The sequence below is a fragment of the Anomaloglossus baeobatrachus genome, chromosome 7 (genome assembly GCF_048569485.1).
Source record: "Anomaloglossus baeobatrachus isolate aAnoBae1 chromosome 7, aAnoBae1.hap1, whole genome shotgun sequence".
NCBI lineage: Eukaryota > Metazoa > Chordata > Amphibia > Anura > Aromobatidae > Anomaloglossus > Anomaloglossus baeobatrachus.
The window spans coordinates 181,219,807-181,287,900 of NC_134359.1; the positions used below are offsets into that span (position 1 = coordinate 181,219,807).

General features: G+C 47.0%; 1 long non-coding RNA gene across 1 annotated transcript; it reads left to right on the plus strand.

Moving 5' to 3' along the window:
- Positions 1 to 29,439: 29,439 nt before the first annotated feature.
- LOC142246037 (uncharacterized) lies at positions 29,440 to 60,250 on the plus strand. Its single transcript, XR_012724854.1, has 3 exons — positions 29,440 to 29,523; positions 59,835 to 59,901; positions 60,023 to 60,250. It is a non-coding gene; the product is annotated as an uncharacterized LOC142246037 (long non-coding RNA).
- The last annotated feature ends 7,844 nt before the right edge of the window (positions 60,251 to 68,094 follow it).

Below are 68,094 nucleotides of genomic sequence, written 5' to 3' on the forward strand. Positions count from 1 at the left end.
TCTGGCTTCTTTGATTGAGTGATCAAGGGGTTCTTGTTGCACCCCACCCCTTCACAGCTAAATGCACTTGTATGTGTATATTATGGGACAGGCCAAAGTCTGCCCAAAGACTTTGTCTGCCCCATGACAAGTATGCACCATATAAGTATGATGCATTGAATTAGGCCAGAGATATTATTATGATGCACATGGTATTCTACCATCACTTCTCTGCCATCATCTAATCACCATGTCTATCTCCCCACAGGTATGTCAATTCCTTCATCCTGCTTTTCCATGAACTGACCTGCTATCCCCTTCTGTCTGCTGTGTGTTTTAATACATGGTATGTCAATTCCTTCATCCTGCTTTTCCAATATATCTGACCTGTTCCCTCTTTGCTTCAATATCTCCCTGGCATGCTCCAGCATCTGTGACCTCCCCCCCACGTTCCCCCACCTTCCTTTTATGACTTTTGTTTATTTTGCCTATGTGATGCTGTATCTGGCTTCTTTGATTGAGTGATCAAGGGGTTCTTGTTGCACCCCACCCCTTCACAGCTGAATGCACTTGTATGTGTATATAATGGGACAGGCCAAAGTCTGCCCAAAGACTTTGTCTGCCCCATGACAAGTATGCACCATATAAGTATGATGCATTGAATTAGGCCAGAGATATTATTATGATGCACATGGTATTCTACCATCACTTCTCTGCCATCATCTAATCACCATGTCTATCTCCCCACAGGTATGTCAATTCCTTCATCCTGCTTTTCCATGAACTGACCTGCTATCCCCTTCTGTCTGCTGTGTGTTTTAATACATGGTATGTCAATTCCTTCATCCTGCTTTTCCAATATATCTGACCTGTTCCCTCTTTGCTTCAATATCTCCCTGGCATGCTCCAGCATCTGTGACCTCCCCCCCACGTTCCCCCACCTTCCTTTTATGACCTTTGTTTATTTTGCCTATGTGATGCTGTATCTGGCTTCTTTGATTGAGTGATCAAGGGGTTCTTGTTGCACCCCACCCCTTCACAGCTGAATGCACTTGTATGTGTATATAATGGGACAGGCCAAAGTCTGCCCAAAGACTTTGTCTGCCCCATGACAAGTCTGCACCATATAAGTATGATGCATTGAATTAGGCCAGAGATATTATTATGATGCACATGGTATTCTACCATCACTTCTCTGCCATCATCTAATCACCATGTCTATCTCCCCACAGGTATGTCAATTCCTTCATCCTGCTTTTCCATGAACTGACCTGCTATCCCCTTCTGTCTGCTGTGTGTTTTAATACATGGTATGTCAATTCCTTCATCCTGCTTTTCCAATATATCTGACCTGTTCCCTCTTTGCTTCAATATCTCCCTGGCATGCTCCAGCATCTGTGACCTCCCCCCCCCCACGTTCCCCCACCTTCCTTTTATGACCTTTGTTTATTTTGCCTATGTGATGCTGTATCTGGCTTCTTTGATTGAGTGATCAAGGGGTTCTTGTTGCACCCCACCCCTTCACAGCTGAATGCACTTGTATGTGTATATAATGGGACAGGCCAAAGTCTGCCCAAAGACTTTGTCTGCCCCATGACAAGTCTGCACCATATAAGTATGATGCATTGAATTAGGCCAGAGATATTATTATGATGCACATGGTATTCTACCATCACTTCTCTGCCATCATCTAATCACCATGTCTATCTCCCCACAGGTATGTCAATTCCTTCATCCTGCTTTTCCATGAACTGACCTGCTATCCCCTTCTGTCTGCTGTGTGTTTTAATACATGGTATGTCAATTCCTTCATCCTGCTTTTCCAATATATCTGACCTTTTCCCTCTTTGCTTCAATATCTCCCTGGCATGCTCCAGCATCTGTGACCTCCCCCCCCACGTTCCCCCACCTTCCTTTTATGACCTTTGTTTATTTTGCCTATGTGATGCTTTATCTGGCTTCTTTGATTGAGTGATCAAGGGGTTCTTGTTGCACCCCACCCCTTCACAGCTGAATGCACTTGTATGTGTATATAATGGGACAGGCCAAAGTCTGCCCAAAGACTTTGTCTGCCCCATGACAAGTCTGCACCATATAAGTATGATGCATTGAATTAGGCCAGAGATATTATTATGATGCACATGGTATTCTACCATCACTTCTCTGCCATCATCTAATCACCATGTCTATCTCCCCACAGGTATGTCAATTCCTTCATCCTGCTTTTCCATGAACTGACCTGCTATCCCCTTCTGTCTGCTGTGTGTTTTAATACATGGTATGTCAATTCCTTCATCCTGCTTTTCCAATATATCTGACCTGTTCCCTCTTTGCTTCAATATCTCCCTGGCATGCTCCAGCATCTGTGACCTCCCCCCCCACGTTCCCCCACCTTCCTTTTATGACCTTTGTTTATTTTGCCTATGTGATGCTGTATCTGGCTTCTTTGATTGAGTGATCAAGGGGTTCTTGTTGCACCCCACCCCTTCACAGCTGAATGCACTTGTATGTGTATATAATGGGACAGGCCAAAGTCTGCCCAAAGACTTTGTCTGCCCCATGACAAGTCTGCACCATATAAGTATGATGCATTGAATTAGGCCAGAGATATTATTATGATGCACATGGTATTCTACCATCACTTCTCTGCCATCATCTAATCACCATGTCTATCTCCCCACAGGTATGTCAATTCCTTCATCCTGCTTTTCCATGAACTGACCTGCTATCCCCTTCTGTCTGCTGTGTGTTTTAATACATGGTATGTCAATTCCTTCATCCTGCTTTTCCAATATATCTGACCTGTTCCCTCTTTGCTTCAATATCTCCCTGGCATGCTCCAGCATCTGTGACCTCCCCCCCACGTTCCCCCACCTTCCTTTTATTTTATTTTTTTTTTTTTACCTATGTGATGCTGTATCTGGCTTCTTTGATTGAGTGATCAAGGGGTTCTTGTTGCACCCCACCCCTTCACAGCTGAATGCACTTGTATGTGTATATAATGGGACAGGCCAAAGTCTGCCCAAAGACTTTGTCTGCCCCATGACAAGTCTGCACCATATAAGTATGATGCATTGAATTAGGCCAGAGATATTATTATGATGCACATGGTATTCTACCATCACTTCTCTGCCATCATCTAATCACCATGTCTATCTCCCCACAGGTATGTCAATTCCTTCATCCTGCTTTTCCATGAACTGACCTGCTATCCCCTTCTGTCTGCTGTGTGTTTTAATACATGGTATGTCAATTCCTTCATCCTGCTTTTCCAATATATCTGACCTGTTCCCTCTTTGCTTCAATATCTCCCTGGCATGCTCCAGCATCTGTGACCTCCCCCCCACGTTCCCCCACCTTCCTTTTATGACCTTTGTTTATTTTGCCTATGTGATGCTGTATCTGGCTTCTTTGATTGAGTGATCAAGGGGTTCTTGTTGCACCCCACCCCTTCACAGCTGAATGCACTTGTATGTGTATATAATGGGACAGGCCAAAGTCTGCCCAAAGACTTTGTCTGCCCCATGACAAGTCTGCACCATATAAGTATGATGCATTGAATTAGGCCAGAGATATTATTATGATGCACATGGTATTCTACCATCACTTCTCTGCCATCATCTAATCACCATGTCTATCTCCCCACAGGTATGTCAATTCCTTCATCCTGCTTTTCCATGAACTGACCTGCTATCCCCTTCTGTCTGCTGTGTGTTTTAATACATGGTATGTCAATTCCTTCATCCTGCTTTTCCAATATATCTGACCTGTTCCCTCTTTCCTTCAATATCTCCCTGGCATGCTCCAGCATCTGTGACCTCCCCCCCACGTTCCCCCACCTTCCTTTTATGACCTTTGTTTATTTTGCCTATGTGATGCTGTATCTGGCTTCTTTGATTGAGTGATCAAGGGGTTCTTGTTGCACCCCACCCCTTCACAGCTGAATGCACTTGTATGTGTATATAATGGGACAGGCCAAAGTCTGCCCAAAGACTTTGTCTGCCCCATGACAAGTCTGCACCATATAAGTATGATGCATTGAATTAGGCCAGAGATATTATTATGATGCACATGGTATTCTACCATCACTTCTCTGCCATCATCTAATCACCATGTCTATCTCCCCACAGGTATGTCAATTCCTTCATCCTGCTTTTCCATGAACTGACCTGCTATCCCCTTCTGTCTGCTGTGTGTTTTAATACATGGTATGTCAATTCCTTCATCCTGCTTTTCCAATATATCTGACCTGTTCCCTCTTTGCTTCAATATCTCCCTGGCATGCTCCAGCATCTGTGACCTCCCCCCCACGTTCCCCCACCTTCCTTTTATGACCTTTGTTTATTTTGCCTATGTGATGCTGTATCTGGCTTCTTTGATTGAGTGATCAAGGGGTTCTTGTTGCACCCCACCCCTTCACAGCTGAATGCACTTGTATGTGTATATAATGGGACAGGCCAAAGTCTGCCCAAAGACTTTGTCTGCCCCATGACAAGTCTGCACCATATAAGTATGATGCATTGAATTAGGCCAGAGATATTATTATGATGCACATGGTATTCTACCATCACTTCTCTGCCATCATCTAATCACCATGTCTATCTCCCCACAGGTATGTCAATTCCTTCATCCTGCTTTTCCATGAACTGACCTGCTATCCCCTTCTGTCTGCTGTGTGTTTTAATACATGGTATGTCAATTCCTTCATCCTGCTTTTCCAATATATCTGACCTGTTCCCTCTTTGCTTCAATATCTCCCTGGCATGCTCCAGCATCTGTGACCTCCCCCCCCACGTTCCCCCACCTTCCTTTTATGACCTTTGTTTATTTTGCCTATGTGATGCTGTATCTGGCTTCTTTGATTGAGTGATCAAGGGGTTCTTGTTGCACCCCACCCCTTCACAGCTGAATGCACTTGTATGTGTATATAATGGGACAGGCCAAAGTCTGCCCAAAGACTTTGACTGCCCCATGACAAGTCTGCACCATATAAGTATGATGCATTGAATTAGGCCAGAGATATTATTATGATGCACATGGTATTCTACCATCACTTCTCTGCCATCATCTAATCACCATGTCTATCTCCCCACAGGTATGTCAATTCCTTCATCCTGCTTTTCCATGAACTGACCTGCTATCCCCTTCTGTCTGCTGTGTGTTTTAATACATGGTATGTCAATTCCTTCATCCTGCTTTTCCAATATATCTGACCTGTTCCCTCTTTGCTTCAATATCTCCCTGGCATGCTCCAGCATCTGTGACCTCCCCCCCACGTTCCCCCACCTTCCTTTTATGACCTTTGTTTATTTTGCCTATGTGATGCTGTATCTGGCTTCTTTGATTGAGTGATCAAGGGGTTCTTGTTGCACCCCACCCCTTCACAGCTGAATGCACTTGTATGTGTATATAATGGGACAGGCCAAAGTCTGCCCAAAGACTTTGTCTGCCCCATGACAAGTCTGCACCATATAAGTATGATGCATTGAATTAGGCCAGAGATATTATTATGATGCACATGGTATTCTACCATCACTTCTCTGCCATCATCTAATCACCATGTCTATCTCCCCACAGGTATGTCAATTCCTTCATCCTGCTTTTCCATGAACTGACCTGCTATCCCCTTCTGTCTGCTGTGTGTTTTAATACATGGTATGTCAATTCCTTCATCCTGCTTTTCCAATATATCTGACCTGTTCCCTCTTTGCTTCAATATCTCCCTGGCATGCTCCAGCATCTGTGACCTCCCCCCCACGTTCCCCCACCTTCCTTTTATGACCTTTGTTTATTTTGCCTATGTGATGCTGTATCTGGCTTCTTTGATTGAGTGATCAAGGGGTTCTTGTTGCACCCCACCCCTTCACAGCTGAATGCACTTGTATGTGTATATAATGGGACAGGCCAAAGTCTGCCCAAAGACTTTGTCTGCCCCATGACAAGTCTGCACCATATAAGTATGATGCATTGAATTAGGCCAGAGATATTATTATGATGCACATGGTATTCTACCATCACTTCTCTGCCATCATCTAATCACCATGTCTATCTCCCCACAGGTATGTCAATTCCTTCATCCTGCTTTTCCATGAACTGACCTGCTATCCCCTTCTGTCTGCTGTGTGTTTTAATACATGGTATGTCAATTCCTTCATCCTGCTTTTCCAATATATCTGACCTGTTCCCTCTTTGCTTCAATATCTCCCTGGCATGCTCCAGCATCTGTGACCTCCCCCCCCACGTTCCCCCACCTTCCTTTTATGACCTTTGTTTATTTTGCCTATGTGATGCTGTATCTGGCTTCTTTGATTGAGTGATCAAGGGGTTCTTGTTGCACCCCACCCCTTCACAGCTGAATGCACTTGTATGTGTATATAATGGGACAGGCCAAAGTCTGCCCAAAGACTTTGTCTGCCCCATGACAAGTCTGCACCATATAAGTATGATGCATTGAATTAGGCCAGAGATATTATTATGATGCACATGGTATTCTACCATCACTTCTCTGCCATCATCTAATCACCATGTCTATCTCCCCACAGGTATGTCAATTCCTTCATCCTGCTTTTCCATGAACTGACCTGCTATCCCCTTCTGTCTGCTGTGTGTTTTAATACATGGTATGTCAATTCCTTCATCCTGCTTTTCCAATATATCTGACCTGTTCCCTCTTTGCTTCAATATCTCCCTGGCATGCTCCAGCATCTGTGACCTCCCCCCCACGTTCCCCCACCTTCCTTTTATGACCTTTGTTTATTTTGCCTATGTGATGCTGTATCTGGCTTCTTTGATTGAGTGATCAAGGGGTTCTTGTTGCACCCCACCCCTTCACAGCTGAATGCACTTGTATGTGTATATAATGGGACAGGCCAAAGTCTGCCCAAAGACTTTGTCTGCCCCATGACAAGTCTGCACCATATAAGTATGATGCATTGAATTAGGCCAGAGATATTATTATGATGCACATGGTATTCTACCATCACTTCTCTGCCATCATCTAATCACCATGTCTATCTCCCCACAGGTATGTCAATTCCTTCATCCTGCTTTTCCATGAACTGACCTGCTATCCCCTTCTGTCTGCTGTGTGTTTTAATACATGGTATGTCAATTCCTTCATCCTGCTTTTCCAATATATCTGACCTGTTCCCTCTTTGCTTCAATATCTCCCTGGCATGCTCCAGCATCTGTGACCTCCCCCCCACGTTCCCCCACCTTCCTTTTATGACCTTTGTTTATTTTGCCTATGTGATGCTGTATCTGGCTTCTTTGATTGAGTGATCAAGGGGTTCTTGTTGCACCCCACCCCTTCACAGCTGAATGCACTTGTATGTGTATATAATGGGACAGGCCAAAGTCTGCCCAAAGACTTTGTCTGCCCCATGACAAGTCTGCACCATATAAGTATGATGCATTGAATTAGGCCAGAATTGGGCCGGAAGGGACCGGAAGGTATTTGACCACATAGTCAATGTAAACAATGTTCGTGTGTCTATTAACTTTCACCTCTATAATACTTCACTTTCTACTGCCCCCTTTGATCCCTAAACCCAGTAATGAACTTTTCATCTCTCCCTCCATCTTCCCCACCCATCTCACCTTCCCCTCAGACATTTTCCTCAATATTACACCCAGAGTCTCCAGACACTCACGGCCACCTCACGGCCTCTCCTGCTCTCGCCTACTAACACTCTCACTGCTTCTCCTCACTGCTGGGGATATTGCACAAAATCCTGGTCCTCCTCACCACATCCCTATTGTCACTTCAAACCCACATCCACAACTTAACACAAATTTCCGCACCCTCTCAAACCTCATACACATTCACCCGACCCCCGCTCCCCCAGTCCCACTAACAGGAGCTCTATGGAACGCTCGCTCTGTCTGCAACAAACTATCCTACATTCATGATCTTTTCATCACTAATAAACTCTCTTTCCTCGCCATCACAGAAACCTGGCTCACCCCCTCTGACACTGCCTCTCCTGCTGCACTTTCTTATGGCGGTTTCCAACTCTCTCACACCACCCGCCCCAGTAACAAGAATGGTGGAGGAGTTCGTTTGCTCCTGTCCGACCAATGCTCCTTTACACCAATTCCACTACCACCCTCGGTTACTCTCCCATCTTTTGAGGTGCACTCCGTTCGCATCTACACCCCCTCCAACCTTCAACTGGCTGTCATTTACCGCCCTCCAGGGCCAGCCACTGCCTTTTTTGATCATTTCACCACCTGGCTACTACACTTCCTTTCCAACGACATCCCCACCATCATTATGGGTGATTTCAATATCCCCATTGACACTTCCCACTCATCCATCTCCAAACTTCTAACACTCGCTGCCTCCTTCGGCCTCACCCAATGGTCTTCTGCAGCCACTCACAAAGATGGCCACACGCTGGACCTCATCTTCACTCACCTCTGTTCCCTATCTAACCTCTCTAACTCACCTCTCCCCCTGTCTGACCACAACCTACTCACATTCTCTTCCCACTCTTCTCCAACTACGCAACCCCCCCTCCACAAACTCTCACACCCTCGCAGAAATATCAAACACATTGATTTACACGCCCTTTCTCAGTCCCTTCTCCCTCTCACAGACATTGCATTTCTACACGATGCAGATGCTGCTGCAACTTTATACAACACTACAATCTCTGCAGCTCTCGAATCAGCCGCCCCCCTCACACACACCAAAACCCGCACAATCAACAGGCAACCCTGGCACACCAGTCAGACTAAAGAACTGAGACTGGCTTCCAGAATTGCTGAGCGCAGATGGAAGAGGTCTCATTCCACTGAGCACTTCATTGCATATAAAGAGTCCCTCACCACTTTCAAGTCCACACTCACTGCTGCAAAACAAACCTACTTCTCATCCCTCATATCCTCTCTCTCTCACAACCCTAAACAGCTATTCAACACTTTTAACTCTCTCCTCCGTCCTCCAGCACCACCTCCCTCTCCTCTCCTCTCAGCTGAAGACTTTGCCTCTTTCTTCAAGCAGAAGGTTGACAACATCAGAGCAAGCTTTGGCCCACAATCACCACAGCCCCTCATCATAGCTACTCAGCCTTCTTCCTCCAAATGCAGCTTCTCCACCATGACAGAAAACAATCTCTCCACTCTACTCTCAAGATCACATCTAACCACCTGTGCACTGGACCCCCTCCCATCGCACCTCATCCCCAACATCACCGCAGTCCTCATCCCAGCCCTAACCCATCTCTTCAACCTATCACTAACAACTGGTGTATTCCCTTCATGCTTTAAACATGCCTCCATTACACCCATCCTCAAAAAGCCCTCCCTTGACCCATCCTCTGTGTCAAACTATCGCCCCATATCCCTTCTCCCCTATGCCTCAAAACTACTAGAACAGCATGTCCATCTTGAACTGTCCTCATACCTCTCCTCCTGCTCTCTCTTTGACCAGCTACAATCTGGCTTCCGACCGCATCATTCCACTGAAACTGCCCTAACTAAAGTCACTAACGACCTACTAACTGCCAAAGCCAAGCGACACTACTCTGTCCTCCTCCTCCTGGACCTGTCCTCTGCATTCGACACAGTAGACCATTCCCTCCTACTACAGATTCTCTCATCTCTGGGCATCACAGACTTGGCCCTATCTTGGGTATCCTCATACCTAACCGACCGAACTTTCAGCGTCTCCCATTCTCACACCACTTCCTCATCTCGCCCCCTATCTGTCGGTGTTCCCCAAGGCTCAGTTCTTGGACCCCTGCTGTTCTCCATCTACACCTTCGGCTTGGGACAGCTCATTGAGTCCTACGGCTTCCAGTATCATCTCTATGCCGATGACACACAGATCTACCTCTCTGGACCTGACATTACCTCTCTACTAACCAGAATCCCACAATGTCTGTCTGCTATTTCATCCTTCTTCTCTGTGCGATTCCTAAAACTTAACATGGAAAAAACAGAATTCATTGTCTTTCCTCCTCCTCACTCATCTCCTCCAACAAGCCTTTCCATCAAACTCGATGGTTGCTCACTCTCCCCAGTCTCACAAGCTCGTTGCCTTGGAGTGACCCTCGACTCTGCTCTATCCTTCAAGCCACACATCCAAGCCCTCTTCACCTCATGCCGATTACAACTCAAAAACAACTCCCGTATCGGTGCTTTCGTTAACCAAGAATCGGCAAAAACATTAGTGCATGCCCTCATCATCTCCCGCCTCGACTACTGCAACCTCCTGCTCTCTGGCCTCCCTTCCAACACTCTTGCACCCCTGCAATCTATCCTAAACTCTGCGGCCCGCTTAATCCACCTCTCCCCTCGCTACTCCCCAGCCTCGCCACTCTGCCAATCCCTTCACTGGCTTCCCATCACCCAACGACTCCAGTTCAAAACACTAACCATGACATACAAAGCCATGCACAACCTGTCTCCTCCCTACATCTGTGACCTAGTCTCCCGGTACCTACCTGCACGCAACCTCAGATCCTCACAAGATCTCCTTCTCTGCTCCTCCCTTATCTCCTCTTCCCACAATCGCGTACAAGATTTCTCCCGTGCATCCCCCATACTCTGGAACGCTCTACCTCAGCACATCAGACTCTCCCCTACCGTGGAATGCTTCAAGAGGAACCTCAAGACCCACCTCTTCCAACAAGCCTACAACCTACAATAGCCCTCAGTCCAGTAGACCACTGTGCAACCAGCTCTGTCCTCACCTATTGTACCATCACCCATTCCCTGTAGACTGTGAGCCCTCGCGGGCAGGGTCCTCTCTCCTCCTGTACCAGTCTGTTATGTACTGTTAATGATTGTTGTACGTATACACTTTCACTTGTAAAGCGCAATGGAATAAATGGCGCTATAATAATAAATAATAATAATAATAATAATAATAATAATAATGTGGGTACATAAACAAGCCAGGATGGGCGAATATGCCAGGATGGGCGAACATGCCAGGATGGTGGATGGTATATGAACATGCCAGGATGGTGGTACATGAACATGCCAGGATGGGGAAACATGCCAGGATGGGGTACATTTACCAGGAAGGGAAACATTTACCAGAATGGGGGAACATGTCGGGATGGGGTACATTCACCAGGAATGGGGACATTTACCAGGATGGGGTAGATTTACCAGGATGTGGCCATGATGGGGACAAATATACCAGAATGTAGGAAATATATATCAGGATGGGGGACATGTTTACCAGGAAGTGGTCCAGGAATGAGGACATAACTACACAATGAAAGGGGTAGAGAGCAACTCATAAGTCTTTATGGGATTTTGAGATGTTCAGACTTTGAAATGTAAATGTAGATTACTGGCTGAAACCTGATTGCATTCCATGCTCAAATCTGTCTAATATGCTGCATTTTTTGAGCGTGATGCCCGCTGCTAAGGAGAAGAGAAGACTGCAAAGGTTAGGTTGATGATAATATTACAAGCGCATATAAAAATATATAAACAAAATAAGAAATCACATCAAAGACTGTATATCATCCAAAAAATAAATATTATTATTATGTTAAGTTAATACAAGTGTATACTGAATGTATATAGACCAAAAGTGATAAGTGATTGTGAAAAAATTGGTCAATGTAAACTCCGATACCAGTACTGACTATAATAATAATTTTAAGCTGTATTCTATATTATGTCCACAAGATGACGCCAAAGTATAACAAACCAGATGTCAATATCGCACATCCTTATTATTGAGCACCGAAGTCAAATACAACAAAGGAGAAATTATAACAACATAGGTATAGGCCAAATAGCTACCTTAGACCTGCGACACACATCCGGTACGTGTTTGCCATTTTTTAGACGTACCGGCAGCACGGAGGCACGTACAGCAATGCTACCCTATTGTAGCAGGCACAGAGACGTAAAACAACACGGAACGCGTGTCCGTGTACGTTTGTACGTGTGTGCGTTTTCCAACACACTGACATGTCCACGTATTCTCCGGCAGCACGGGTGTCATACGGCCCGCACCTGTACCACACGGATGTAGTGTGGATGCGGTCCCGTGTGACACGCGCCGGAGAAAACACACGTCAGAGAAAAAAAAAAATCTTAACTCACCTTCTCCTGCCCTCCTGTCTCTGCCACTGCTGTCACTTGCTGCCGACCGCTGCTCATTATGCTCATTTAATGTTCACTTCACTGCGGCCGGCAGCAGCAGCAGCGGGGAGACGGCAGGGCTGGAGACCGAAGATCAGCACCACGGACAGCAGGAAGGACCACGTGAGTATGCAATTTACTGGTTCGCCGTATGTTATCGCGGATAGCACACGGAGAACACATGTGGCCCGCACGTACCAGAGACATGTACTTACCTACACGCAATACGCAGGGTAAATACGTGTCTCGCGGCACGTGCGTGATGTTCACGTGAGTGTGTCGGAGTGTCGCGGGCGGGGAGGATGCCACTGCCCTGCGCTCGCTAATGCTTAGGTCCGGCGCTGCTGCGGCTGCTGCTGCTCGGTGGCTCGAGCGGTGGGCCGGATCCGGGGGCTCGAGCAGCGCTCCTCGCCCGTGAGTGAAAGGGGTGGTTGGTTTGGGGAATTTAGTCCGTGACGCCACCCACGGGTCGTGGTGAAGATAGGCACCACTGCTGCTGGTGACGGGGATCCCGGGAGCGATGGTAGTGAGCAGCTGGGATGTTGTTTTCCCCCTCCGTGGGTAGGGATCGGTGGTCCTGGGGCCCAGAGATGTGACGGGGAGGCAGGGTTGGTGAGGTGCAGGGTTGCAGAGACAGTGCGGCGCGGTGCCGGATGGCACGGGTGTACTCACTCAGCAAGAAAGGTACAAAGTCCTCGGTAAACCAAACGGTTGGATGGACGGGTCCCGCAGCCGGCTGCAGTGTCTCTCCCCGGACAGGTGATGGCGGCTGTCTTTCCCTGCACCTTGATGTTCTTCTTCTGACTACTATGGATTTCCAACGGTAGTCCGCTCCCCGGTGTATGGGTACCGGAGGAGCCCGTTTCCCCACAGGCGCTGGCCCTTGGGTCTCTAGCCTTAGGCGGTAACTGTATACCCTCATGGTGTGGGCAGTTGCCTTCAATCGGGACTTTTGCTTTACGGTTCACGTCAATCAGCCTCTCCTGCAGACAGTCACCACTGTCTGCCAACCTTGCTGTCAAGTGCCCGGGCCACGCACCCGGACACGGTCAGTCTCCTACACTGCCACTTCACTCCTCCAACTCCAAAACTCCAAACTCAACTGCCTTCCTTTTCCCGCCTCCAGGACTGTGAACTCCTCGGTGGGTGGGGCCAACCGCCTGGCTCCACCCCCTGGTGTGGACATCAGGCCCTGGAGGGAGGCAACAAGGATTTTTGTTTGACCTCGATGTGCCTAGCCGGGGTGTGGGGTGTGTTGTTGTAGTACCTGTGACGTCCTGGCTTGTCCAGGGCGCCACATGTGCTGCCGCAGAAACGAGGAACAATATCGTACCTGTCGCTGCAGCGAAATTATGGAAATGACCGACACTACACAGATCACTGATTTTCTTTTGCGATCGTTTATAGGTGCATCTAGGCTTTACACGTTGCGATGTCGTTACCGGCGGCGGATGTGCGTCACTTTCAATGTTACCCCAACGATATCGCAGTAGCGATGTCGCAACGTGCAAAGTACGCTTTACTCCTAGACAGGCAAGGTGGTCTCTGATTTTCACCAGATTCAACTTTTTTGTAACTTATCGGGGTTAAAAACATTAAGGCTGATACATTGTCTTATTCTTTTCCGGGGGAAGTTATTGGTGATGAGCCTGATCCCATTATGCAGAAGGAGTTGTCATTTCTGCAATATGCTCGGACCTTGAGAAGGGGGTCACAGAGGCATAGGGGGACGTCCCTGCTAATTGTCTTCCAGGTAAACTGTTTGCTTCTTTGAACTTACAACTTAGGATTTTAAGTGAACATCATAGTTCAGTTCTTAAACCACAAAAATTCACAAAACCCATTGTGCTGACACCGTATGACTCCAAGAATAATTTACATAGAGAAGAATCTCGAGTCAGTATCACGATAGTAAAGATTTTATTTAAATTCAAAGCATAGAAAATATTAAAATATTGTAATTATTTCCACAGTAAAGATCCCAGAGAGAAAAAGGCTGATCCAATTAGCCCACCAAATAGGGCACCAACTTAATTAAAGGTATCTTACTACATCAGAAATATATACAAAATTCAGGTCAAATAGCAATATGCTCAATTATCCCTGTCAGGTTTATGCAGAATTCTTTTCGGCAATTAATTATTCTTTTATAATATCAATTAGTGAGGATATGCATTGGGGTTCCCAAAAGGTCGTCCCAGTATTTTCTCTATATATTCATATTTATAATTCTATCAAGTAGAAATGTCACATATATCTATCAATTGACACTGTTAAGAATATTGCTTAATACACCATTTCCTATTGGCCAATAAGTGGCACTCTAGTCACAGACAGGTTTTTGGTCACAATATAATTGTGACTTCCCATTCACATACTGGAGATGCACCAGAGGGTCCAAAAAGGGGACGCCCCAGGAGATCTCCACATGCATAAGGATATAAGAAAGTACTATAACATTCCTGGTATATCAATACACTTTTACATTAAAGGGAAGTCACTTGTAAAGTTCAACCTTAAACTACATGTCTATACATAGTAATGTAGAGGAAAACCTTAATATTTACCCATAATGGAGGTGGACCGCTAGGACAGCTCCCCGACACGTGTTTCGCAACTCGCTTTCTCAGGGCACGTGGCCTTTTTCTGTTTGGGATCTTTACTGTGGTAATAATTACAATAATTTAATATTTTGTATGCTTTGAATGTAAATAAAATGTTTACTATTTTGATACTGACTCCAGTGTCTTCTTTATTTAAATAGTTCGGTTGTTGCAGGACATCAGGGTAGTAAAACTACCACAGAGCTACTCGCTTGTTGTTTTTGGTGGTCAAAGTTGCATCAAGATGTTCAGGATTATATCTTGTCTTGCAATGTTTGTGTGAATTCAAAAACTCCTCACATTAGTTTGTTCAAGGTTCTGCAACCAAAGCATTTCTCGTAGACTGTGAACTTATCTATCGGTGGATTTTACGCTTGTCCACTGGTAAAACTGTAATACTTGTAGTTGTTAATAGATTTAGCAAAATGGCTCATTTTACTGCATTTCCTGCACTTCTGCGTCCTCGTTTTTTTGCGGGCATATGGTTTTCACCCTCAATTTTGCACCTTTTAATGGAAACCATTCCTCTTGAGTTGAGGGGACAGATCAGTTTTTTTCCATCCATTTCCTCTGTGCGGCGGAGAGTTCTACGAGGGTTCTCGTAAATAATTTGAGGGTGATGGGTTCCAAATATAAAACTATGACTGAACATAAGTGTCGCAGGCGGAGGAGGGGACGCTGCGCTCACCCACTGCTCGGGTCCGGCTACTGCTGCTGCTCGGTGGTGGCTCGAGCGGTGGGCCAGATCCCGGGGACTCGAGCGGCGTTCCTCGCCCGTGAGTGAAAGGGGGGTTGGTGTGTGGTTTGGGGAGATATTGTCCGTGACGCCACCAACGGTTGTGGTGAAGTTGTGACACCACCGCTGCTCTGGACGGGGATCCCGGGAGCGATGACAGGGAGCAGCTTGGATGTTGGTTCTCCCCTCCATGGGTAGGGTGTTGGTTGTCCCGGGGCCCCGGTGAGGGTTTTAGGGATGGCAGGCGGGTTACGGGTCCTGGTGAGGTGCAGGGTCGCGGGTGCAGTGCTGTGCCGCACGGCACGTTGGTACTCACTCAGCCAGTAATTCACACAGAGTCTCTGGTCAAACAAACGGCTGGATGGATGGGTCCCACAGGCGGCTGCGGTTGTTCTCCTCCCGGCAGGTTGATTGTGACTGCCTTTCCCTGCACCTGTGTTGTGTTTACGGTTCCAATGGCTTCCCACCGGTAACCCGTTCCCCAGCTTGGATGGATGCTGAGGGAGCCTCTTTTGCCCGCAGGCTCTGGCCCTGGGAACTGTAGCCTTGGCGGTGACTGTGTTTCCCTCTACGGTGTGAGCTGTTGCCTTCAATCGGGTCTTAGCTGCTGGGAAACCCCGGAGGTTCCCTTCGCTAATGGATTTGACCGGTTTTATGGCGACTCCTAGCCTGGTCGGGGTCCGTAGGCCCTGCCGAATGGTGCTGGCTTCTCTTCACTCCCGGATCCGGTACCGGCGGGCCACCGCCCATCCCCGGTCCGTACGGTTCACTCCAATCAGCCTCTCCTGCAGACGGTCACCACCGTCTGCCAACCTTGCTGGGTGCCCGGGCCACACACCCGGACACGGTCAGTCTCCTCTCCCACCACTTCACTCTCTCTAACTGAACTCCAAACTGAACTGACTCCTTTTTCCCGCCTCCAGGACTGTGAACTCCTTGGTGGGCGGGACCAACTGCCTGGCCCACCCCCTGGTGTGGACATCAGCCCCTGGAGGAAGGCAACAAGGGTTTGTGTTTGACCTAGATGTGCCTAGCCGGGGTGTAGAGTGTGTTGGTGTAGTACCTGTGACAACCTGGCTTGTCCAGGGCGCCACATTCCCCCTTAGTAAAATGCAGACCGTCCGCGGGCTGCCCGTCCATCACTGGTTTTATTTTCACAACTGAAAAAGAGTAAAAACGGTAAAACATGTAAAAACATTATAAACAGTTTCAACGGTACGGCTTCCGCTCTTCTCCCACCCAAACAACCTGGCCCTGATGCTGCCCCTAAGAAGCGGGCAACACCCCTTGACCCCAGTCCAGCACCAAGTTGCCCGAGCGGGTTCTGTCTCTTTCAGGGGACCCGCATCCAAGGGGACCCCTGAACCCCCGGAGGATTGCCACCGGTTACGGTAGTGGCGGGCCTGGGCCATCCCTTTCCTCCAGGTCCATCCTCCCAAATCAGTCTCTCCGGAGGCGGTAACGCCAAAACACATTTTTATTTACATTCCACTAAGTTTGTGGTTGCCCTGCAAGTTCTCGGGCTTGTCCGTAAGCAGTTCCTTATGCAACGGTTTGCAGACAGTCCCTACGGGGTCAACAGTTGCCGGCAACGGCCAGTTTAATCATGGTTCAATCAGGTAAACTTCTTCGGTTGATCATCTTTACTTATCATTCAAATCTTTCAACTTGTTAACAACAACGGTGCTGATGGTCCCAACGGGGACAACTTTTTGGCGGGGCTCCGCTGCCATCACTCTGACTCTTCCCCTGAGGTGGCCTCATCCTCTGCCGCCAACATTTCGAACATGCAGTGGCAGGCCTGCTGGTAGAGGGGCGCCCAGTATCCGTTTCCATCGGTGCGCGGACTATAGAAAACCACCGGCTTCCCTTCATAGCGGAGGCGCTCACTCGCCTCCTCGAACTCAGAGATGGGCCCAGCGCCGGGGCCGGGGTCAGCATCAACTATCCCGGTACCTGGTGGGTGACCGCCATCTGCCGCAGTCTTCAGGTTTCCGGCATGCAGCACGTCAGGCTCTACTGTGGTAGCACGGGGCAGCAGGTCAGGTTGGTCAATGCTGAGGTGTCCCATAGGTAATGGCAGGGACGACACGAGGGCCGAGACTGGGCCGGGCCCCCCAGCCGCAGTGGCCGGTCCTGGTAGGACATGGGGGTGTGGGTCACCCGTCGGCTCCATCACATCTGCTCCCATCCCATACATCGGGGCAGTCGCGACCAGCATTTCTACCTCATTGGTCCACTGCTCCATCATGAGGTATATCTGGTTCTGCTGGCGGTGGTTGAATTCAACTACTCGGGCCTTCATCCACGCTAAGGTCCCGGGCTCAAGCTCAGCGCCTGGTGCAATTCTTGCCGGGGCCTCTGATATGTCTTCGTTAAGGGGCCGCGGTCTCGGCGGCTCCCACAGGAGCGGTTCAGGGCGGCCCCGAGCGTCTGCGGCCGATCCGTCCGCTCGGGCGGACGGGCAGGGTACCGCTACCGGTTGGGCGGGTAGCGGGCCTAGTGGCGGGGCGGCAGCGACTAACGCGGGTAGCGGGGGAGGCGACAGGGTGAGCGGGCACAGGCCGGGCCCCTCAGCCGCAGTGGCCGATCCCTACAATACAGGGGCGTGGGTCTCTTACCCGCTCCTCCAGATCTTTCTCCACCTCGCGTCTTCGCATAGCAGCCACCACATCCGCCATGTCGGCCTTCCACTCCTCCAGGAGGAGTTGCATGCGGGCCTGCAGACGGTTACTCAGCGGGGCGGTCCGGTCTTTCACCCACGCCGCGGTGCCTGGCGCGGGGACCATGGTCGGTCGGACCGTGCATCTCGGCCATGGTGCCTTCCAGGAACCACAAGATCGCAGAGTCCCGGCGTCCCTGCTTCCACGGCCGCGGGCTACATGAGTCTAGACGCCATCCGTCCCCCTTAGTCTTTTTCCGGCTCCTCCTCTACAGGGGCAGGGTTTTGGTTTTCGCGCCTCCACTACTCGGGAAGATGCTCGAACGGGGACTTTTCGCGCCCAAAATGGCGGCTTCTCCAAATTTTCAGCCGGACACCTCCGGCGGTTACAAGGCGCACCTCTACCAGACAGCAGAGCGGTAAGATCCTGTTTGTGACACCAAGTTGTCGCGGGCGGAGGAGGGGATGCTGCACTCACCCACTGCTCGGGTCCGGCTACTGCTGCTGCTGCTCGGTGGTGGCTCGAGCGGTGGGCCGGATCCCGGGGACTCGAGCGGCGTTCCTCGCCCATGAGTGAAAGGGGGGTTGGTGTGTGGTTTGGGGAGATATTGTCCGTGACGCCACCCACGGTTGTGGTGAAGTTGTGACACCACCGCTGCTCTGGACGGGGATCCCGGGACAGGGAGCAGCTTGGATGTTGGTTCTCCCCTCCGTGGGTAGGGGTTGGTTGTCCCGGGGCCCCGGTGATGGTTTTAGGGATGGCAGGCGGGTTACGGGGCCTGGTGAGGTGCAGGGTCGCGGGGGCAGCGCTGTGCCGCACGGCACAGTGGTACTCACTCAGCCAGTAATTCACACAGAGTCTCTGGTCAAACAAACGGCTGGATGGACGGTTCACACAGGCAGCTGCGGTTGTTCTCCTCCCGGCAGGTTGATGGTGACTGCCTTTCCCTGCACCTGTGTTTTGTTTACAGTTCCAATGGCTTCCCACCGGTAACCCGCTCCCCAGCTTGGATGGATGCTGAGGGAGCCCCTTTTGCCCTCAGGCTCTGGCCCTGGGAACTGTAGCCTTGGCGGTGACTGTGTTTCCCTCTACGGTGTGAGCTGTTGCCTTCAATCGGGTCTTAGCTGCTGGGAAACCCCGGAGGTTCCCTTCGCTAATGGATTTGACCGGTTTTACGGCGACTCCTAGCCTGGTCGGGGTCCGTAGGCTCTGCCGAATGGTGCTGGCTTCTCTTCACTCCCCGATCCGGTACCGGCGGGCCACCGCCCATCCCCGGTCCGTACGGTTCACTCCAATCAGCCTCTCCTGCAGATGGTCACCACCGTCTGCCAACCTTGCTGGGTGCCCGGGCCACATACCCGGACACGGTCAGTCTCCTCTCCTACCACTTCACTCTCTCTAACTGAACTCCAAACTGAACTGACTCATTTTTCCCGCCTCCAGGACTGTGAACTCCTCGGTGGGCGGGACCAACTGCCTGGCCCACCCCCTGGTGTGGACATCAGCCCCTGGAGGAAGGCAACAAGGGTTTGTGTTTGACCTAGATGTGCCTAGCCGGGGTGTAGGTGTGTTGGTGTAGTACCTGTGACGACCTGGCTTGTCCAGGGCGCCACATAAGCATTTGGCTGGTACGGTCCATTGTGTTGATTACATGGTGTGGTATGTACTAAAAACATTAAACTGAAGGTCCCTTCTTGGAAGCTGGGACCAAGGTTAATCAATCTTATAAGATAGTGTAATTGCCATTATCAATCTGGTATTTCACCTCTTATTGCCACCTACTTTTAAAATTCATAATGTGTCTCACCGATCAGTCCTTAAAAAATGTGTTGCTTTTTCAGAACAAGCTCCGTTACCTCCTTCCGTAGTTGTTGTTGATGGGATTCTAAAGTTTCAGATAGCCAAAATGATAGTTCTTGCTTTATTCGCCGGTTTATTCAATACTTGGTACATTAGAACAGTTATGGTCCACAGGAGAGAATGTTGGTATCAGCATCTGATGTTACTGCAATCATGCTAGTGCGGTCTTTTCATGACTCACATCCACTTAAGCCTGGTCCTGGGGTCCGGAGTCCACTCTTATGAGGTGAGGTACTGTCACGACGGTACCACGACACAGAGTGGTCTCCTCTATGTCAGGTGCCAGAAGATCGCAGCTCATGGCTATATGAACACTTGCATGGGTTAAATCTGCTAGCTGTTCAGATTCTGCTTTGTCCAGTTTTACAAGGGTTAAGCAGCTTGTTTGGTCTCCTAACTCAGGATAACAAGTCTGATCTCAGTTGTTCTGATTTTCCCACTCACCTCTGCTATAAATACTCTCCTCTCAGCTCAGGGAGTTACCAGTGATAGCTTGGCTTTACCTAGCTTTCAGAGTGGACTTATGAGCTGTGGACTAAGAAGTCAGTTTTGGAGCTTTAACCACAGATTTCTGCATGGAAGTTTGTATGGTGTTTACCATTCTTTTAATATCTTTTCAGTTTTAGTCAATTATACATTCCCTTTACTCCTTCCAGTAGTTTGGTGTGTTTTGTACGATTGCTATTTCTTTTACCTGTCTGTCTTTTCCCCTGTGTGTCTTTAATCCAGACTAGGACTAGTGTACTCGCTGTCCTGCGCACTAGACAGGGCCATGTTCAGGGAATGACAGGGATAGGAAGGTGATCGGTGCACGGGATGAAAGAACCCATCTAAGGAAGTCAGGCAGCTCAGGGTTGCTTAAGGTAAGTGTCGGGGGTTGTAACTCCCTGTCTTTCCCAGGAGCAGTCCCTTATCTCGTATTGCCTTGCTCCAACCAGCCCCATTGTAGGAGTGAGACAACCAGGAGCTGCCCTGGAGTGGTACCTGGTGCCTATCACAGACCAGTTTGGTGAAGACTGGGTAGGCACTTAGTCAAACCCAGTGGCGTAGCAACTGCTTTTGCCACCCTGGGCGGTCGTCAAATTTGCCGCCCCCCTCCGTTGGCCATTGATAATCTAGAATATATATAACTTGGGTATCTTGGGTATTGGGTGACGGATGGAGGGAACAGCGGCTGATGGGGAGAGCGGTGGCATATGAAGGGGGGCAGCAGCTGATGGGGAGAGCGGTGGTTGATGCGGGGGGGCAGCGGCTAATGGGGAGAGCAGTGGCGGATTAAGGGGAGCAGAAAATGGAGGAGGGCGGTGGCAGATCGGAGGCAGTAGTGGCGATAGATCGGGGGCAGTGACTACTGCTACTGCGGCGGCAGCTGAAAGGGGGCAATGGCGGGGGCAGCGGTGGATCGGGGGCTGATCGGGGCCACTTACCAAATGGCACTTGCAGCCTGCTTGCAGGGATCAGTCTCCTCAGCTTTCACGGATGAAGGGAAGCTGAGGGGAATGGTCACCTACAGGTCACCAGCCCCAGATCCAAGGTGATTGAAGAGATCGGTCACAAGGCCGATCTCTTTAAATCAGAGCTGGGGGCGGGTGAAACAAAGTTCACCCAGCTCCAGCCAGTGAAAAGTGCTATAGCTGCATTGATCATGGCTGGATTTCAATGTTTCAGCCATTTTCAATGCCTGAAATATCACAGTGGCTGTGATTGGCTGAGTGGCGTTCGTCTGCCAATCACAGCCTCCGTAGGTCTGGGGGGGAGACACCACCCCTCCTGAGGTCAGGAAGAGGTCCCCTCCTCCCCGAATCTAAGGTTTTTGCACACCGATCGCAGCCACCGAGGCTACGGGGCCGCGATTTTGCCATGATGTACTAGGTAATTCATGGGTCGTTAAGTACCAGGTCACCATGACGTACGCAGTATGTCATGGGTCGTTAAAAGGTTAATCAACAATTATTATTTCTTCTATGTTTTTCTATTTTTTATTTTTTACCCGCAAAATGCCGCCCCCCTGGCACGTGCCGCCTGGGGCGGACCGCCTCCTCTGCCCTCACTTTGCTACGCCACTGGTCACACCCCTCTCAGGGTAAGTCTGGTTCTGGGAACAGTAGCCACACTAGTACCACTGGCCTCGCTATTTTTAGGTCTACGATGGACCCCGTCATTGCTCTAGCTGAGCAGCTGCAGAATCTGTCACTGAAGGTGGCAGATCTGCATTCGGTGATATTGCAATCCCCCTCATAGTTCCCTGGCATTAGCGGCTGCTGCTCCCATACAGTTCCTGCCTGAGCCTAATTTAGCTTTGCTGGCTAGGTTCTTCGGAGGTCAGGACAAGTTTGTTGTGTTTAAGGAGGTCTGTAAACTTTACTTTAGGCTTCAACCACTCTCCTCAGGTACTAAGGAGCAGTGAGTAGGGGATAGGTATCTTACTGCTAAACTGAGACCCCCATGCTTGGGCTTTCTCTGTCCCGCTCGGTTCTCAGTCACTCTGGATAGTCAAGTGTTTTGTGCTTTGGGGCTCATTTATGTCTATCCTGACCGTGTTGCCCTAGTTCAGTCATGGCGAACCTTTCACAGGCCGAGTGCCCAAACTGTAGCCCTAAACCCAACCAACCAATCCTATTATGTAAATAACTCAATTTAACCTTACCGTTATAGTCTTCTCTTCCCCTCATCAGGGGGCATGACGCTCATGTGTGCTTACCACACATTGAAGCTGAGCCTCTCCCACTGCCCTTCCAGACACAGCAGTTGGATTGATCTTTCTCTAAAAAATTGCAACATATTAGACAGACAAAGATTTTAGCATTAAATGCAATCAGATTTCACCCTGTAATCCACATCTACATTTCAAAGTCTGAACATCTTGAATTCCCATAAAGATGTACGAGTTGCTCACCTCCCCTTTCATTGTGTAGTTATATCCCCCTTTCTGGACCACTTCCTGGTAAACATGTCTCCTATCCTGATATATATTTAATACATTCTGGTATATTAGTCCCCATCATGGCCCCATCCTGGTAAATCTACCCCATCCTGGTAAATGTTCCCCATCCTGGTAAATGATCCCCCATCCTGGTAAATGTACCCCATCCTGACATGTTCCTTCTTCCTAATAAATGTCCCCCATCCTGGTAAATGTACCCCTATCCTGGTAAATGTACCCCATCCTGGTAAATGTACCCCATTCTGGTAAATGTCCCCCTTCCCGACATGTTCCTCCATTCTTTTAAATGTCCCCATCCCTGGTAAATCTACCCCATCCTGGCATATTTTCTCATCCTGGCATGTTTCCCCATCCTAGCATGTTCATGTTTCCCCATCCTGGCATGTTCTTGTTTCCCCATCCTGGCATGTTCATGTTTCCCCATCCTGGCATGTTCATGTTTCCCCATCCTGGCATGTTCGCCCATCCTGGCATGTTCGCCCATCCTGGCATCTTTCCCCATCCTGGCATGTCTCCCCATCCTGCTATGTTTATGTACCTCCATCCTGGCATGTATCCCCCATTCTGGCTTGTCTCCCCCATGCTGCCATGTGTCCCCATGTTGCCATGTCTCCCCATGCTGCCACGTTTCCCCCATGCTGCCATCTTTTTCCATACTGCCATCTTTCCCCATGCTGCCATCTTTCCCATTGCTGCCATGTTTCCCCCATTCTGCCATGTTTCCTCCGTGCTGCCATGCCATGTTTTCTCCGTGCTGCCATGTTTCCCTCATGCTGCCTTGTTTCCCCCATGCTGCCATGTCTCCCCCATGCTGCCATGTTCCCCCATGCTACCATGTCCCCCCATGCTGCCATGGTCCCCCCACCCACATTGGCACAGCCGCACACAGTTTAAAAAAAAAACAACAAAAAACCCTCACCTTCCAACAGACGCTCCACCGCTGCGCGCTGCTAGGGCCTCAGTTTCCGCGAGGCCACAAAACGTCATTACGCCGGCGCCGCTTACTGACTCTCCCGCCGTCTCCTATGCAACATGCCTGTGGCCTAGAAGAGGAGTGTCAGAGAAAGGAGAAATGTCTCCTTTGCTCCAACACAACTTTGAACTGCTAGCGCAATCAAAGTAGCTGAATGAGGCGACAGCGCGCATGCTCATGGAAAAGGCTGTGTTTTCCCAGTCTGGCACGCATGCCATAGGTTCACCATCACTGCCCTAGCTGAATCTAAACTACCCATATAGGAGCAAAAAAGAAGATAACATTAAAATCAATTTTTCACTGAAAAATATTAAAACCGTAAAAAGACAGATTGTACAGAGAAATGCCTAATGGCGACCGTACAGCATACAGGACAAACACAGCATAAATATGGTAATACAAAAAAGTCAGTAAGTTATTAAAATATAATGTTACAAGTGTATTTAAAAAGATATAAACAAAATAAGAAATCACATCATAGACCGTATATCATCCAAAAAATAAATAATATTATTATGTTAAGTGAATACAAGTGTATACTGGATGCATATAGACCAAAAAAGACAAGTGCTTGTGAAAACATTGGTCAACGTAAACTCAAATACCAATACTGACTATAAAACTAATTTCAAGCTGTATTCTATATTAACACCACCAGATGGCGCCGAAGTATAACAAACCATTGACATCTGGTTTGTTATACTTTGTCCCCATCTTCTGGACATAATATAGAATACAGCTTCAAATTATTATAGTCTGTATTGATATTGGAGTTTACATTGACCAATTTTTTCACAAGGACTTGTCACTTTTGGTCTATAAATATAAAGTATACACTTGTACTTACTTAACATAATAATAATATTTATTTTTTGGATGATATACAGTCTTTGATGTGATTTCTTATTTTGTTTATATATTTTTATATGGACTTGTAACATTATATTTTAATACCTTACTGACTTTTTTGTATTATCTTATTTATGCTGTTTTTGTCCTGTATGCTGTACGGTCGCCCTTAAGAGTTTTTCTGTACAGTCTCTCTTTTTATGGGTTTAATACTTTTCAATAAAAAAATTGATTTTAATGTCATCCTGTTGTTTGCTCCTATATGTGTAGTTTAGATTAAGCTAGGGCAGTGAAGGAGAACCTGTGGCACGCATGCCAGACTGCGAAAACACAGCCCTTTCCGTCAGCACGCGCGCTGTCACCTCATTCAGCTACTTTGATCGCGCTAGCAGTTCAAAGTTGTGTTGGAGCAAAGGAGACATTTCTCTTCTCTCTGACACTCCTCTCCTAGGCCGCAGGCATGTTGCCTAGGAGATGGTGGGAGCGTCAGTAAGCAGCGCCGGCATAATGACGTCTTGTAGCCTCGCGGGAACTGAGGTCCCAGCGATGCGCAGCGATGGAGAATGTGTTGAAAAGTGAGGGGTTTTTTCTTTGTTTTTTTTTTAAACTGTGTGCGGCTGTGCCAAGGTGGGTGGGGGGACCATGGCAGCATGGGGAGACATGGCAACATGGGGGAACATGGCAGTATGGGGAGACATGGCAGCATGGAGGAATCATGGCAGCATGGTGAGACATGGCAGCATGGAGGAACATGGCAGCATGGAGGAAACATGGCAGCATAAAGGAAACATGGCAGCATGGGGAGACATGGCAGCATGGGGGAAACATGGCAGCATGAAGGAACATGGCAGCATGATGGAAACATGGCAGCATGGAGAGACATGGCAGCATGGGGAGACATGGCAGCATGGGGGAGAAATGCTAGGATGGGGGTTCATAAACATGCCGGGATGGGAGAGAAATGCCAGGATGGGTGTACATAAATATGCCAGGATGGGTGAGACCTACCAGGATGGGGGTACATGAACATGCCAGGATGGGGGAAACATGCCAGGATGAGGAAACATGCCAGTATGGGGGTCACTTAGCCTCCATCCCCAGCCTGTTACTGACCTCCTTACAGTCTTCTGCCCTTGTTAAGGGTAACAGCCATCTCTGCATGCCCTGATCTGGGAGTTCTCACCTTGGGTATAGTATTTACTCACCCTGGGCTGACACTGACCTCTCTACCACCCCACACTATAGGTTCTTCATACTACTTTGTAGTGAATTGGGTTCCCCTATTCAGGGTGATTTATCTCATAACTATTGTGATGTTCCATTATGATATGGCAGTTATTTGAGGCCATTATCATCTCCCTTGTGAGACATATATGTATATATGTGTTTTCTGCAGCTACATTCTGTCATTTATCGCTGTAGGGGTCTACGCTGTATAATTGTATTGTCCATTGTAACTATTACTTATGGCAATTATGTCCTATATTGGGGCTTTAGGGGACCTTTTTGTGTCTTTTTAAATGTTTTTAACCTTGTTTGTTGTATTTAGCACTTAATAAAGTTTCATATTTTGAGATATATCTAATTCCTGGTGTGCACATGTTTACATGCAGAGCTTTTTTCCTTCTGCTTATATGCATTTACTTGTCTGCATGATGTGGCACCAGTGATTATCATTGATAGCACTTTAGTGCACCCCATTTCAAATTCATGCCAGGATGGGGGAGAAATGCCAGCAGGGGGGAGACATGCCAGGATGGGGGAAACATGTCAGGATGGGGTACACATGGCAGGATGGGGAGAAATGCCAGGATGGGGGTACATAAACATGCCAGGATGGGCGAATATGCCAGGATGGGCAAACATGACAGGATGGTGGTATATGAACATGCCAGGATGGTGGTACATGAACATGCCAGGATGGGGAAACATGCCAGGATGGGGTACATTTACCAGGAAGGAAACATTTACCAGAATGGGGGAACATGTTGGGATGGGATACATTTACCAGGAAGGGGGGCATTTATCAGGATGGGGTACATTTACCAGGATGGGGGAACATTTACCAGGATGGAATAGATTTACCAGGATGGGGCCATGATGGGGACAAATATACCAGAATGTAGGAAATATATATCAGGATGGGGGACATAATTACCAGGAAGTGGTCCAGGAAGGGGGACATAACTACACAATGAAAGGGGTAGAGAGCAACTCGTACATCTTTATGGGATTTTGAGATGTTGAGACTTTGAAATGTAAATGTGGATTACAGGGTGAAATCTGAGTGCATTCCATGCTCAAATCTGTCTAATATGCTGCATTTTTTTCCAAAAACATCAAGCCAACTGCTGTGTCTGGAAAGGGCAGTGGGAGAGGCTCAGCTTCAATGTGTGGTAAGCACACATGAGCGTGATGCCCCCTGCTGAGGAGAAGAGAAGACTGCAAAGGTAAGGTTAATGATAATGTTACAAGTGCATATAAAAATATATAAACAAAATAAGAAATCACATCAAAGACCGTATATCATCCAAAAAATAAATATTAGTATGTTAAGTTAATACAAGTGTATACTGGATGTATATAGACCAAAAGTGATAAGTGATTGTGAAAAAATTGGTCAATGTAAACTCCAATACCAATACTGACTATAATAATAATTTCAAGCTGTATTCTATATTATGTCCACAAGATGGTGCCAAAGTATAACAAACCAGATGTCAATATCGCATATCCTTATTATTGAGCACCTAAGCCAAATACAACAAAGGAGAAATTATAACAACATAGGTATAGGCCAAATAGCTACCTTAGTGATAAAGACAGAGGCTGAATGGTCTTGTACTGGGGTGCGTCATGTGTCATGAAGAGGTTAACATAATATTATTTATTTTTTGGATAATATATAGTCTTTGATGCAATTTCTTATTTTGTTTGAATATATTTATATGCACTTGTAACATTATAATTTAATACCTTACTGACTTTTTTGTATTACCTTATTCATGCTGTGTTTGTCCTGTATGCTGTACGGTCCCCCTTAAGCGTTTTTCTGTACATTCTCTCTTTCTATGTTTTTACTATTTTTCAATAAAAGACTGATTTTAATGTCATCCTGTTTTTTGCACCTATATGTGTGGATATATTTTATATCATGGGTGTTGTTGAGTTTGGGGAGCTTTGAGGTGTAGGGAGGAATTTTCTTTCCCCTTTATTGAGTTCATGATCAATTTTTGTTTGTATAAAATCTAAAATGTGTCAGATGCACCAGGGAGACCAGCCAGTGGAGGAATTCTGCAGTGACTTCCACAGACGGTCCACGGACACCAGATGGAATGATCCCACGCTTCGGAGTAATGTCTGCCAGAATCTCTCTGAAAGAATAAAAGATCGTCCTGTTGGAGACCCCTGGTTTCCTGGAGGCTACCATGTCGCTGGCTATCCATGATGACCATCATCTCTGTGAAAGACCAAAGGAAAAACCATTATCTACTAGGAATCTTGTGTTTCATGAACCTAGGTCTGTGCCCACTGAGGAACCTATGCAGTTGGGGGGTGCAACTCTTAGCACTGGTCCACCTATAATTTACCGTAAAATGGTGGTGTTTTGTTTTTGTGGTCGTAAGGGTCATTGTGTAGAAACCTTTCCCTCAATATGAAATCACACATAGCTGCCGGAAAACTAACGAGCCCATGTTGCATAGAGGATAACAACCTGGGTATACATATTTCCTCCATTGGTAGGTCTCAATTTTTTTTTTGCCCGCTGAGGTCCTATTAGGTGAAAAAAATTAGTGATGAGAGAACCTGCGGACATTCGGGTTCGCCGAACCAGCATGAACTAAAAATAGAAATCGGGTTCAGCAGCCGAGCTAGACCCAGAACTTGACCTAAGATGCCAAACTCCACATAAGTCTAAGGGACCTGAACTTATGTGTTATAAAATAGTGTTAGTAAGGACTAGGGGGGCTGCAAAAGAAAGAAAAGAAGGAATAAAGCAGGATATACTTGCCGACCTTGCCTGCATCTGTAACACTACTATCTGGTCTGATCATTAGCTCTCATGAATATTCAATGCTTCCCCCGCCCACCGTCAGTCCCAGAGTCTGTGATTGGTTGCAGCGGTTTCTTGGATTTGCCAACTATTGTCATTAAGAACTTTTTGGTAGTGGCTAATCATTCATGGATATGGCCAGAAAAGGCACAGAGTTTTCGAGATGGTCCAATCCAGCCCGTGTTGCATTTGCCGCTTTAAAGAGAAGTTTTGCTTCTGCTCCCGTCCTCATACAGTCTAATGTTAACCAAACATTCATCGCAGAGGTTGATGCATCAGAGGTGAGGGTATAGGCCGTACTGTTGCAGTGAACGTCTCCAAGTAAAAGGCATCCGTGTGCCTTTTTCTCTAAAAAGTTGTCCGCCACCAAAAGAAATTACGATATCGGCAATAGAGAACGCCTGTCAATGAAGTTGACTTTTGGGGAACGCCATGTTTTTTTGGAGGGGGCAGTACATACTGTGATAGGCATTACTCATAAAAATGTATAATATTTGGAATCCGCTAAACGACGTACTCCTAGACAGGTACGGTGGTCTCTGATTTTCACCAGATTTAACTTTTTTGTAACTTATCGGGGTTAAAAACATTAAGGCTGATACATTGTCTTATTGATTTCAGGGGAAGGTATTGGTGATGAGCCTGATCCCATTTTGCAGAAGGAGTTGTCATTTCTGCAATATGCTCGGACCTTGAAAAGGAGGCCACAGAGGCATAGGGGACGTCCCTGCTAATTGTCTTCCAGGTAAACTATTTCCTCCTTTGAACTTACAACTTAGGAATTTAAGTGAACATCATAGTTCGGTTCTTAAACCACAAAAGTTCACAAAACCCATTGTGCTGACACCTTATGACTCCAAGAATAATTTACATAGAGGAGAATCTCGAGTCAGTAGCAAAATAGTAAAGATTTTATTTAAATTCAAAGCATACAAAATATTAAAATATTGTAATTATTACCACAGTAAAGATCCCAGACAGAAAAAGGCTGATCCAATTAGCCCACCAAATAGGGCACCAACTACCAATTAATTAAAGGTATCTTAATACATTAGAAATATATACAAAATTTAGGTCAAATAGCAATATGCTCAGTTATCCCTGTCAGGTATATGCAAAATTCTTTTCGGCAATCAATTATTGTTTTATAATATCAATTAGTGAGGATTTGCATTGGGGTTCCCAAAAGGTCGTCCTAGTATTTTCTCTATATATTTATATTTATAATTCTATCAAGTATAAATGTCACATTTATCTATCAATTGACACCATTAAGAATTTTGCTTAATACACCATTTCCTATTGGCCAATAAGTGGCACTTTAGTCACAGACAGGTTTTTGGTCACAATATAATTGTGACTTCCCATTCACATACTGGAGATGCACCAGAGGGTCCAAAAAGGGGACGCCCCAGTACATCTCCACATGCATAAGGATATAAGAAAGTACTATAACATTCCTGTTATAACAATACACTTTTACATTAAAGGGAAGTCACTTGTAAAGTTCAACCTTAAACTACATGTCTATACATAGTAAAGTAGAGGAAAACCATAAAATTTACCCATGATGGAGGTGGACCGCTAAGGCACCTTCCCGACATGTATTTCGCAACTCGCTTTCTCAGGGGGCGTGGCCTTTATCTGTTTGGGATCTTTACTGTGGTAGTAATTACAATATTTTAATATTTTGTATGCTTCGAATTTAAATAAAATGTTTACTATTTTGATACTGACTCAAGTGTCTTCTCTATTTAAATAGTTCAGTTCTTGCAGGACATCTCGGTAGTAAAACTACCACAGAGCTACTCGCTTGTTGTTTTTGGTGGTCAAAGTTGCTTCAAGATGTTCTGGATGTTCAGGATTATATCTTGTCTTGCAATGTTTGTGTGCATTCAAAAACCCCTCATATTAGTTCTTTCAAGGTTCTGCAAGCAAAGCATTCCTCGTAGACTGTGAACTTAGCTATCAGTGGATTTTACGCTTGTCCACTGGTAAAACTGTAATACTGGTAGTTGTTAATAGATTTAGCAAAATGGCTCATTTTACTGCATTTCCTGCACTTCTGCGTCCTACTTTTAAAATTCATAATGTGTCTAACCGATCAGTCCTTAAAAATGTGTTGTTTTTTCAGAACAAACTCCGTTACCTCCTTCCCTGGTTGTTGTTGTTGGTACATTAGAACAGTTATGGGCCACAGGAGAGAATGTCAATATCAGCATCTGATGTTCCTGTAATCATGCTAGTCCGGTCTTTTCATGACTTTTCATGACTTAGGCCTGGACCTGAGGGTCCGGAGTCCACTCTTACGAGGTGAGGTACTGTCATGACGGTACCACGACACAGAGTGGTCTCCTCTATGTCAGGTGCCAGAAGATCGCATCACATGGCTATATGAACACTTGCATGGGTTAAATCTGCTAGCTGTTCACATTCTGCTTTGTCCAGTGTTACAAGGGTTAAGCATCTTGTTTGGTCTCCAAACTTAGGATAAAAAGTCTGATCTCAGCTGTTTTGATTTTCCCACTCCCCTCTGCAATAAATACTCTCCTCTCAGCTCAGGAAGTTACCAGTGATCGCTTGGCTTTACCTAGCTTTCAGAGTGGACTTATGAGCTGTGGACTAAGAAGTCATTTTTGGAGTTGTAACCACAGATTTCTGCAGGAAAGTTTGTATGGTGTTTTCCATTCCTTTAATATATTTCAGTTTTAGTGAATTATCCATTCCCTTTACTCCTTCCAATAGTTTGGTGTGTTTTGTACGATTGCTATTTCTTTTACCCCTGTCTGTCTTTTCCCGTCTGTGTATTTAATCCAGACTAGGACTAGTGTACTTGCTGTCCTGCGCACTAGACAGGGCCATGTTCAGGGAATGACAGGGATAGGAAGGTGATTGCTGCACGGGATGAAAGAACCCATCTAAGGAAGTCAGGCAGCTCAGGGTTGCTTAAGGTAAGTGTCAGGGGTTGTAACTCCCTGTCTTTCCCAGGAGCAGTCCCTTATCTCGTCTTGCCTTGCTCCAACCAGCCCCATTGTAGGAGTGAGACAACCAGGAGCTGCCCTGGAGTGGTACCTGATGCCTATCACCAGTTTGGTGAAGACTGGGTAGGCACTTAGTCAAACCCAGTGGCGTAGCAACTTTTGCCACGTCAAATTTGCCGTCCCCCTCCGTTGGCCATCGATAATCCAGAATATATATAACTTGGGTATCTTGGGTATTGGGTGACGGATGGAGGGGGCAGCAGATGATGGGGAGAGCAGTGGCGTATGAAGGGGGGCAGCGGCTGATGGGGAGAGCGGTGGTGCATACTGGGGGGGCAGCGGGTAATGGGGAGAGTGGTGGCGGATGGAGAGGGGCAGAAAATGGAGGAGGGCGGTGGCAGATCGGAGGCAGTAGTAGCGATAGATCGGGGGCGGTGACTACCGCTACTGCGGTGGCGGCGACGGATGAAAGGGGGCAGTGGCAGGGTCAGCGGTGGATCGGGGGCTGATCGGGGGCACTTACCAAATGGCACTTGCAGCCTGATTGCAGGGATCAGTCTCCTCAGCTTTCACAGATGAAGGGAAGCTGAGGGGAGTGGTCACCTAGAGGTCACCGGCCCCAGATCCAAGGTGATTGGAGAGATCAGTCACAAGGCCGATCTCTTTAATCAGAGCTGGGGGCGGGTGAAACAAAGTTCACCCAGCTACAGCCAGTGAAAAGTGCTATAGCTGCATTGATTATGGCTGGAATTCAATGTTTCAGCCATTTTCAATGGCTGAAATATTACAGTGGCTGTGATTGGCTGAGCGACGTTCGTCTGCCAATCACAGCCTCCGTAGGTCCGGGATGGGGGGACACCACCTCTCCTGACGTCAGGCAGAGGTCCCTCCTCCCCGAATCTAAGGTTTTTGCACACCGATTGCAGCCACCGAGGCTACAGGGCCGCGATTTTGCCATGACGTACTGGGTAATTCATGGGTCGTTAAGTAGCAGGTCACCATGACATACCCAGTATGTCATGGGTCATTAAGAGTAGAGATGAGTGAACCTCTTGAGGCTCGAGTTCGGTTCATCAAACGGAGGCTGCGTTTGAGTTCGGTTCGGTGAACCGCTCGACGAACCTCTCAAACCCCATAGAAAACAATGGGAGGCAATCACAAATACATAAAAACACCTAGAAAATACCCTCAAAGATGTCCAAAAGGTGACAAACAACTCCCAAGACAACACAAACACATGGGAAAGTGACAAGGACAAATACCCATGCGAAAACTAAACAGCTGGACGAGGAAAAAGAGGACGAGACACAGATATGGCATGGCATGCCCTTCTAAAATCATGTAAAACACAGCAAGGAGACTCCAAGCAGACTCTCCCTTTTTTCCAAAAATTGGGCCCCACAGACACCACTTCAGTGGCATCACTTGTGCCCTAGTTGCAAACTGGATGTTTTGATTTGCATCAAGCACTAGAGATGAGCGAACCGGCCGTGGTTCGGCTCGAGTTCGGTTCGTCGAACGGAGGTCTCGTTCGAGTTCAGTTCGGCGAACGTTCGACGAACCGAACTCGAACCGCATAGGAAACAATGGCAGGCAATCACAAACACATAAAAACACCTAGAAAACACCCTCAAAGGTGTCCAAAAGGTGACAAACAACTCACAACACAACACAAACACATGGGAAACTGACAAGGACATATACTCATGCAAAAACAAAAGAACTGGACAAGGAAAAAGAGGAGGAGACACAGATATAGGCATGGCACGCCCTTCTAAAATCATGTAAAACACCGCAAGGTGACTCCAAGCGGAGTCTCCCTTTTTGCCAAAAATTGGGCTACACACACCCACCCCTTCAGTGGCAGCACTTGTGCCCCAGTTGTACACTTCACAGCTAGATTTGCATCAAGCACATTCAAAAATACGCCATACTTAACCGTCCCCAGGATGACACCGGGGTAGGTAGCAAAGTCTTTCCTGATCCCAGCTCTGTTCATCATTGATCATTTTTAAAAACAATGTAAGCAAGGGTTACTCCAAGTGGAGTCTCCCTTTTTTTCCAAAAATTGGGCCCCGCACACACCCACCCCTTCAGTGGCAGCACTTGTGTCCCAGTTGTACACTTCACAGGTAGATTTGAATTAAGCACATTCAAAAATACGCCATAATTAACCGTCCCCAGGATGACACTGGGGTAGGTAGCAAAGTCTTTGCTGAACCATAACTTGTTCATCTTGGCTCCTTTTTAAAAACACGGCAAGCAAGGGTTACTCCAAGCGGAGTCTCCTTTTTTTCCAAAAATTGGGCCACACACACACCCCTTCAGTAGCAGTACTTGTGCCTCAGTTGTACATTTCACAGGTAGATTTGCATCAAGCACATTCAAAAATACGTCATACTTAACCGTCCCCAGGATGACACCGGGGTAGGTAGCAAAGTCTTTCCTGATCCCAGCTCTGTTCATCTTGGATCATTTTTAAAAACAATGTAAGCAAGGGTTACTCCAAGTGGAGTCTCCCTTTTTTTCAAAAAATTGGGCCCCACACACACCCACCCCTTCAGTGGCAGCAGTTGTGCCCCAGTTGTACACTTCACAGGTAGATTTGCATTAAGCACATTCAAAAATACGCCATAATTAACCGTCCCCAGGATGACACCGGGGTAGGTAGCAAAGTCTTTGCTGAACCATGATTTGTTCATCTTGACTCCTTTTAAAAAACACAGCAAGCAAGGGTTACTCCAAGCGGAGTCTCCCATTTTTCCAAAAATTGGGCCACACACACAGCCACCCCTTCAGTGGCAGCAGTTGTGCCCCAGTTGTACACTTCACAGCTAGATTTGCATCAAGCACATTCAAAAATACGCCATCCTTAACCGTCCCCAGGATGACACCGGGGTAGGTAGCTAAGTCTTTCCTTATCCCAGCGCTGTGCATCTTGGATCATTTTTAAAAACAATGTAAGCAAGTGTTACTCCAAGCGGAGTCTCCCTTTTTTTTCCAAAAATTGGGCCACACAGACACCCCATCAGTTGCAGCACTTGTGCCCTAGTTGCAAACAGGATGTTTTGATTTGCATCAAGCACATTCCAAATCCACAAGCATTTACTCTCCCCAGGATGACACAGGGGTAGTAAATTCCTTGTGGATCCATGACTTGTTCATTTTGATGAATGTTAGTCTGTCCACATTGTCACTGGACAGACGCGTGCGCTTATCTGTCAGCACACACCCAGCAGCACTGAAGACACGTTCAGAGACAACGCTGTCAGCTGGACACGACAAAATCTCCAAGGCGTAAGTTGAGAGCTCTGGCCATTTTTCAAGATTTGAAGCCCAAAATGAGCAAGGCTCCATTGCAAAGTCAGGGCATCGATGTTCATTTGGAGATACTCCTGTATCATCCTCTCCAGCCGTTGACTATGTGTCAGACTTGTTGTCTCTGGTGGCCTTGCAAAGGACGGTCTAAAAAAATTATGAAAAGATTCAATAAAATTGCTGTTACCAGCACCAGATACGGTGCTACTGGTACGGGTAGACTGTTGAAGATGATGAGACCGTCCCATGTTTGTCAAGTTACAACTGGGAGATTCACTCCCTGCACCTGCACGGTTGTTTGGTGGAAAAGCCGAGCTAAGATCGAGTAACAGCTTCTACATACGTGCGTCCCTTTCTATGGCTGGAATTATGTCACAAAATTTGGACTTGTACCGGGGATCTAATAGTGTGGCAAGCCAGTAGTCATCATCACTTCTAATTTTGACAATACGAGGGTCATGTTGGAGGTAGTGCAGCAAGAAGGCGCTCATGTGTCTTGCGCAGCCATGCGGACCAAGTCCACGCTGTGTTTGTGGCATAGAGGTGAAAACCGTTCTTTCTTCCTCTGACATCTCCCCCCAACCTCTTTCAACTGAAATTTGACCAAGGTCTCCCTCATCCGCTGAGTCTTCCATGTCCATGAACAGTTCATCCTCCATTTCTTCATGTTCTCCTGCACCTTCCTCAACATTTCGCCTGCTACCATGCGCCCTTGTTGATCCCTGTTCCCCATGGTCCCATGCCTGCCGCGTTGGTGATGATGAACGTCTGGACCTTGGTGATGTTGTTGTGTCTTGCGCATATGAATCCTCCTGTAGTTCCTCCCCTTCCTGTTGTCCCACCCCCTGACTCCGAATAGCGTTTAGCGTGTGCTCCAGCATGTAAATGACTGGAATTGTCATGCTGATAATGGCATTGTCAGCGCTAAACATATTCATCGCCATGTCGAAACTGTGCAGAAGGGTGCATAGGTCCTTGATCTGAGACCACTCCATCAGGGTGATCTTCCCCACCTCTGCATCTCGTTGGCCCAGGCTATACATCATGATGTATTGCACCAGGGCTCGGCGGTGCTGCCACAGTCGCTGTAACATGTGGAGAGTTGAATTCCAGCGTGTCGCCACATCGCATTTCAGGATTTCAGGTGATGAACCGGCAGGCCGAAAGACTTCTGGAGCGATGCAAGTCGCTCAGCTGCAGCGGTTGAACGGCGGAAGTGAGCAGACAGTTTTCGTGCCCTGGTCAGAAGGCCATCTAGGCCGGGATAGTGTGTTAAAAATTGCTGGACAACAAGGTTCAACACGTGAGCCATACAAGGCACGTGTGTCACCTTGCCCAGGCGAAGGGCTGCACCCAGGTTTGCAGCATTGTCGCACACGGCCTTACCAGGCTGCAGGTTGAGTGGAGACAACCATTTATTAAACTCAGTCTCCAGAACTGCCCACAACTCAGTCGCTGTGTGACTCCTATTTCCAAGACATGTCAAGCTAAAGACCGCCTGATGCCGTTGCGCTCTGCTGCGAGCATAGTAATGAGGGGTGCGTGATTCCTTCTGCGCAGTGAAAAAAAACACTGGTGGCCTGACCAGGCAGGCTTGGGGTGGAAGTGGAGGACCCATATGAGGTGTAGGAGGCAGAAGCAGTGGCGGAACTTGGACAGACAGAGGATTGACACACAAGTCGTGGGGACGGCAAGACTTGTGCAGCAGACCCTTCACCATCTATCACCATAGTTACCCAGTGCCCAGTCAGCGACATGTAACATCCCTGTCCATGCTTACTGGTCCAAGTATCGGTGGTGAAATGCACCCGTTCACACACAGAGTTTCTCAAGGAAGCGGTGATGTTGTGTGCGACATGCTGGTGTAGCGCAGGCACACCTTTCTTAGAGAAGTAGTGGCGACTGGGCATCTGGGACTGGGGCACAGCGACAGACATAAGGTCTCTAATATCCTGTGTGTCCACCAGGCGGAAAGGCAGCATTTCGGTAGCCAAGAGCTTACAGAGGGATAAAGTCAACCTCTTAGCTTTGTTATGGGTCGCAGGAAATGGCCTTTTATTTGTCCACATCTGAGGGACAGAGATCTGGCTGCTGTGTGTAGACGGTGTTGAGTAGGGTGCCCCTGGAAAAATGCAGCTTTGTGAAGAAAGTGCAGGCATAGACATGATGTTGCCTTCATCCAACGTTGGTGCTATCGATGTCTGAGAGAGCTGTACACACGTACTTGTTTCCCCTTCCAAACCAACTGACGACCTACCAAGCAAACTGCCTGTTGCGGTTACAGTGGTGGAAGTTGTGCGTGGAAAACCAGGTGTGACAGTTGTCCCCACAGTCCTAGAAGATGAAGAGCGCGCGGATGCACTGGAAGGGGCAGGCGGTGGATGGTTCGCTCCGCTAGGCTGCATTGCAGCACGGTGAGCTTCCCACTGGGACATATGATATTTATTCATGTGACGATTCATGGAAGAAGTTATCAAACTGCTGAGGTTTTGCCCTCTACTAACAGAATCATGACAAATTTTACAGATCACATAATTTGGCCGATCTTTTGCTATGTCAAAAAAGGACCAGGCTAGGCAAGGCTTAGAGGGCATGCGACCTGCTGAGCCCCCCCGACTAGTGCTCAGAGGCAGAGTGGTGGCTGAGGATGCAGTTGTAGACGTGCTACCAGTGCTCCGACTCTGTCCAGGAAGGCGCAAGGTAACTTCGTCGTCGGTTGCATCCTCCTCCACCGCCTCTGTTGACCTCCTCGAGTGCCTGACTGTGGGTTGACAGTAGGTGGGATCTAGAACTTCCTCATCAATTGTTGTGTTTGCACTCCCCTCACCCTCAGACCGAGCCTCTTCTTGCCCTGACCGAATATTTAAGTTATCCCAATCTGGTATCTGCGCCTCATCGTCATCAGTATGTTCCTCATTGTCTATAACAACAGGTGTTACAGTTTGTGAAAAAGGGTCAACATTATGCTCAGAAACTTGGTCCTCACGGCCTGATTCAGAGTCACAAAGGTTCTGGGCATCACTGCAGACCATTTCCTGGTCTGTACTCACTGTAGCTTGGGAGCAGACTTCTGATTCCCAGGCTATAGTGTGACTGAACAGCTCTGCAGACTCAGCCATCTCAGTTCCACCATACTGTGCAGGGTGGATGGAGACTTCAGAGCTGGGAGAATGCAAGTGTGATTGGGCTGACAACTCAGAGGACTGGTGTTTTTTGGATGCGGTAGTTGAGGTGGCGGAGAGGGCACTTGTTGGACCACTTGAGATCCATTCAAGCATTTTCCTTTTTTGGCCATCATCTACCTTTGTTCCAGTTGTTCGTGTCCGTAAAAAAGGGAGCACATCGGATTGTCCACAGTAAGTAGTAGACATCTTCCTTTTGATGGAAGATGGTCTATCTTCAGCAGATGTTAATGGAGCTTTGCCACCTTCCCCACGGACAAACCCTTTTTTTCCTTTTCCAACACGCCTCTTCCCCTTTCCACCAGCATCTGTCATTTTGCCACTCATTTTGATTGCGACAAGATTGTGCACTTAAAATGTGGTAGTAAAAATTGAGAGGTGGTGTAGATTTCAGCGGAGGTCTAGCTTTATTAACAGCAGAATAAACAACAATAATTATCCCTGACAATGCAACTACGGCCCTTAAACTGGCAGCATAGTTTGCTAGTATAATGGCTTAGTAACAATGAGTTTGAGTGTGCAATGCAGGCAGACGTGCTGCAAATATCTTTGCACTAGAGGGACAATACAGAAGTCCAATAGCCACTTTTAGGATGCCACTAATTTTCCTCAGTGTTTGCTAGTATAATGGCTTAGTAAGAATGAGTTTGAGTGTGCAATGCAGGCAGACGTGCTGCAAATATCTTTGCACTAGTGGGACAATACAGAAGTCCAACAGCCACGTTTAGGATGCCACTAAGTTTCCTCAGTGTTTGCTAGTATAATGGCTTAGTAACAATGAGTTTGAGTGTGCAATGCAGGCAGGCGTGCTGCAAATATCTTTGCACTAGTGGGACAATACAGAAGTCCAACAGCCACGTTTAGGATGCCACTAAGTTCACTCAGTGTTTCTAGTATAATGGCTTAGTAACAATGAGTTTAAGTGTGCAATGCAGGCAGACGTGCTGCAAATATCTTTGCACTAGTGAGACAATACAGAAGTCCAACAGCCACTTTTAGGATGCCACTAAGTTTCCTCAGTGTTTGCTAGTATAATGGCTTAGTAAGAATGAGTTTGAGTGTGCAATGCAGGCAGACGTGCTGCAAATATCTTTGCACTAGTGGGACAATACAGAAGTCCAACAGCCACGTTTAGGATGCCACTAAGTTTCCTCAGTGTTTGCTAGTATAATGGCTTAGTAAGAATGAGTTTGAGTGTGCAATGCAGGCAGACGTGCTGCAAATATCTTTGCACTAGTGGGACAATACAGAAGTCCAACAGCCACTTTTAGGATGCCATTAAGTTTCCTCAGTGTTTGCTACTATAATGGCTTAGTAACAATGAGTTTGAGTGTGCAATGCAGGCAGACGTGCTGCAAATATCTTTGCACTAGTGGGACAATACAGAAGTCCAACAGCCACTTTTAGGATGCCACTAAGTTTCCTCAGTGTTTGCTAGTATAATGGCTTAGTAACAATGAGTTTGAGTGTGCAATGCAGGCAGAGGTGCTGCAAATATCTTTGCAGTAGTGGGACAATACAGAAGTCGATCAGCCACGTTTAGGATGCCACTAAGTTTCCTCAGTGTTTGCTAGTATAATGACTTAGTAAGAATGAGTTTGAGTGTGCAATGCAGGCAGACGTGCTGCAAATATCTTTGCACTAGTGGGACAATACAGAAGTCCAACAGCCACGTTTAGGATGCCACTACGTTTCCTCAGTGTTTGCTAGTATAATGGCTTAGTAACAATGAGTTTGAGTGTGCAATGCAGGCAGAGGTGCTGCAAATATCTTTGCAGTAGTGGGACAATACAGAAGTCCAACAGCCACGTTTAGGATGCCACTAAGTTTCCTCAGTGTTTGCTAGTATAATGACTTAGTAAGAATGAGTTTGAGTGTGCAATGCAGGCAGACGTGCTGCAAATATCTTTGCACTAGTGGGACAATACAGAAGTCCAACAGCCACGTTTAGGATGCCACTACGTTTCCTCAGTGTTTGCTAGTATAATGGCTTAGTAACAATGAGTTTGAGTGTGCAAAGGGCAGGAGGGTACAGTGGCAGGGTTGTGGGTCTGGGTAGAGGAAAGGAAGCCTCCCTTTCTATCCCTCCTAATGGGGAAATGCAGCGAGGAAATCGCTGACCTTAACTACACAGACGCTGTCATCTTGTGTAGCTGTTAAAATCTGTTTTCACGGCCCTGACTGTCACCTATGACTCTGACCCTGCCGGTATTAGCCCTTAAAAGGACTAATAGAAACTTCTATCCCTATTCTGTATAGCGCTGTGTATAGAGCGTACACAGCAGTATCGGAGACAGGAGCTACGCCAGCGGTGACTGACACCAAGACGCAGAAGGCAGATAATGGTGTGCTGGAGGAAAATGTCCGTTTTTGTAATGCATGGACATGTGACATGGACATCCTATCACACATGCCGTTGATTCTCTGGCTAAAAGTCCACTTAGCTGTGTGTGTGTCTGGGATTGGCTGACATGCTGGCCCGCCCCACTACACGCGCGCGCTTAGAGAAGGAAGACAAGGAAAAAAAAAAATGGTGATCGCCATTATCCAAACCGCAGTGATCTGAATGCGCTGTTCCCGCACACTATGCGCTGAAATTTCATAATAGTGTGAGTCACAGAGTGACTTACACTATTACAGCGGAAAGCCAGCTAGTAATTAGCTTGTCTTTTTGCTGCTAGAATCGTCCTCGAACGTATCTAGAACTATCGAACTTTAGCAAAAAGCTCAAGTTCTAGTTCGATCTAGAACAGCCCCCAAAATCACTCGAGCCGCGAACTGGAGAACCTCGAACCGCGAACCGCGCTCAACTCTATCAAGCACATTCCAAAATACGCCAGCCTTAACTGTCCCCGGGATGACACCGGGGTAGGTAGCAAAGTCTTTGCTGATCCATGATTTGTTCATCTTGGGTCGTTTTTAACAACACTGCAAGGGGACTCCAAGCGGAGTCTCCCTTTTTTCAAAAAATTGGGCTCCACAGACACCACTTCAGTGGCATCACTTGTGCCCAAGTTGCAAACTGGACAGGTAGATTTGCATCAAGCATATTCCAAAATACGCCAGCCTTAACTGTCCCCGGGATGACACTGGTGTAGGTAGCAAAGTCTTTGCTGATCCATGATTTGTTCATCTTGGATCATTTTTAAAAGCACAGCAAGCAAGCGGACTCCAAGCAGACTCTCCCTTTTTTCCGAAAATTGAGCCCCACAGACACCCTTTCAGTGGCATCACTTGTGCCCTAGTTGCAAACTTGACAGGTAGACTTGCATCAAGCACATTTAGAAATACGCCAGCTTTAACTGCCCCCGGGATGACACCGGGGTAGGTAGCAAAGTCTTTGCTGATCCATGATTTGTTCATCTTGGATCGTTTTTAAAAACACAGCAAGGGCACTCCAAGCGGAGTCTCCCTTTTTTCAAAAAATTGGGCCACACAGACACCCCTTCAGTGGCAGCACTTGTGCCCCAGTTGCAAACTGGACAGGTAGATTTGCATCAAGCAGATTCCAAATCCACAAGCCTTTACTCTCCCCAGGATGACACAGGGGTAGTAAAGTCCTTGCGGATTCATGACTTGTTCATCTTGATGAACGTTAGTCTGTCCACATTGTCACTGGACAGACGCGTGCACTTATCTGTCAGCACACAACCAGCAGTAATGAAGACACGTTCAGAGACAACGCTGGCAGCTGGACACGACAAGATCTCCAAGGCGTAAGTGGCAAGCTCAGACCATTTTTCAAGATTTGAAGCCCAAAAGGAGCTAGGCTCCAGTTGCAAAGTCATGGCGTTTATGTTCATTTGGAGAAACTCCTGTATAATCCTCTCCAGCCGTTGACTATGTGTCAGACTTGTTGTCTCTGGTGGCCTTGCAAAGGATGGTCTAAAAAAATTATGAAACGATTCAATAAAATTGCTGTTACCAGCACCAGAAACGGTGCTGCTGGTAAGGTTAGACTGTTGATGACGAGACAGTCCCATGTTTGTCAAGTTACAACTGGAAGGTTCACTCCGTGCACCACTGGTGTTTGCTGGAAAAGCCGAGCTAAGATCAAGTAAAAGCTTCTGCTGATACTCCTGCATACGTGCGTCCCTTTCTATGGCTGGAATTATTTCACAAAATTTGGACTTGTACCGGGGATCTACTAGTTTGGCAACCCAGTAGTCATCATCACTTCTAATTTTGACAATCCGAGAGTCATGTTGTAGGTAGTGCAGCAAGAAGGCGCTCATGTGTCTTGCGCATCCATGCGGACCAAGTCCTCACTGTGTTTGTGGCATAGAGGTGCTAACCATGCTTTTTTCCTCTGACATCTCCCCCCAACCTCGTTCAACCGAAATTTGACCAAGGTCTCCCTCATCTGCTGAGTCTTCCATGTCCATCGAGAGTTCGTCCTCCCTTTCTTCCTGGTCTCCTGCACCTTCCTCAACATTTTGGCTGCTACCATGCGCCCTTGTTAATCCCTCTCCCCCACCTTCCCATGCCTGCTGCCTTGGTGATGATGAACGTCTGGACCTTATAGATGTTGGTATCCCTTGCACATATGAATCCTCTTGTACTTCCTCCCCTTCCTCTTGTCCCACCCCCTGACTCCGAATAGTGTTTAGCGTGTGCTCCAGCATGTAAATGACTGGAATTGTCATGCTGATAATGGCATTGTCAGCGCTAAACATATTCGTCGCCATGTCGAAACTGTGCAGAAGGTGTGGAGACACGGGGCTCAGTGGGTGTTCTTGTCCGCTGGCCCAGCCGCCTTTAGGAAGACAGCGTGATCCAGGGCTCATCCCAACTGAACGCGGCCTCCTTAACTATGGGCGGAACACTACTCAGACAACACAGGGTGAGGGAACCACAATAATTAGACTTTATTGGATCCCCAAACAATTAACGTCACATAACACATAACCAGAAAAACACACAAATGTAACAGGCAACAGAGTCTCAAGCTTCCGCTGGCTCACCAGGGATTTAGAATGTCCATGCCTCAGAGGTTACAGGGCTAATTACTCAAATCCAGCAGCCCCCCCCGCTTTCGACAGGCACCCACCGAGACTGGAATAACGCCAGATTTAGGAAGCTGGCTGAGGTCTGCAAAGTCTGTAACCAGGTCACTAAATTGTCCCAACCTGGGTTTCTTCCTTAAGTAGTCTCTGGTATGATGATATAATCCTGGCAGCCGGAGTCGAAATCCCTAGACTGTGGAAATGGTCTCCAATCGGAACCGGAGTCCCTAGATTGAAGCCACAAGGTATCCTGATCCTCTAGCCAGCTCCTAAGAGCTTAGAATGGATCATGCACATCCATCCACCAACAACAACCTGGTGACTTAAGGAAATCCCCTTTTATAGCCTCAGCTTTCCCTTTGGATACACTGCGTCCTCATTGGATTGGTTGGACAAGATTGCTTCTCCCATTGGATGAATTTCAAGCTGCATGGATAATGTTAATTCAAATGATGTGCATAGAAAGACTGAGGATATCTACATGAAATCTGCAAGTCACAGACTACACAATGGCTACTAAGGTAATTACATTAGCAATACACAACTACATTACAATGATTACTGGAAAGGTCTGGAGAAACAATAGCTAAGCAAACATGAGTTACTACACAAAAGAACAATACGTCTGGCTGAATGTTAAGAAACTTTAACCCATGAGAGTCCATGTCGTCACAGAAGGGTGCATAGGTCCTGGATCTGAGACCACTCCAGCAGCGTAATCTTCCCCACCTCTGCATCTCGTTGGCCCAGGCTATACGTCATAACGTATTGCACCAGGGCTCGGAGGTGCTGCCACAGTCGCTGTAACATATGGAGAGTCAAATTCCAGCGTGTCGCCACATCGCATTTCAGGCGATGAACCGGCAGGCCGAAAGACTTCTGGAACGATGCAAGTTGGTCAGCTGTGGTGGGTGAACGGCGTAAGAGAGCAGAGAGTGACCGTGCCCTGTGCAAAAGCTCATCTAGGCCGGGATAGTGGGTTAAAAATTGCTGGACAACAAGGTTCAACACGTGAGCCATACAAGGCACGTGTGTCACCTTGCCCCGGCGAAGGGCCGCACCCAGGTTTGCAGCATTGTCGCACACTGCCTTCCCTGGCTGCAGGTTGAGTGGAGACAACCATTTACGAAACTCGGACCGCAGAGCTGACCACAACTTATCCGCTGTGTGACTCTTATTTCCAAGACATTTCAAGCTAAAGACCGCCTGATGCCGTTGCGCTCTGCTGCCAGCATAGTAAGGAGGTGTGCAGGATTCCTTGTGTGCAGTTGCAATGCGGGTTACCTGACCAGGCAGGCTTGGGGCGGAGTTGGAGGACCCAGACAAAGTTGAAGAGGCAGAAGCAGTGGAGGAACTTCGACATACAAGTCGTGGGGATGGCAAGACTTGTTCAGCAGACCCTTCTCCATCTATCACCATAGTTACCCAGTGCCCAGTCAGCGACATGTAACGCCCCTGTCCATGCTTACTGGTCCAAGTATCTGTGGTGAAATGCACCCGGTCACACACAGAGTTTCTCAAGGAAGCGGTGATGTTGTGTGCGACATGCTGGTGTAGCGCAGGCACACCTTTCTTAGAGAAGTAGTGGCGACTGGGCATCTGGTACTGGGGCACTGCGACGGACATATGTGTTTCAAAAATCCTCTGTGTCCACCAGGCAGAAAGGCAGCATTTCGGTAGCCAAGAGCTTACAGAGGGATAAAGTCAACCTCTTAGCTTTGTCATGGCTCGGAGGAAATGGCCTTTTATTTTATTTGTCCACATCTGAGGGACAGAGATCTGACTGCTGTGTGGAGATGGTGGTGAGCAGGGTGTCCCTGCAAAACTGCAGGTCTGTCAGGAAAGTGCAGGCGGAGACATGATGTTGCCTTCATCCAAAGTTGGTGCTCTCGATGTCTGAGAGAGCTGTACATCAGCACTTGTTTCCCCTTCCAAACCAACTGACGACCTACCAAGCAAACTGCCTGCTGTGGTTACAGTGGTGGAAGGTCTGCGTGGAAGAACAGGTTTAACAGCTGTCCCCACAGTCATAGAAGATAAAGAGCACGCGGATGCACTGGAAGGGGCAGGCGGTGGATGACCCGCTCAGTTAGGCCACATTGCAGCATAGTGAGCTTCCCACTGCGACTTATGCTTGTTATTCATGTGACAATTCATAGAAGAAGTTGTCAAACTGGTGAGGTTTTGGCCTCTACTTATAGATTGGCGACAAATTTTACAGATCACATGATTTGGGAGATCCTTTGCAAGGTCAAAAAAGGACCAGGCTAGGCAAGGCTTAGAGGACATGCGGCCTGCAGAGCCACGCAACTTGTGCTCAGAGGCAGAGTGGTGGCTGAGGATGCACTTGTAGATGTGCTTCCAGTACTCCGACTCTGTCCAGGAAGGCGCAAGGTAACTTCGTCGTCAGTTGCATCCTCCTCCACCGCCTCTGGTGACCTCCTCGAGTGCCCGACTGAGGGTTGGCAGTATGTGGGATCTAGAACTTCATCATCAAGCGTTGTGTTTGCACTCCCCTCGCCCTCAGACCTAACCTCTTCCTGCCCTGACTGAATAGTTTAGTTGTCATCCCAATCTGGTATCTGCGTCTCATCGTCATCAGTATGTTCCTCATTGTCTCCACCAACAGGTGTTACAGTTTGGGAATGAGGGTCTACATTATGCTCAGAAACTTGGTCATCAGGGCCTCAATCTAACTCACAAAGCTTCTGGGCATCACTGCAGACCATTTCCTGGTCTGTACTCACTGTAGCTTGGGAGCAGACCTCTGATTCCCAGCCTATAGTGTGACTGAACAGCTCTGCAGACTAAGCCATCTCTGTTCCACCATACTGTGCAGGGCGGATGGAGACTTCAGAGCTGGGAGAAAGCAAGTGTGATTGGGATGACAACTCCGGGGACTGGTGTTTTTTGGATGCGGTAGTTGAGGTGGCGGAGAGGGCACTTGTTGGACCACTTGAGATCCATTCAAGCATTTTCTTTTTTTGGCCATTATCTACCTTTGTTCCAGTTGTTCGTGTTCGTAAAAAAGGGAGCACATCTGATTGTCCACGGCCATCTCTGTTACACCATACTCTGCAGGGCGGGTGGAGACTTGAGAGCTGGGAGAAAGCAAGTGCGATTGGAATGATAACTCAGAGGAATGTTGTTTTTTGGATTTTGAAGTTGAGGTGGAGGAGAGGGCACTTGTTGGAGCACTTGAGATCCATTCAAGCATGTGTTTTTTGTGTGCATCATCTACCTTTGTTCCAGTTGTTTTGTTCCGTAAAATAGGGAACGCATCGGATTGTCCACGGAAAGTAGTAGACATCTTACTTTTGCTGGAAGATGGTCTATCTTCAGCAGATGTTAATGTACCTTTCCCACCTTCCCCACGGACACAAACTTTTTTTTCCTTTTCCAACACGTCTGTTCCCCTTTCCACCAGCATCTGTCCTTTTGCCACTCATTTTGTTAGCAACAAGATTGGACACTTAAAATGTGGTAGCAAAAATTGAGATGTGGTGTAGATTGCAGAGGTGATCTAGCTTTATTGACAGCTGAAGAACCAACACTGACTATCCCTGACAATGCAACTATGGCCCTAAAACTAGCAGCACTGTTTGCTATAAAAATAGCGTAGCAAAATGGGCAGGAGGGTAGAAGGCAGAGGTGGTGGAACTTGCTTGGCACCAGTGGGACACTAAGTTACTATAGCAGATACTTTGTGGATGCCACTAAGTTTCAGCACTGTTTGCTATAAAAATAGCATAGCAAAATGGGCAGGAGGGTAGAAGGCAGAGGTGGTGGAATTTGCTTGGCACCAGTGGGACACTAAGTTACTATAGCAGACACTTTGTGGATACCACTAAGTTTCAGCACTGTTTGCTATCAAAATAGCGTGGCAAAAGAGGGCAGGTGGGTACAGTGGTCGGGTTCTGTCAGTACCAGGACAGGAAAGGAAAACTAAGTTACTATTCCAGAAACTTTTAGGATGGCAGGAAAAGTGTCAGCTCTTTGGGCAAATAAAATTGCGTGGCAAAAGTGGGCAGGTGGGTACAGTGCCCGGGTTCTGTGGGTACCAGGACAGGAAAGGAACAGTAACTTAGTATTCCAGACACTTTTAGGATGGCAGCAAAAGTGTCATCTCTTTGGGCAAATAAAATTGCGTGGCAAAAGTGGGCAGGTGGGTACAGTGCCCGGGTTCTGTGGGTACCAGGACAGGAAAGGAAAAATACGTTACTATTCAAGACACTTTTAGGATGGCAGAAAAAGTGTCAGCAATTTGGGCAAATAAAATTGCGTGGCAAAAGTGGGCAGGTGGGTACAGTGCCCGGGTTCTGTGGGTCAGTGGACAGGAAAGGAACAGTAACTTAGTATTCCAGACACTTTTAGGATGGCAGCAAAAGTGTCAGCTATTTGGGCAAATAAAATTGCGTGGCAAAAGTGGGCAGGTGGGTACAATGCCCGGGTTCTGTGGGTCAGTGGACAGGAAAGGAACAGTAACTTAGTATTCCAGACACTTTTAGGATGGCAGCAAAAGTGTCAGCTATTTGGGCAAATAAAATTGCGTGGCAAAAGTGGGCAGGTTGGTAAAGTGCCCGGGTTCTGTGGGTCAGTGGACAGGAAAGGAACAGTAACTTAGTATTCCAGACACTTTTAGGATGGCAGCAAAAGTGTCAGCTATTTGGACAAATAAAATTGGGTGGTAAAAATGGGCAGGTGGGTACAGTGCCCGGCTTCTGTGGGTACCAGGACAGGAATGGAAGCCTTACTTTCTATCCCTCCTAATGATGAAATGCAGCAAGGAATTGCCTGAGCTTAGGTACACAGACGCTGTTATCTGAAGCTGTATACAGCGTTTCCACTGACCTGCCTGTCAGCTATGGCTCTGAGCGCCTGGAAATCAGCCCTGAAAAGGGCTGAAAAAAACTGCAGTCCCTAATTTGTACAGCGCTGTGTGTATAGCGTACACAGCAGGAGCGGTGGCAAGAGCAGCGTGAGTGGTGACTTTAACCCACACGCAGAAAGCAGATAATGAGGGAAAATGGCCGTATTTATAAGGCAAGAACATGTGACATTCACAGCCTATGACACATGCCCTTGCTTGTCTGGCAAAAAGTACACTTAGCTGTGTGTGTGTCTGTGATTGGCTGACATCCTGGCCCACCCCACTGCACGCGCGCTTAGGAGAAAAGAAAAAAAAATGGCGATCTGCATTCTATCAGCATCACAGATCTAAACCGCGTCCTCCCTGCACACTATACGCTGAAATTTGATAATAGTGTGAATCACAGTGACTCACACTATTACAGTGAAAAGCCAGCTAGTAACTAGCTAGGCTTTTTGCTGATCGAGCCATTCTCGAACATAACTTGAGCTATCGAGCTTTTAGCAAAAAGCTCGAGTTCGAGTTCAATCTCGAGCACCCCCCAAAATCACTCGAACATGAAATTGGCGAACCTCGAACATCGCTCATCTCTAGTTAGGAGGTTAATCAACAATTATTATTTCTTCTATGTTTTTCTATTTTTTACTTTTACTTTTTACTTTTTATTTTTTAATGCCGCCCCCCTGGCACGTGCCGCCTGGGGTGGACCGCCTCCTCCGCCCTCGCTTTGCTACGCCACTGGTCACACCCCTCTCAGGGTAAGTCTGGTTCTGGGAACAGTAGCCACACTAGTACCACTGGCCTCGCTATTTTTAGGTCTACGATGGACCCCGTCATTGCTCTAGCTGAGCAGCTGCAGAATCTATCAATGGAGGTTGCAGATCTGCATTCGGTGATATTACAATCCCCCTCATAGACCCTGGCATTAGCGGCTGCTGCACCCATACAGTTCCTGCCTGAGCCTAATTTAGCTTTGCTGGCTAGGTTCTTCGGAGGTCAGGACAAGTTTGTTGTGTTTAAGGAGGTCTGTAAACTTTACTTTAGGCTTCAACCACTCTCCTCAGGTACTAAGGAGCAGTGAGTAGGGGATAGGTATCTTACTGCTAAACTGAGACCCCAAGCTTTGGCTTTCTCTGTCCCGCTCGGTTCTCAGTCACTCCAGATAGTCACGTTTTTTTGTGCTTTGGGGCTCATTTATGTCTATCCTGACTGTGTTTCCCCAGTTCAGTCATGGCGAACCTTTCACAGGCCGAGTGCCCAAACTGTAGCCCTAAACCCAATTTTTTTTCCGAAGTGCCAACCAATCCTATTATGTAAATAATTGAATTTAACCTTACCATTACAGTCTTCTCTTCCCCTCAGCAGGGGGCATCACGCTCCTGTGTGCTTACCACACATTGAAGCTGAGCCTCTCCCACTGCCCGTCCAGACACAGCAGTTGGATTGATCTTCCAGTAAAAAATTGCAACATATTAGACAGACAAAGATTTTAGCATTAAATGCAATCAGATTTCACCCTGTAATCCACATCTACATTTCAAAGTCTGAACATCTTGAAATCCCACAAAGATGTACGAGTTGCTCCCCTCCCCTTTCATTGTGTAGTTATATCCCCCTTCCAGGACCACTTCCTGGTAAACATGTCTCCTATCCTGATATATATTTAATACATTCTGGTATATTTGTCCCCATCATGGCCCCATCCTGGTAAATCTACCCTATCCTGGTAAATGTTCCCCATCCTGGTAAATGATCCCCTATCCTTGTAAATGTACCCCATCTCGACATGTTCCTTCTTCCTGGTAAATCTCCCCCTTCCTACTAAATGCACCCCCATCCTGGTAAATGTTCCCCATCCTGGTAAATGTTCCCCATCCGGGTAAATGTACCCCATTATGGTAAATGTCTCCCTTCCTGGTAAATGTACTCCTTCCCAACATGTTCCCCCATTCTTTTAAATGTCCCCCTTCCTGGTAAATCTACCCCATCCTGGCATATTTCCTCATACTGGCATGTTTCCCCATCTAGCATGTTCATGTTTCCCCATCCTGGCATTGTTATGTTTCCCCATCCTATCATGTTTGCCCATCCTGGCATGTTTCCCCATCCTGGCATGTCTCCCCATCCTGCTATGTTTATGTACCTCCATCCTGGCATGTCTCCCCCATCCTGGCATGTCTCCCCCATCCTGGCATGTCTCACCCATCCTGGCATGTCTTCCCCATCCTGGCATGTCTCCCCCATGCTGCCATGTGTCCCTTATGTTGCCATGTCTCCCCATGCTGCCATGCTTACCGCATGCTGCCACGTTTCCCCCATGCTGCCATCTTTCCCCATGCTGCCATCTTTCCCTATTCTGCCATGTTTCCTCCGTGCTGCCATGTTTCCTCCGTGCTGCCATGTTTCCTCCGTGCTGCCATGTTTCCCCCATGCTGCCATGTTTCCTCCATTCTGCCATGTTTCCTCCGTGCTGCCATGTTTCCTCCGTGCCGACATGTTTCCCCTATGCTGCCATGTTTCCCAATGCTGCCATGTTTCCTCCATGCTGCCATGTTTCCCCATGCTGCCATGTTCCCCCATGCTGCCATGGTCCCCCCCCCCCACCCACATTGGTACAGCACACAGTTAAAAAAAACCCCCTCACCTTCCAACAGACGCTCCACCGCTGCGCGCTGCTGGGTCCTCAGTTTCCGCGAGGCCACAAGACGTCATTACGCCGGCGCCACTTACTGACGCTTCCGCCGTATCCTAGGCAGAATGTATAGAAAAACACCGAAGGGCGACCATACAGCATACAGGACAAACACAGCATAAATAAGGTAATACAACAAAGTCAGTAAGGTATTAAAATATGTTACAAGTGCATATAAAAATATATAAACAAAATAAGAAATCACATCATAGACCGTATATCATCCAAAAAATAAATAATATTATTATGTTAAGTGAATACAAGTGTATACTGGATGTATATAGACCAAAAATGACAAGTGCTTGTGAAAAAATTGGTCAATGTAAACTGAAATACCAATTCTGACTAAAAAACTAATTTCAATCTGTATTCTGCATTATGACCACGAGATGGCGCCAAAGTATAACAAACCATTGACATCTGGTTTGTTATACTTTGGCGCCATCTTCTGGACACAATATAGAATACAGCTTCATATTATTATTATAGTCAGTATTGCTATTGGAGTTTACATTGACCAATTTTTTCACAAGGACTTGTCATTTTTGTTCTATAAATATAAAGTATACACTTGTATTTACTTAACATAATAATATTATTTATTTTTTGGATGATATACAGTCTTTGATGTGATTTTTTATTTTGTTTATATATTTTTATATGCACTTGTAACATTATATTTTAATACCTTACTGACTTTTTTGTATTACCTTATTTATGCTGTGTTTGTCCTGTATGCTGTACGGTTACCCTTAGGCATTTTTCTGTACATTCTCTCTTTTTATGGTTATAATATTTTTCAATAGAAAATTGATTTTAATGTCATCCTGTATTTTGCTCCTATATGTGTGGCTTAGATTCAGCTAGGGTAGTGATGGCGAACCTATGGCATGCATGCCAGACTGGGCACACACATCCCTTTCCATCAGCACACGCGCTGTCACCTCATTCAGCTATTTTGATTGCACTAGCAAAGTTACAACAAAGTTGTGTTGGAGCAAAGGAGACATTTCTCCTCGCTCTGACACTCCTCTCGTAGGCTGCAGGCATGTTCCTTAGGAGACGGCAGGAGTGTCAGTAAGTGGCACCGGCGTAATGAAGTCTTGAAGCCTCGCGGGAACTGAGGACCCAGCGATGCGCAGCGGTGGAACATATGTTGAAAAGTGAGGGTTTTCTTATTTTGTTTTTTTTTAAACTGTGTGCGGCTGTGCCAAGGTGGGTGGTGGGAACATGGCAGCATGGGGAGACATGGCAGCATGGGGGAAACATGGCAGCATGGGGAGACATGGCAGCATGGGGTACATGGCACCATGGAGGAAATATGGCAGCATGGAGGAAATATGGCAGCATAAAGGAAAGATGGCAGCATGGGGGAAACATGGCAGCAAGGGGAAACATGACAGCATGGGGAGACATGGCAGCATGGGGGAAACATGGCAGCATGAAGGAACATGGCAGCATGGATAAAACATGGCAGCATAAAGGAAACATGGCAGCATGGGGAAAGATGGCAGAATGGGGAGACATGGCAGCATGGAGGAAACATGGCAGCGCGGGGGAAGCATGGCAGCATGGGGGAAGCACGGCAGCATGGGGGAAATTATGGTTTCTCTATTGCATGGCAGGTTGATAGGCAGAGTTACCTTAGGGGGTGTGTATTTATTGTGACTTGCCCACCCCAGGGCTATGGGACACCCGGTGCCGGGCCGGACTAGTCCGGTGGTAGTCAGTGGTGGCTGGGCCCGGCTCCGTGGCCCTGGTGGGTGTCAGTAGAATATGTGGCTTGATGAATAAAGTTTGTGTTCGTGACGCCACCTGTGGTATGCGGCTAATAGGCCGCCGCTGCTGTATGAGGCCTCCGGGGGATGATATGGCAGCAATGGTAGTACTACTCCCCACAGGTGGAGCAATGCCCCGGGGCACAGTTGGTGCTTGTGAGTGTCTATGCAGATGAAATATCAGAGGCAACTTCAAGGGTGCAGTTTCAAGTTCTTTACTCACAATTCTTCTCACAGTCCTGCAGGGACCCTTGGACTGCTGGGACCACTGTCAGGGACCTCCGCCGTTTCTGGGTGATTCTGAGAGTAAAAGCCGGTACCCTTCCCTCAAGTGTCTCTATCTTCTGCTGTCTTCCTTAGCCTTGCCTTGGTAGGTTGAACCTGGCTTTGCCTCCACAACAGCCTCCAGTCTGGGGAGTCACCTGTCGGCTGATTATCCCTTTTCTAGAGGTACTGCTGTGGGCTGTGGCCCGGGGAGTTTACAACATTCCCTGGGCCTCGGTTTTTACTGTTTGGAGATGATTTTGCACTCCTCCGGTTTCTAGGGACCGTCCCCTGTTGCAGCTTGATCCCTCCACCGATGTTCTTGTGGAACAGGCCACCGCAGCTCTACAGCTACCCGTGGCCCTGGGACCCCTTCTGTTCTCTGCTTGGTGTCACCTGGACCCTCTGAGTCCCAGGATCTTCACCAGGAAGCTTCTATTTCTTCTTCTTAGCTCCTGACTGACTTGGAGCTCTTTTTCCTTTCTCTTCTCCTCCTTGCCTGCCTCCGGCAGGCCTCCTCCTCCTTCCCCACTCTCTCTCCAACTCTGCTCTGACTAAACTAGAACTTCCTCTCCGTGTCTGCACTCTTGTGGCTCCTCCCACCTCCCCAGTTGCTCTGTTCTACCCTATAGGAGCAGGGATGGGTCTTACGGCCCCTCCCAGCATGCAGCATGGGAGGTTTTCTGCCACTTTCCCTGGTCCCAGTGTGTTCCTAGCAATGGGTGTAGTGTGGATTTACCAGGGGACCGGAGTTCACTCTCTTCCTCTCCCAGAATGGGGCATCACACCGCTGGATGGGGTGCAATGACCTGTGGCGACGGAAGCCTCAGGGGTGCCACACTCCCCCACAGCAAATCCCAGCACGTCCTCGGGCTGAAAAACAACAGAAAATGTGGAGAAACTGCAAAAACATTTTTACACGTGTGAAGAAAGAAAAACAATAAAACATTTCTTCCCTTTATGGGAGGCACATATAAGTAAACGTTGCGAACTTCTTATAAAGAAAACTCTAAGTGTGCACTTCCAGTCCATTGCACGGTTCGGGCACATCCCCCATAATTCTGGTAGGGGGCACAACGGGTGCAACTAATTACATTTTTTGGCTACTACAAGTCCAGTAGCCTGGCAGTTCGTTTCTCTCATTCAAGAAAGTGGAAAACAAAACCAGCCACTAAGTCCAGTGGCCTGGTTACACAGGACACTTCACACATCACATTTATCAGGGACCACATTCCAGTCTAGTGGCCCGGTACACATACACGGGGGGGGGTGACTTCTTCAAAAAGTACAAGGGGCAGTAAGGCAGGAAAGGGTGTCATCTTCAAAAAGAACATTAGGGCAGCACAAAAGGGACATCTTCACAAAGCATGAGGGGCAGACAGGGGCTATTTACAGTTCAGCATCTTCTTACTTCTTTACATGTAGGGATTCTTCTCCGGCTCCCCACCTGGCAGCAGGTAGACAGCTGTCAGCACAGTCTGCGTCTGCTGGTCTTGGCGGGCCGCGCCTGGCATGGCGGCGGCCTGTATTGGAGTCGCTGCTGTGACCGATTCTTGACGGGCCGCACCTGGCGTGGCTGCGGCCTGGGCTTGGCGGGCCGCATCTGCGGCGTGGATTAACGTCGCCGCTGCGGCGGGATCTTGCTTGTCCGAGCGGGGTATTGCTGCTGGGGCCTGAGCTGGACGGGCCGGGCTTGGCGTCGCTGCTGCGGTGTGGATGGGCGTCGCTCCGGCGGCGAAATCTTGGTGGGCCGCACCTGGCGTGGCTTCGGCCCGGATCAGCGTCGCCATGCCGGGCATCTCTCCAGGGACCGCGGGCATGGCATGGTAGCGGGGGTTGGGGCACTTGCGCCGGCAGGGGCATTAAATGACTCACCCCTCAGTAGCATCTCCGGTGTTCTGGCGGTCGCTGCTCCGCGCGTCGTTTGCTGGATCTGCTGCATCACCTCCGCCTGCAGCCTTTCACACCACTGGTCCATCTCCCAGCCCCACCAGTCAACAGAGTCTAGCTCTGGATCGCTGCGTGTGGACGCCATTCTCTCTGCGTCTCCTTCTGCACGATCTCCCAGCAGCAGGCTCGTCGCTTCTTCTAGTAGCAGACTTTTGATGTTGCTCAGCAGCAGGCTGGTAACTTCCCGCTCCTTCATTATGTCAGCCATCCTCCCGACCTCAGCCTTCAGCTCAGCGGTGGTCACAGGCCTGATCCAGGTGAGCTCTTCCTGGCCTCCGCTTACAGGAGCCATCTTCTCTCTTCCTCTAGGCAGCATTCTTAGCGCGCCATTTTTCATCTGCTGCTCTGCATAGCGGGCACTGCTTCGCGCTCTTTTCTTGGAGAAGGGGGCGGGGCTTCTCTTCGCGCCCTTTCTTCTTGCACGCCCCCCTTCTTCCCGCGTTCAGTGGCTTTAATGGCGGCAGTTTCTCACAGTAAAACACAGGCTACTTCACGATTCTTCAGGCGCACAGTACTCGGTGAAACCGGGCACGAAATCCTGTTCGTGATGCCAAAATTGACTCGCCCACCCCAGGGCTATGGGACACCCGGTGCCGGGCCGGACTAGTCCGGTGGTAGTCAGTGGTGGCTGGGCCCGGCTCCGTGGCCCTGGTGGGTGTCAGTAGAATATGTGGCTTGATGAATAAAGTTTGTGTTCGTGACGCCACCTGTGGTATGCGGCTAATAGGCCGCCGCTGCTGTATGAGGCCTCCGGGGGATGATATGGCAGCAATGGTAGTACTACTCCCCACAGGTGGAGCAATGCCCCGGGGCACAGTTGGTGCTTGTGAGTGTCTATGCAGATGAAATATCAGAGGCAACTTCAAGGGTGCAGTTTCAAGTTCTTTACTCACAATTCTTCTCACAGTCCTGCAGGGACCCTTGGACTGCTGGGACCACTGTCAGGGACCTCCGCCGTTTCTGGGTGATTCTGAGAGTAAAAGCCGGTACCCTTCCCTCAAGTGTCTCTATCTTCTGCTGTCTTCCTTAGCCTTGCCTTGGTAGGTTGAACCTGGCTTGGCCTCCACAACAGCCTCCAGGCTGGGGAGTCACCTGTCGGCTGATTATCCCTTTTCTAGAGGTACTGCTGTGGGCTGTGGCCCGGGGAGTTTACAACATTCCCTGGGCCTCGGTTTTTACTGTTTGGAGATGATTTTGCACTCCTCCGGTTTCTAGGGACCGTCCCCTGTTGCAGCTTGATCCCTCCACCGATGTTCTTGTGGAACAGGCCACCGCAGCTCTACAGCTACCCGTGGCCCTGGGACCCCTTCTGTTCTCTGCTTGGTGTCACCTGGACCCTCTGAGTCCCAGGATCTTCACCAGGAAGCTTCTCTTTCTTCTTCTTAGCTCCTGACTGACTTGGAGCTCTTTTTCCTTTCTCTTCTCCTTCTTGCCTGCCTCCGGCAGGCCTCCTCCTCCTTCCCCACTCTCTCTCCAACTCTGCTCTGACTAAACTAGAACTTCCTCTCCGTGTCTGCACTCTTGTGGCTCCTCCCACCTCCCCAGTTGCTCTGTTCTACCCTATAGGAGCAGGGATGGGTCTTACGGCCCCTCCCAGCATGTAGCATGGGAGGTTTTCTGCCACTTTCCCTGGTCCCAGTGTGTTCCTAGCAATGGGTGTAGTGTGGATTTACCAGGGGACCGGAGTTCACTCTCTTCCTCTCCCAGAATGGGGCATCACACCGCTGGATGGGGTGCAATGACCTGTGGCGACGGAAGCCTCAGGGGCGCCACAATTGCACCCCTAGTACTCCAGTATGCTTCCTACTGGAAGGGGGTTGTTTTAATTAGCTTGCTTTTCTTGATTATCCTGCTGACCAATTTTTTTTTTTTTTTCATCTCATGCGCGCGCACAACCGCAATGTTTTTTGTGGCGGGCGCTCCATTGTGGATAACACGCACATTTCTATTTATTTAGTACACGGTCACCTCTCTGTTTTTTACTGAAGCATGCGCTTGAAACACGGAGCGCACGCAACTGCTATTCATACAGTTTTTTTTTTTATTTGGCCACCTCCCTGTTTCCTATAACGTACATTCCCCAATGGAACGCACGCGACCAGCATTTACCGCCTCTTTCATTTGGCCACCTCCCTTTTTCCTGTAGCGTGCGTTCCACGGCGTAACGCATGCGATCACCATGTACCTCTCCCTTTCATCGGATAGAAGGTGAGTGGTTGAACTGCGGGCGTGCGTTCCGCAGCGATTCCCACAAACTACTATGTCCACACATCACAGTTGAGAAATACAATGTGGTATTGAACTAAAGGCCCCATCACACTAAGCAACATCACTAGCAACATCGCTGCTAACGAACAACCTTTGTGACGTAACAGCGATGTTGCTAGTGATGTCGCTGTGTGTGACATCCAGCAACAACCTGGCCCCTGCTGTGAGGTCGTTGGTTGTTGCTGAATGTCCTGGGCCATTTTTTAGTTGTTGCTGTCCCGCTGTGAAGCACAGATCGCTGTGTGTGACAGCGAGACAGCAACAACTAAATGTGCAGGCAGCAGGAGCCGGCTTCTGCGGAGGCTGGTAACCACAGTAAACATCGGGTAACCAAGAAGCCCTGTCCTTGGTTACCTGATATTTACCTTTGTTACCAGCCTCCGCCGCTCTCACTGTCAGTGCCGGATCCTGCTCTGTGCACATGTAGCTGCAGGACACATCGGGTTAATTAACCCGATGTGTGCTGTAGCTAGGAGAGCAGGGAGCCAGCGCTAAGCATTGTGCGCTGCTCCCTGCTCTGTGCACATTTAGCTGCAGTACACATCGGGTAATTAACCCGATGTGTGCTGTAACTAGGAGAGCAAGGAGTTAGCGCTAAGCGGTGTGTGCTGCTCCCTGCTCTGTGCACATTTAGCTGCAGTACAGATCGGGTAATTAACCCGATGTGTGCTGTAACTAGGAGAGCAGGGAGCCAGCGCTCAGTGTGCGCTGCTCCCTGCTCTCTGCACGTGTAGCTGCGTGCGCTGGTAACCAAGGTAAATATCGGGTTGGTTACCCGATATTTACCTTAGTTACCAAGCGCAGCATCTTCCACGCGGCGCTGGGGGCTGGTCACTGGTTGCTGGTGAGCTCACCAGCAACTCGTGTAGCGACGCTCCAGCGACCCCTGCCAGGTCAGGTTGCTGGTGGGATCGCTGGAGCGTTGCAGTGTGACATCTCACCAGCAACCTCCTAGCAACTTACCAGCGATCCCTATCGTTGTTGGGATCGCTGGTAAGTTGTTTAGTGTGACTGTGGGGAGATAAGGTATGCACACCAGTGACTATGTAAGGGGAATACATGGAATAGCAGAAACTGCTGTGTGAATACTGACTTGAAAAATCCAATAGCTATATGTAAGAGTGAAAATGTGAAAAATGGAATCTGCATTACTGCCATGAACATATGAATCAAGAGAAATTTAGCTACTGAATTGATCAATGCAATAGAGCCCCAACACTACGCCAAAGTATTTCTCTACGTTGGGGTCCCTAGCTTGTGTGTGTCCTCTCATGCAGTTAAAAAACTTACCGTGTATGGGAAGCTGAGACCCAGGCTATTTATGCGTATGATATGGATTGGCAATAGGTGTGGTTGGGGAGGGTTCCCAAACGAAAAACTACTAACAATAAGAAATCCATATCATACGCATAAATAGGGACCCCAACGTAGAGAAATACTTTGGCGTAGTGTTGGGGCTCTATTGCATTGATCAATTCAGTAGCTAAATTTCTCTTGATTCATATGTTCATTGCAGTAATGCAGATTCCATTTTTCACATTTTCACTCTTACATATAGCTATTGGATTTTTCAAGTCAGTATTCACACAGCAGTTTCTGCTATTCCATGTATTCCCCTTACATAGTCACTGATGTGCATACCTTATCTCCCCATAGTGATGTTTTTTTAGGTTTTTGCACCCAGTTCAGACTTAGAATGGTGTTCCAAACGTTATTTCTTATTGTTAGTAGTTTTTCGTTTGGGAACCCTCCCCAACCACACCTATTGCCAATCCATATCATACGCATAAATAGCCTGGGTCTCAGCTTCCCATACACGGTAAGTTTTTTAACTGCATGAGAGGACACACACAAGCTAGGGACCCCAACGTAGAGAAATACTTTGGCGTAGTGTTGGGGCTCTATTGCATTGATCAATTCAGTAGCTAAATTTCTCTTGATTCATATGTTCATGGCAGTAATGCAGATTCCATTTTTCACATTTTCACTCTTACATATAGCTATTGGATTTTTCAAGTCAGTATTCACACAGCAGTTTCTGCTATTCCATGTATTCCCCTTACATAGTCACTGGTGTGCATACCTTATCTCCCCATAGTGATGTTTTTTTAGGTTTTTGCACCCAGTTCAGACTTAGAATGGTGTTCCAAACGTTATTTCTTATTGTTTTGTGTGACTGGACCTTTAGAAAGGAATCACAGCCTTGGAATAGATATGGAGAGATTGATAAGACACTTTGGGAGGAGCATGGGCCTTTAACAAGAAGGGGGAGGAGTTTTTGGTATAAAAGGTGCCAGCATGCATGGTGGAAACACCAGACCATGCCTGATTTCTGACAGGAGAGGAGGACTTTCAGCCACAGCCTTACATCCTTACAATCAGCAGAAGGTATATAGGTTAAATCTCTGGAACAACTTTGCAATGGTATACAACAAAGTATTATCTTTTTGGGAGGTTGATCTAGTCCATTTTATTTATATTTCTTTCAGGGGACTTCTGTGGTTATTTAAACCCTCCATCCCCCTTTAGTCTCTTCTTATCAATATAAGAAGCAGACTTACTTCTGATGAAACATGCAGTAAGTTGATTGTGGTTTGTGTTAAATGGTTGTAATTTCATTTGAAGTATCTGGGTATTTTTTATACTTCTCATTAGAGGCATTCTATGGTGGCTGGTCCTCCCCTCCCCCCTCTTCTTTTCTCTACTGTTGCATTTAAAAAGGGTCTTATGATTTCCCTTTTTTTTAGGTCACAGGAATGTTTTTCCTGAATGGATTTATAAAAACTGATTAACCATTGAAGGGTTCACTGACCTGTGAGTAACAGTTTCTTGCTATATACCGAGGTCCTTATACACCTTATGGAGAATGTTGTAAGTGGCATAAGAGAATTTTCTATATATGTGAAAGAATATTTTTCTCTTTTTCATTCTATAGGTTATGGGCTGAGAGCCCTCTGTTGTGAAATATTTCATCAGAGTGAGTCTATATTTATGAATGGAAAAGAGGTCCCACTGATGAATTCTACTACATTGTAAAAATATCTTTATTGGAGGAATGAGAATCTAATCTGATATATTACGTGTGATACACTATGGAACATATGTAATATTTATACTCCTGATGAACCTCCACCCAAGGAGGCGAAACGTGTTGGGTAATATTTCTTGGGGCTAATTTGTTTGTTTTTTTGACATAAAAAGAATACTGTATGTTTATGTTATCCTACTACAGTACTCTAAAATTCTATTTTCTTACACTGTCCTACCAATAATACATATAGTTCAAGTTTCTATATTGGAGAGATATATGCCAAATCTATCTATAAATTTACATTTTATATAAGTCTCTTTTTCAATGCATGGTTAATTATTGGATCTGGATGATAATAATTGTGTATTAAAAATGTTTCTGCAATGAATGTTAAAAAATTGATGTATCATCATTTGTAAAGTTGATTGGTGGAGCGATATAAGCCTTTCCCACCATTTGCTGGGATATACCGCTGGCTGGTCCACTAGACTGAATTTTTTACTGTTCTTTACTGTAGACCCTTAGGGTATTTTATCTTTTTCTGAACACCTCTTCCCCCCCCCCCCCCACTTCATTTTTCAATTTCAATAAAAGTTTAACAAAAAAATTTTAGGAGTTTTTTTTCTGTGATTTATATTTTCGTGTTACTCCCCTTTTAATCGTTTTTTCTGTGATTTTCATGGGGGAATCATGGCAGCATGGGGGAATCATGGCAGCATGGGGGTACATAAACATGCCAGGATGGGAGAGAAATGCCAGGATGGGGGAGACATGGCAGGATGGGAGAGAAATGCCAGGATGGGGGAGACATGGCAGGATGGGGAGAAATGCCAGGATGGGGGTACATAAACATGCCAGGATGGTCGAATATGCCAGGATGGTCGAATATGCCAGGATGGTGGTACATGAACATGCCAGGATGAGGAAACATGCCAGGATGGGGTACATTTACCAGAATGGGGGAACATGTCGGGATGGGGTACATTTACCAGGAAGGGGGACATTTACCAGGATGGGGTAAATTTACCAGGATGGGGGAACATTTACCAGGATAGTGCCATGATGGGGACAAATATACAAGAATGTAGGAAATATATATTAGGATGGGGGACATGTTTACCAGGAAGTGGTCCAGGAAGGGGGACATAACTACACAATGAAAGGGGAGGGGAGCAACTCATACGTCTTTATGTGATTTCGAGATGTTCAGACTTAATGTAAATGTGGATTACAGGATAAAATCTGATTGCATTCCATACTAAAATCTGTCTAATATGCTGCATTTTTTTCCAGAAACATCAATCCAACTGCTGTGTCTGGAAAGGGCAGTGGGAGAGGCTCAGCTTCAATGTGTGGTAAGCACACATGAGCGTGATGCCCGCTGCTGAGGAGTAGAGAAGACTGCAAAGGTAAGGTTAATGATAATGTTACAAGTGCATATAAAAATATATAAACAAAATAAGAAATCACATCAAAAACCGTATATCATCCAAAAAATAAATATTATGTTAAGTTAATACGAGTGTATGCTGGATGTATATAGACCAAAAGTGATAAGTGATTATGAAAAAATTGGTCAATGTAAACTCCAATACCAATACTGACTATAATAATAATTTCAAGCTGTATTCTATATTATGTCCACGAGATGGCGCCAAAGTAAAACAATAGAGATGTCAATATCACATATCCTTATTATTGTAGCATCAAAGCCATATACAACAAAGGAGAAATTATAACAACAGAGGTATAGGCCAAATAGCTACCTTAGTGATAAAGACAGAGGCTGAATGGTCCTGTACTGGGGTACGTCATGTGTCATGAAGAGGTTAACATAATAATATTTATTTTTTGGGTGATACATAGTCTTTGATGCAATTTCTTATTTTGTTTAAATATATTTATATGCACTTGTAACATTATATATTAATACCTTACTGACTTTTTTGTATTATCTTATTCATGCTGTGTTTGTCCTGTATGCTGTACGGTCCCCCTTAAGCGTTTTTCTGTACATTCTCTCTTTTTATGTTTTTACTATTTTTCAATAAAAGATTGATTTTAATGTCATCCTGTTTTTTGCACCTACAGTCATATGAAAAAGTTTGGGCACCCCTATTAATTTTAACCTTTTTTCTTTATAACAATTTGGGTTATTGCAATATCTATTTCTGTTTCATATATCTAATAACTGATGGACTCAGTAATATTTCTGGATTGAAATGAGGTTTATTGTACTAAGAGAAAATGTGCAATCCTCATTTAAACAAAATTTGACCGATGCAAAAGTATGGGCACCCTTATCAATTTCTTAATTTGAACATTCCTAACTACTTTTTACTGATTTAATAAAGCACTAAATTGGTTTTATAACCTCATTGAGCTTTGAACTTCACAGGCAGGTGTATTCAATCATGAGAAAAGGTATTTAAGGTGGCCAGTTGCAAGTTGTTCTCCTATTTGAATCTCCTATGAAGAGTGGCATCATGGGCTCCTCAAAACAACTCTCAAATGATCTGAAAACAAAGATTATTCAACATAGTTGTTCAGGGGAAGGATACAAAAAGTTGTCTCAGAGATTTAAACTGTCAGTTTCCACTGTGAGGAAAATAGTAAGGAAATGGAAGAACACAGGTACAGTTCTTGTTAAGCCCAGAAGTGGCAGGCCAAGAAAAATATCAGAAAGGCAGAGAAGAAAAATGGTGAGAACAGTCAAGGACAATCCACAGATCACCTCCAAAGACCTGCAGCATCATCTTCCTGCAGATGGTGTCAATGTGCATCGGTCAACAATACAGCGCACGTTGCACAAGGAGAAGCTGTATGGGAGAGTGATGCGAAAGAGGCCGTTTCTGCAAGCACACCACAAACAGAGTCGCCTGAGGAATGCAAAAGCACATTTGGACAAGCCAGTTACATTTTGGAAGAAGGTCCTGTGGACTGATGAAACAAAGATTGAGTTGTTTGGTCATACAAAAAGGCACTATGCATGGAGGCAAAAAAACACGGCATTCCAAGAAAAGCACTTGCTACCCACAGTAAAATTTGGTGGAGGTTCCATCATGCTTTGGGGCTGTGTGGCCAATGCCGGCACCAGGAATCTTGTTAAAGTTGAGGGTCGCATGGATTCAACTCAGTATCAGCAGATTCTTGACAATAATGTGCAAGAATCAGTGACGAAGTTGAAGTTACGCAGGAGATGGATATATCAGCCAGACAATGATCCAAAACACCACTTCAAATCTACTCAGGCATCCATGCAGTGGAACAATTACAATGTTCTGGAATGGCCATCCCAGTCCCCAGACCTGAATATCATTGAACATGTGTGGGATGAAGCGGGCTGTCCATGCTCGGTGACCATCAAACTTAACTGAACTGGAATTGTTTTGTAAACAGGAATGGTCAAATATACCTTCATCCAGGAACTCATTAAAAGCTACAGGAAGCGACTAGAGGCTGTGATTTTTGCAAAAGGAGGCTCTATAAAATATTAATGTCACTTTTATGTTGAGGTGCCCATACTTTTGCACCGGTTAAATGAGGATTGCACATTTTCTGTTAGTAAAATAAACCTCAATTTCAATCCAGAAATATTACTCAGTCCATCAGTTATTAGATATATGAAACTGAAATAGCTGTTGCAAAAACCCAAATTGTTATAAAGAAAAAAGGTTAACATTAATAGGGGTGCCCAAACTTTTTCATATGACTGTATATGTGTGGATATATTTTATATCATGGGTGTTGTTGAGTTTGGGGAGCTTTGAGGTGTAGAGAGGAATTTTATTTCCCCTTTAATGAGTATGTAACGGAGGCAGGGGGCGCCTCAGGGGGTGTAGTCGTGGCCCCTTTGGGCGACAGGCTGACCCCCGGCCCGGCCGTCACTATTAAAACAGGGGTGTTGTTTGTGGGGCAGAGTGTGGGTGGCAGGGACGCGTTCGTGCCGGTACCTGAGTTCTTCGTTACGCCGTTTTCCCTCGGCTCGCCAGCCCCTTCATCAGTTACAGAAAAGAGCCACTGACAGGCAGCTGGTAAACTAAGAAACATTTTCTTGAACGAGGCTTCCATTTTCTGTTACACTTCTCAGCAGCAAGTTACTTCAGTACTTCACTTTAACGTTACAGATTACGTTCCTTCCTGACGGTTTCCCCTTTTTGCTGACGGTCACTCTCCTTCACCTGCAGGGGACACTTGTTAACCCCCTAGTAGCTGTACTCTGAACCCTGAATTACTGCAGGGCAGATCTAGCACGCACTACCGGTTCCGGATGAGTTCCCACTCCTCTTTACACCTTTCAGCATCAAGTCACATCGTTTTACAGGTTACACTTCTTGCTGACGGTTTCCTCTTTCCCCGGTAACTTTCCCTCGCCTGCAGGGGACATGCGTTATCCCCCTGGTAGCTGCACTCCAATCCCGGGTTTAGTCCAGCCCTATCCTAGGGGTTTGTTTAGACTATGGGACGGCTCCAGTACTCACTACCGGCTCCAGACTAGTTCCGACTTCTCCACTTCTTCTCAAGGGTTTACTCTGCTTTTCCTTGCTATGGGTGTTCCCGTCTCCGCTTCTTCTGCCTCTGCACCCACTTCCACACTCTGCCCCGTCACCTCAGACTGAGCTTGCTTGCCTCTCACATCTCACTGCACACTGCTCTGCCTTCAGAGACCTCCCTTCCTTCCCTGCCACTGTTACCAGGGGAACCACTGCTCTACACTGGCACCTAGTGGGGAAACTGTTTAATCACTACAACAACAGGTAACATTTTACCATTAACATTTAACATTTGCCACCATACTATGTGGCGTCTTCAGGGGGGGGAAACGTTCCTTCACTACCAGGGGTCCGACTACCCCTTACAAGTACATGACCAATTTTTGTTTGTATTAAATGTAAACTGTGTCAGATGCACCAGGGAGACCAGCCAGTGGAGGAATTCTGCAGTGACTACCACAGACGGTCCACGGACACCAGATGGAATGATCCCACGCTTCGGAGTAATGTCTGCCAGAATCTCTATGAGAGAATAAAAGATGTGATCGTCCTGTTGGAGACCCCTGGTTTCCTGGAGGCTACCATGTCGCTGGCTATCCATGATGACCATCATCTCTGTGAAAGACCAAAGGAAAAACCATTATCTACTAGGAATCTTGTTTCATGAACCTAGGTCTGTACCCACTGAGGGACCTATGCAGTGGGTGGGAGCAACTCTTGGCACTGGTCCACCTATAATTTACCGTAAAATGGTGGTGGGTTTTTTTTTGTAGTCATAAGGGTCATTGTGTAGAAAACTTTCCTCCAATATGAAATCACACATAGCTGCCAGAAAACTAATGAGCCCATGTTGCATGGAGGATAGCAACCTGGGTATACATATTTCCTATACATATTTCCTCCATTTGTAGGTCTCACATTTTTTTTTGCCCGCTGAGGTCCTATTAGGTGAAAACAATTAGTGATGAGTGAACCTGCGGACATTCGGGTTCGCCAAACCAGCACAGACTAAAAAAAGAAATCGGGTTTAGCAGCAGAGCTAGACCCAGAACTTGACCTCAGATGCCAAACTCCACATAAGTCTAAGGGAGCTGAACTTATGTGTTATATAATAGTGTTAGTAAGGACTAGGGGGGCTGCAAAAGAAAGAAAAGAAGGAATAAAGCAGGATATAGTTGCCGACCTTGCCTGCATCTGTAACACTACTGTCTGGTTTGATCATTAGCTCTCATGAATATTCACTGCTTCCCCCGCCCACCGTCAGTCCCAGAGTCTATGACTGGTTATAGCGGTTTTTTGGATTTGCCAACTATTATCATCAAGAACTTTTTGGTAGTGGCTAATCATTCATGGATATGACCAGCAAAGGCACAGAGTTCTCGAGATGGTCCAATACAGCCCGTGTTGCATTTGCCGCTTTAAAGAGTAGTTTTGCTTCTGCTCCCGTCCTCATACAGTCTAATGTTAACCAAACATTCATTGCAGAGGTTGATGCATCAGAGGTGAGGGTACAGGCCGTACTGTTATAGTGAACGTCTCCAAGTAAGAGGCGTCCGTGTGCCTTTTTCTCTAAAAAGTTGTCCGCCACCAAAAGAAATTATAATATCGGCAATAGAGAACGCCTGGCAATAAGGTTGACTTTTGGGGAGCGCCATGTTTTTTTGGAGGGGTCAGTACATCCTGTCATGGGCATTACTGATCATAAAAATGTATAATATTTGGAATCTGCTAAACGACTTACTCCTAGACAGACAAGGTGGTCTCTGATTTTTACCAGATTCAACTTTTTTGTAACTTATCGGGGTTAAAAACATTAAGGCTGATACATTGTCTTATTGTTTTCCGGGGGAAGGTATTGGTGATGAGCCTGATCCCATTTTGCAGAAGGAGTTGTAATTTCTGCAATATGCTCGGACCTTGAGAAGGGGGTCACAGAGGCATAGGGGGACATCCCTGCTGCTTGTCTTCCAGGTAAACTGTTTGCTCCTTTGAACTTACAACTTAGGATTTTAAGTGAACATCATAGTTCGGTTCTTAAACCACAGAAGTTCACAAAACTAATTGTGCTGACACCGTATGACTCCAAGAATAATTTACATAGAGAAGAATCTCGAAGTCAGTAGCAAAATAGTAAAGATGTTATTTAAATTCAAAGCATAGAAAATATTAAAATATTGTAATTATTACCACAGTAAAGATCCCAGACACAAAAAGGCTGATCCAATTAGCCCACCAAATAGGGCACCAACCACCAATTAATTAAAGGTATCTTACTACATCAGAAATATATACAAAATTCAGGTCAAATAGGAATATGCTCAATTATCCCTGTCAGGTATATGCAAAATTCTTTTCAGCAATCAATTATTCTTTTATAATATCAATTAGTGAGGATATGCATTGGGGTTCCTAAAAGGTCGTCCCAGTATTTTCTCTATATATTTATATTTATAATTCTATCAAGTAGAAATGTCACATATATCTATCAATTGACACCGTTAAGAATATTGCTTAATACACCATTTCCTATTGGCCAATAAGTGGCACTTTAGTCACAGACAGGTTTCTGGTCACAATATAATTGTGACTTCCCATTCACAAACTGGAGATGCACCAGAGGGTCCAAAAAGGTGACGCCCCAGTACATCTCCACATGCATAAGGATATAAGAAAGTACTATAATATTCCTGGTATATCAATACACTTTTACATTAAAGGGAAGTCACTTGTAAAGTTCAACCTTAAACTACATGTCTATACATAGTAAAGTAGAGGAAAACCTTAATATTTAGCCATAATGGAGGTGGACCGCTAGGACAGATCCCCGACATGTGTTTCGCAACTCGCTTTCTCAGGGGGCATGTCGTTTTTCTGTTTGGGTTCTTTACTGGGGTAATAGTTACAATATTTTAATATTTTGTATGTGTGATGCCCTGGACTATCCAGGTTGTCCCAGGTAGTCACACACACAACATCACACCCCTTCCAGTTAGGTAGCAGCAGTCAAACACAGAAAACCTTGTCACCACCCTCCAGGTTTGATGTCCAAACCAGGGTGGGTTGAGCCAGGCGGTTGGCTCCACCCACCAAGGAGTTCACAGGCCTGGAGGCGGGAACCTAAGAAATCAAGTTCAAGTAGTTGAGAGAGGAGTTCTGACAGTGAAGGAGGGAGGTTGAGTCCAGAAGCAGACCTGTGCTCAGGCCTGCCAAGGACTACTCCGGTGGCTGGGTTGGAGCTCGGTCACCATTGGCAAGGAGGCAGACGGTAGTGGCCGCCTGCAGGAGACTGGGAATATGACCAGTGGAACCGTAAGGGACCGGGACAGGGTAGTGGCCCGCCGGAGCCGAACCGGGGAGCCAACTGGATACTGGAGCACCAGGCAGGGTACTCAGACCCCAAACTAGACTATAAGCCACCACCATAGTCAAATCAACTGATTGCGGTCTGGACCTCAGGGGTTCATTCCCACCTAAGTCCCGATT